At 56.9% G+C, this 66,948-nt stretch overlaps 4 protein-coding genes across 10 annotated transcripts in view; 1 reads left to right on the top strand and 3 right to left on the bottom strand.

Moving 5' to 3' along the window:
• HDGF (heparin binding growth factor) overlaps positions 1 to 3,697 on the bottom strand; it is a 9,308-nt gene extending 5,611 nt beyond the window's left edge. The window contains exon 1 of one of the 4 annotated variants that reach the window (XM_025858909.2): positions 3,353 to 3,697. In XM_025858909.2, coding sequence (XP_025714694.1) covers positions 3,353 to 3,439 — 87 coding nt within the window. In that variant the 5' untranslated portion in view covers positions 3,440 to 3,697. The other 3 variants (XM_025858911.2, XM_073888578.1, XM_025858910.2) reach the window with 3 other exon arrangements.
• Positions 3,698 to 17,179: 13,482 nt separating this feature from the next.
• PRCC (proline rich mitotic checkpoint control factor) lies at positions 17,180 to 39,592 on the top strand. 2 transcript variants are annotated; one of them, XM_025858790.2, is made up of 7 exons: positions 17,180 to 18,053; positions 26,970 to 27,017; positions 29,607 to 30,173; positions 32,586 to 32,648; positions 34,393 to 34,536; positions 36,616 to 36,681; positions 39,149 to 39,592. In XM_025858790.2, exons 1-7 carry the CDS (start codon positions 17,586 to 17,588, stop codon positions 39,233 to 39,235), a joined length of 1,443 nt encoding a protein of 480 aa, XP_025714575.1. In that variant the 5' UTR covers positions 17,180 to 17,585; the 3' UTR covers positions 39,236 to 39,592. The 2 variants fall into 2 exon arrangements, with proteins under 2 accessions (XP_025714575.1, XP_025714574.1); XM_025858789.2 differs by having other exon boundaries at positions 17,183 to 18,053; positions 32,553 to 32,648.
• Positions 39,593 to 43,958: 4,366 nt separating this feature from the next.
• SH2D2A (SH2 domain containing 2A) lies at positions 43,959 to 50,307 on the bottom strand. 3 transcript variants are annotated; one of them, XM_073888580.1, is made up of 10 exons: positions 50,171 to 50,307; positions 49,422 to 49,636; positions 48,536 to 48,720; positions 47,871 to 47,960; positions 47,562 to 47,730; positions 47,044 to 47,187; positions 46,579 to 46,869; positions 45,213 to 45,296; positions 44,884 to 45,055; positions 43,959 to 44,419 (listed from the first exon to the last, which is right to left on the bottom strand). In XM_073888580.1, the coding sequence occupies exons 1-9, from the start codon at positions 50,202 to 50,204 to the stop codon at positions 44,888 to 44,890; spliced, it is 1,380 nt and encodes a 459-aa protein (XP_073744681.1). In that variant the 5' UTR covers positions 50,205 to 50,307; the 3' UTR covers positions 43,959 to 44,419; positions 44,884 to 44,887. The 3 variants fall into 3 exon arrangements, with proteins under 3 accessions (XP_073744681.1, XP_073744680.1, XP_073744682.1); XM_073888579.1 differs by having other exon boundaries at positions 43,959 to 45,055; XM_073888581.1 differs by lacking the exon at positions 45,213 to 45,296 and having other exon boundaries at positions 43,959 to 45,055.
• Positions 50,308 to 60,310: 10,003 nt separating this feature from the next.
• The window catches only part of INSRR (insulin receptor related receptor), a 15,442-nt gene continuing 8,804 nt past the window's right edge, over positions 60,311 to 66,948 (bottom strand). Inside the window, exons 8-22 of the mRNA XM_025858841.2 lie at positions 66,496 to 66,734; positions 65,930 to 66,097; positions 65,641 to 65,836; positions 65,391 to 65,432; positions 65,100 to 65,320; positions 64,727 to 64,863; positions 64,480 to 64,642; positions 64,185 to 64,290; positions 63,512 to 63,564; positions 63,100 to 63,329; positions 62,505 to 62,615; positions 62,213 to 62,372; positions 61,795 to 61,924; positions 61,542 to 61,676; positions 60,311 to 61,258 (exon numbers count right to left, since the gene is read on the bottom strand). Of these exons, the coding sequence (XP_025714626.1) occupies positions 61,018 to 61,258; positions 61,542 to 61,676; positions 61,795 to 61,924; positions 62,213 to 62,372; positions 62,505 to 62,615; positions 63,100 to 63,329; positions 63,512 to 63,564; positions 64,185 to 64,290; positions 64,480 to 64,642; positions 64,727 to 64,863; positions 65,100 to 65,320; positions 65,391 to 65,432; positions 65,641 to 65,836; positions 65,930 to 66,097; positions 66,496 to 66,734 (2,332 nt within the window). The 3' untranslated portion in view covers positions 60,311 to 61,017. The remainder of the gene's footprint in view (positions 61,259 to 61,541; positions 61,677 to 61,794; positions 61,925 to 62,212; positions 62,373 to 62,504; positions 62,616 to 63,099; positions 63,330 to 63,511; positions 63,565 to 64,184; positions 64,291 to 64,479; positions 64,643 to 64,726; positions 64,864 to 65,099; positions 65,321 to 65,390; positions 65,433 to 65,640; positions 65,837 to 65,929; positions 66,098 to 66,495; positions 66,735 to 66,948) is intronic.

The raw sequence follows: 66,948 nt of genomic DNA, 5'->3' as shown, positions 1-66,948 counted from the left end.
GGGAATTAAAAATAGAAAGACACGCCAGATATACCCGCCCTGCTGACTTCTCGCCAAATAAAGGGTGGGTCTGGAGGAGAGAGGGGAGCCAGGGGCCCGGGCAGATGGGCATCTACCCCAAAAGGGTCACCCGCCCCCTGCCTCCCCTTGACTGGAGGTACCTGGGGGGAGGTGCCAGGAGAGGGGTGCTCCTTTCACTTAATGCAAGTCCCAGGCCCTCACCTCAAAAGGGGAAAAAGCCCTTCCTTCAAGCTACAAAGGAAACGTCCTTTCTGCGTTTTGAAGCAAAGGGCGGTTCTTCCTCCACATAGACGACGTGAGGTCTCAGGGGAGGCCTGTACCCCCAATACAGACACATGTCTCCCAGGCGGTGCCTTTATATCCAGGCTGTGACTCAGAACAAGTGAGTCAAAGCTAAGTGGGTCAGGGTGGGGCGAGAGGAGGGCTAGGGACCCCACCGCACACGGCCCCCAACCACTGGCCAACAGGGGAGGGGGCTCTGCCAATTCTCAGCCACTCCACAAAGCCAGAAGGTCAGTTCTCCCAGGCCGGGGCCCCTCCACTCCCGCCCGGCCCTCTGCATTTGCCTGGCTCCGTCACGCAGAGCCAAGCACGTGAATCGCCCTCCTCCCTGAGCCCAGGGCCACCCCAAGGTCTGACGACGGAACTGAAGCTCCCAGGTGGGGAACGCGGGAGAGGACCGAACACCGACTGAACACCAGCCTCAGACCAAAGCCGAGCCCAGGGCCACTGGCCCACATGAAGGAAGGCAGCAGGGAAGGCTAAACCCACTTGGAGTGCCAGCCAGGGTTCTGACCACCACACCCAGGGCCAGGCCCGACCTGACCCAGGAACCGGAAAATCTGGGGCAGGAGACAGTTGTGGCCGGGAAAGTGTGGCAAACCCAAGACGCAGAAAAGAGAAGGTGGTGCCTGGCCGTGGGGGAGGGGGGGAAGGGGGAGGAAAGCTGGGTGAGGCCCTCCGGCTGCTCAGGTTTTCTGGGATTGTGAAACAGGAAGCAGAGAGACGAGGAAGGAACCTGGGAGGGAAAAATCCCTGAGTCTTGGAGGTTAATTGTTAAGTGCTTGGAGATCCCCCAAGAAGTCCAGCAAGAGAAAGAGGGAAAGGAGAAGATTTAAGATGGAGTCACCCTACACTCCAGGCAGGTCTTGCCGACCACGTGGCCCCTCTGGCTGGGCCTCTCCAGGCACTGAGCTGTTCCAGCCTCACCCACAGTCAGCCATCCTCCCCAGAAGCAGGGGCCTTCACCGCGGCTCAGGATTCTACTAGATTAAGTGGGGCCATCCATGAGAACCCCCAAGCCTCCTCCCTCTCAGGAGGGGCCAGGCCCCTTCAGACTCTGCCACTCTAGGGGCTAAGGCAGCATCCCAACATTCACCATGGGACGCTGGGATCTGTCTGTTCTTTTGGCATGCAAGGGGGACCCATCTGGGAGCTAAGAGCCTTGGGTGTACCATGCCCCAGATGTCACAAAAGCCGGAGGACAGGCAAAGGGTGGTGCCTCCTTGCGATCCAATCTGACCTCCCCTCCCCAAGCCTAACTTTTATCTCAAAGGTCCAGGCCTCAAAAGGAAGACACTGCAAAGACACTGCCTCCCTGTCCCCACCTTCTGTGCTGGAGGTCCAGGGTGAAGACAAGACAGGAAGGGATTCCCCAGTCTCAGGTGCTGCCTCACCCTGAAGCTCTACCTCACCGGGGCCAGGGGCCAGCGTGGGCCCATCTGTGTCCCCCTCCCTCTTCCCTCTTCCCTGATCCGGAAAGGCTTCCCTGCAACCCACATTCCAGCTGCCATTCCCTGGGGCCTGGGCCAGCCTCCGGACTTTGTCCCACCCCCAGCAGGTAGGAGCAGTAGAGACCTGGGGTTCAGTTCTTGCCCTGCCCAACAGGGCCTTGTCGTCCGGGCCAAAGAAGCCAGATGGATCAAAGGTGCAGGGTAAAGTACACGAGTGTTCACACACCACATACACCATGCACACACCAGGCTGGGTGGCTGCTTCCTCACACTGCTTCCAACCGCCCCCCACACACACCGGGCCCAGGCTCTTAGGAGGCCCTAGAAGCTGGGAGAGCCCCACTTCTCCCTGTACTGCATTCCCACTCAGAGGCTGGACATCTAGAACTTTCAGGGAACAAGGAGCTCAAAGGATATGGGATTAAGCACACTCCTCAGGAGAGGGTACAGAGTGAGGAACGGCCTAAGTGGACCCTGGGGCAACTTCGCAGGCCCAGAGCAGGGTCTGTGGCAGATAAAGACACAGACTCACGTGGAGAGCAACCTAAGCAACCTAAAGGCAATTCTGCACTTGGTCCCCTCGCCTGGAAAACCCCCTCCACCCTCTACTCTCTGCCCTATTTGGTTCTCCTGAGTCCTACCTCTAGGGGACAGAGTCAGACCCGCACCCAATTCCAAAGGCCTCTCCAGACCAACTTTGAAGTAAGTTGCCAGAGGTACTGCCCTGCCCCCCCCCCCGCGTGACACCCCCGACCTCTTCCAGCAACCTCCCTCCGCCCTCCCTCCTTACTCGAGCCGACCTAGTCCTTAGGGGAAACATGATGAACACACCAGGTTGGGCTTTTGGGCCCCACCCTCCCACCTGGCCAGGTGCTGGGGGGGGGGGCAGGCCCTCATATTGGCGGGCTAACTCAACCACATGGCAGACTGGGCCGTTGTGGCGGGAGGATCCTATCTGGGGGGGAGCAGCTGGGGCTCCCCCCACCTTCAGGATGAGGCAGCCTGGACGGCACTTCCCGGCCTCCCGGGGCCCTGCCACCCTCAGCCCCCCTTCTGAATTACCAGCATATAGAGGAATATATTTGTGGGGCTGCGAAGGGTTCTGGCGGATAATTTCCGAGCAGGTAGATCCCCGTCTTACGCCGCCCCCAAACATTCATTCCTCGACCCTCCCAACTTCAGACCTCTCACCGCCGCCCCAAACCAAAGTTTTCCAGATGCGAACTCCGCCTCCACATATCCCTCACCGGGCTGGGACCCTCCTGCTACCTTCCGGTCCGAGAAGGGTCTGACCCGGGGCACCGATTAGAGACGACACCGGGGGTCTCTAAGGGGGTCCCCGGGCGCCCGGGAGGGGTTCCCGACGGCCCCAGCCCAGGCCGCGCGCCCCACGCCGCCGCGCTCGGGGGGCCCCCGCGCTGACGCCGCGCTCCCCCGCCCCCACCATTATGTAACCGGCGGGGGGGGGCGCGGAGGCGCTCGCAGCGAGTCGGGGACTCGGCCGCCCCCCGCCCGCGCCCCTCCGCGCGGGGCGCCCGCGTCCTCTCGGGTGTTACGCAACCCAGCCCGGGGCCGGGGCGGCGGGCCGCGCTGCTCACCCGGGCCGGCCAGTGCGGGTAGCCCTTCATCTTGGCGAACACCAGGTCCCCGCACTTGTACTCCTTCTGCCGGTTGGAGCGCGACATGGCGGGGCTCCGGGCGCCCCGGGCTCCGCGCCGCGCCGGCGAGCGTGAGCCCAAGTTTGCGCGCGCGGCGGTGGCGGCGCCGCTGCGCTCCGGCCCTCGCGCGGCCCCCGCCTCGATGGCGGCCCCCGGCCCCAGCTCCGGCGCGGCCACGGCTGTGCGCCCGCGCCGCTCGGACGGGGCGGGCGCGGATGCAGCGGCGCGGTGCTGCGCGCTCGTGCGGTTGTTTGTGTTTGAAATTCAATTGCTCCCTCCTCGGCGCGAGGCCTCTTCCTCCTCCCCCGCCGGCCCCCTCCCCCTCCTCCCCCGCTCCCCCGCTCCCCTCCCCCTCCCGCGCCGGTTCGATGCGCGCGGCGCTCGACGCCCCGGGCCTGCCGCGGCCCGACGCCCAACCCGGGGCCGCCCGGCGGCGCGCGGCCGCACAGGCGTGAGGAGCCGAGCGCCGAGCTCGCCGAACGGGCTTTGTGTGCGGCTGTCGGGGGGCGCCCGCCCGCACGCCCGCCGGGAGGAGCTTGCGCCCGGCTGGACGGAGCGGCCTGGCGCCCCTCCCCTGGTCCGGGGGGCGCTCGCACGCGGTGTCCGACGCAGCCGCGGGTACCCGTGTGGGCGCGGGCTCTCCCTGCCCTCCGTCCCCTCTGTGTCCCCCAGTGCTTGCGGGTCACCGACGTGCAGACACCCGGGGGTCTGAGCGGCCTCGGCGGAGGGGAGAAGCCCGAGTTTGGGAGCCAGGAGGTGTCCGAGGGGTTGGGGCACAAGGCGGTCACGTTGTGGGCGCTGCTCCCTGGCAAAAGCGATCTGGGTTCCGCCACTCGCTAAGTCCGCAAAGATGAGCCCTTTGGGGAAGACACCGCACAATGCCAATAAATCCCAAACCGTCAATAAAGCAAATCGTGAAGACTGGGGAGCCGGGCACTACCCCGGGGGCGGGGGGGTACTGGGGCAGAATCTGGGAAGGCTTCACAAAGGTGGTGACTTGAAGCTGGGCGTTAAAGAGTGAATGATTTTGCGGGATTCCAGATTGAGCCAAGTTTCTAGGTTGACAAGTCAGGTGGAGCCCAAACTTGAACTCAGGTCTCTTCCCATTAAGCCAAACAACTACTGTGATTACTTTTTTGATTTGCTGTCACTGTTGATCTTGGATTTGATGAAATCCAGACACCTATGATCTCTTGGAAATAAGATATTTAGATCTCTTACGGCACTTCCAGATCCTTAAAATTTTGCAACTGGATATTCTGGATTTGAATAGGTAAAATACGCATGCATGCTTTTCTTCCCACGAGTTTCCTGATCCACTTCAAAGCATATGCAAAGCCTCCCTGCACGGAAGCGCAGGATGTAGCCAAAAGGCCCAGGTCCACATGCTGCTCCTGAGAACAGGGACCCTTGAACTTCCCTGAGTCAGTTTCCTCAGGGGTAAGAGGGGGTACTATTCCTGCCCTGCCGACATCCATGGGAGGCATGGGGTGGCCGTTCCCTACAGTCTTTCGTATTGGCTGGCTGTCCTTATACGTTATGTCCTTATGGCAAAGCGTTTCACAGGTTTTGCCTTTATAACAGTGTGACCTCTCAGCGTAATTCCCCCTTGTGATAGGAGTCCCTCTGGCCCTGTCCACAAGCGCTGCTGGCACAAAGGGACACCCCTGTTGCAATAAAAGAGCCAGGCATGGCCTCAGCCACAGACTTGTCGATTTGTTTCAATAGCAAATCCAAACTTGTTGCAACAGAGCAGCTAGATTCCAGTTGGTGTTTACTCTGCAAGGCATTCCAGTTTGAAATGTTGTCAGTGTGATAGTCCAGATTCTGTGCTTTTCTTTGTTGTTGTTGTTAGCAGACAATCTTGTCACAAATTCTTAAACCTGTTTCAGTGAATCCTGTGCCCCAATAGGTTTCCTTTAAGTGTCCAGGCCAGTGTTATAAATATGCACCATTTCAGCGCAACAAACATGTTCTAAGCTGTTTTCCAATTTAGTGCACCCCAGTTCAGTTAAAACCGAGAGGCCTGTTTCTCCACTCTGTTGCATCGCAAAAGCCTGTTCGGAGGTGGCAGCAAGTCCTCAGAATCCTTCCACAAATCTCTTGGGCCCATCATTCACTCCATCATGCAGATGCTGGTTGCAATAAAACTAGCAGGATTCCCTTTGTTGCAAATAATTTCCCGGACCTTGGTTGCAATTTAATATCCAAGTTCTCCTTACAATAACATCCTCAACCACCTCACAGCTGGCCCTAACAACCCGGCCAAGCACAGAGGGTCAGTTACATGGGTGGCCAGGCATAAGCCTGCCTCCCCTGGGAGTCAGGTCTAACTTAGTGCTCTGCAGATTTGAATGTGCAAACAAACGAAATCATCTGGGAATCCTCTTAAAAAGCAGATTCTAATTCAGTAGGTTTGGAGTGGCTGCATTTCTAACAAGCCCCAAGGTGCTGCTTCTACTTTGGACCACCATTTGAGTGGTGGGATCGAAAATGCACAAGTCACAGGCCCCCAGATTCCAAGCCCAGCTTGGAACCAATTCACAGATGTCTCCATGAAATCATTCCGTTGATGCTGGTGTTTGGTTCAACTTCTGTGTGGGAGGGAGGTCAGGACAGAAGTCAGGGGACTTGGGGCCCCACAACAGAGAAGACTCTGGGTGCAGACCTGGCTCTAGGGTTGTGAAGCCTGTCTCCAGAGGAGCAAGGTCAGGGGGGTGGTGGGGTCCTTATTGTCCCTATGGGGAAGGAGGCATTAACACCGCAGCAGGAGGGCTGGTGCTCAGGCTGCTAGGGGAAGGGGCAGTGTGGTCTGGTGGAAACCACCTGGGTTTGCATGTCAAGGAACTGGTTTGAATCTCGCTTTTGGCAAACAACTTAGAATTTCTTTCTTTTTTTTTAAAAAAGACTTTATTTATTTATTTGAGAGAGAGAGAGAATGGGAGAGAAAGCACATGAGATGGGGGGAGGGTCAGAGGGAGAAGCAGACTCCCTGCCAAGCAGGGAGCCCGATGCGGGACTCGATCCAGGGACTCCAGGATCATGACCTGAGCCGAAGGCAGTCGCTTAACCAACTGAGCCACCCAGGTGCCCACAACTTAGAATTTCTAAACAAAATTCTCTTCTACTGTAAAACTGTGATACAGATACTACCTTGTGGGGTGTTGTGAAGGGAAGAGGGGCCCGGCCCTGTGAAAACTTCAGATGCTCAGTAGGTTCAAAAGAAAGTTGAACTTTCTTTTTCAGTTGCCTTCCTTGGACTCCCAAATCAGGGGTTCAGCTCCTGTGCTTGACCCTGCGTGAAGCCTCCTCTCCCCCAGTTACTCTCTGGAAAACGGAGGTAGGGAGGATGGGTAGTTCAGACCAGTGGTTTGCAAAACAGCCTCTGCATTGCCCCCTCCCAGGGGTGTCACCCAATGTAAAAGAGGGGATGCGCATTTATGCATTTTACCAGGCATCCAAGTGGCTCAGTGGCCCCATCCAAGCCCCTCAACCACTGCCACCCTAGCGGAGCTACCTAACCCCCCAGTCTCATGTCTGTAAAGAGGGGCTTATGAAGAGAGAGGAATGAATAAATGTATCTAGGGGCGCCTGGGTGGCTCAGTTGGCTGGGCATTTGCCTTTGGTTCAGGTTGTGATCCCGGGGTCATGGGATAGAGTCCCGTGTCGGGCTCCCCGCTCAGCGGGAGTCTGCTTCTCCCTCTCCGTCTGCCCCTGCCCTGCTCTCTTGCTCTCTCTCTCTTGCTCTCTCTCAAATAAATAAATATATCTTTAAATAAATAAATAAATAAATGTATCTAAAGTGTTTTGAGGGACGCCTGGGTGGCTCAGTCGGTTAAGTGTCTGCCTTCGGCTCAGGTCATGATCCCAGGGTCCTGGGATCGAGCCCTGCATCGGGCTCCCTGCTCCATGGGAAGCCTGCTTCTCCCTCTCCCACTCCCCCTGCTGTGTTCCCCCTCTCACTGTGTCTGTCACATAAATAAAGTCTTTAAAAAAATAAAGTGTTTTGAGCAGAGCCCGGAACATAGTGCCCCCTCAATTTGCCATCACTGTATTTATTGTTCTACTAGACTTTGAGTAACGTGTACTTTGAGAACATGGGTTCCTCTGTGTCTAGCTGCTCTGGCAGCAGCCTGTGCCCTGCTGCAGTGGGGGGCCTGGGGGGAAGCGGCTGGCTCGCTTTGGGTTTGAGTCCCAGCCCCGCCGCTGACCCGCTGTGACCTGCCACAAGTTAGCAACCTTCTGTGGGGAGGGGTTGCCCGACAACCCTTTCATGTATGTGCTCCGTGTGAACGCTTGAAACACTGGGGGCTTGGTACGTCTTTAGCTGCTCTACGTTAGCTGTTAACTGCTGCTTAATATTAGCTGTTTTTCTTTTTTTAAAAGATTTTATTTATTTATTTGAGAGAGAGAGAGAGAGAGAGAGAGAGCACGAGAGGGAAGAAAGTCAGAGGGAGAAGCAGACTCCCCACCGAGCAGGGAGCCCGATGCGGGACTCAATCCCAGGACCCTGGGATCATGACCTGAGCCGAAGGCAGTCGCTTAACCAACTGAGCCACCCAGGCACCCTAGCTGGTTTTCTTGAAAATGCATATGTGTGATAACTCTTCCGTATGTATAATAGCCTTCATAATAAAGAAATATGTTTTTAAAGATTTTATTTATTTATTTAACAGAGAGATAGAGCCAGAGAGCACAAGCAGGGGCAGTGGCAGGCAGAGGGAGAGGGAGAAGCAGGGAGCAGGGTCTCGATCCCAGGGCCCTGGGATCATGACCTGAGCCGAAGGCAGCCGCCTCACCGACTGAGCCACTCAGGAGCCCCCAAAAGAAATATTTTTTAAAAAGAGGGCTCTGTTTTACAAAAAGTGACAATCATTGGATTCATATTCTAAGATTATATTGTCCAATATATGTGACTATTGAAACTTAAGTTGATTAATATTAAGCACAATTAAATATTCAGTTCCTCAGGCATTGAAGCCACACTCAAGTGCTCAGTAGCCTCACATGGCTGGTGACCAGTGTAATCAGCCGGGGCAAACACAGAACATTTCTGTTATCACAGAAGGTTTCTTGGGCAGCACGGCTCCAAGGCAATGACTTTCCACTTGAGCTCTACATTAGAGTCAGTTGAAGAATTAAAAAGATACTAATGTGGGGGCGCCTGGCTGGCTCAGTCGGTAGAGCATGTGACTCTGGATTCGTAGGGTCGGGAGTTCAAGCCCCATGTTGGGTCTATAGTGCTTACTTTAAAAAACAAAAAAACTAATGAACGGGCCCGAGTGCCCAGAATTTATATTTAATTCATTGACAGTGGGAGCCATTAAAGGGTTTGGGCAGGAGAGAAATGTGAACAGAGGTGAACTTCAGGACGCTTCGCTGGGCAGCAGCATGGAAGTGGGGGGGGTCTGGGATCTCCAGGTCAGGGGAGAGGGCACAGCCTGGCCCCTGCTGCGGGTGCGTCCCGGTGGGGGTGCCGCAGAGGCCCTGGGGCTCTTCTGTCCACTCTCCCCAAGCATGGCGGTGACCATAGCTCCGTAGCTCTCGGGGGAGAGACCTTGTACCTTCCAGAGCCGGAAGGGGCAGGGTACCTCAAGATCCCCGGGAGGCCCACATCGCCATTTTATTTTATTTTTTTAAAGATTTACTTATTTATTTGAGAGAGAGAGAATGAGAGAGAGCGCACAAGGTGGGGGGAGGGTGAGAGGGAGAAGCGGACTCCATGCAGGGAGCCCGACGTGGGACTTGATCCTGAGACTCCAGGATCATGACCTGAGCGGAAGGCAGTCACTCAACCAACTGAGCCACTCAGGCGCCCCCCACATCGCCATTTTAAAAACTCCATTCAGGGGCGCCTGGGTGGCTCAGATGGTTAAGCTTCTGCCTTCGGCTCAGGTCATGATCCCAGGGTCCTGGGATCGAGTCCCGCACCGGGCTCCCTGCTAGGCGAGGAGCTTGCTTCTCCCTCTGCCTCTGCCTCTCTCTCTCTCTCTCTCTGACTCTCATGAATAAATAAATACAACATTAAAAAAAAATAAAAACTCTGTTTAATTTTCCCGGTAAGTAATTAGTAAATGCATATGATACAAGATTTAGGAGATAAAGAAGGTGATTTTCAGAAAAACGGTCTCCTCGGCACCTGTCTCTCCTAGCCGCCCCGATGTTCTTCTTAGAGACAAAAAATATGACCAATCTTGTACATATTCTTCTGGTGGTATTCCCTCTATATCACTTTCAAGCAAACGCAGAGCTGTTGGCTGCACACAAATCACAGCATCCTGTATGCTGTTCTGCACTTCCTTTTCGGGCCCCCCTGGGCGTCACCCCGGAGCTCTGCTGCGCCCACTGTAACGCTGCTCACTGGCCCCCCTGCTTCTGGGCCACAGGTCCTTAGCCAGCCCCTGCCCACGGGCCTGTGGGTGTGCTCACTCTTGTTAACACCCGCTGTAGTGAACATGCGTGTACACGCTGCATCTCATTCTGCGGGAAGGGCCTCTCCCCATTTTTGACTGTGCAGAATGTAAGAGGTACAAGGCTGTTCACAGCCACGGCCTTTGCCGGAGCTTGCTGACCAGCAGTGCGGGCAGTAAGCTGGCTGTTCACAGATGGGGGTGTCCAGGGTCAGATGCGAAGCCCACCGTTCTGTTCAGCCACAAACTCCAGGTCTGTCTGCTTGCCCCTGAGTCCCTGGGGCTTAAAGGAAGGAGGTCTGGGCCCAGGGTCAGGGCGGCGGAATTGTCAGGGCTCTAATCACGTTTGGCCGCACTCCGCAGCCTTCTCTCACCGACACCTGGGACAGAAGCCTGGGGAGGCGAGGAGTGGGGAGGAGTCAGGGTCCTTTCCTGGCCTCATCAGATTGAATCCTACTGGGCTTGCTCCCTGCTCCTCCCACTCGGGAGAGACAGCATCCTTCCAGGTGGGGCAACAGGATTGGCCCTACAGGAGGAGGCTGATGGTGGCTTCTGTGGGGACAGATGGCAATGGGGTGCTGCAAAGCCATTTCTGCCACCACATAGCCTATGGCTTGGGGCTTCATTCATTCACCTAGTCATTCATTCCTTCACCCGCACACATTTCCTCAGGCATTGTTAGGTGCTGTGCCTGGCCCCCCTCAAGTTTGCTGGGGGTGGGGAAGGGGTAGGTCTGGAGTTGAATAAGACAGGTGGCTGGCCATGAATAGTCTGGGCTCCAGCCTTGGGTCACCTGACGTACCCTGTTCCTGCCCTGACTTCATGTTCTGGTTTGGAAGCTTCTAGTTTTCTCTCTCCAAATTCACCTTCCCTCCTTTATTTTTTGGCATTTATTTTTTCAAAGTATTCGCGCAAACCAGCCTAATAATGTCAAGACTATCTATACAAAGAACACTTACAAAATAGGAAAGGACAAACAACCCAATTGAAAAATGGGCAAATTACATGAACAAGAGTTTCACATAAGAAAAAAGATATACATATGGCCCATACACATGAGAAGATACTCAATCTCATTAGTAATCAGCAAAACTCAAATCAAGAGACCACGCGTGCTTGTCCAATAGGCAAAAATTAAGAAGCCCAATAGTAGCACCAGCTGTTGGGAGGTTGTGGTCACTTCTGTGCTGCTTTGGAAATCAGTTTGGCAGCAAGTTGTAAGGTCTGACTTCCGCATATTCTGTGACCCATTATTTCCACTCCCACGTGTGCACACGAGAGAGGCCATTGTGTGTGAGCGCACTCGGAGACGTGGAGAAAGAACATCACAGCCTCGTTCACAACAGCAGAGACCGAGGAGAAATTCAAATGCTCATCAGCAGGAGAATGGATAGATAAATTGTATATTCACACGAAGGAATTTCAAAACAGAAAAAAATAACAGACAACGTTCAATGTAGATATACCTAAGGAATACACTACTGAGTGAAAAAAAAGTCGTTACAGCTTGATACTCTTTTGATAAAAGTTAGAAACAGCCGAAAATGACCAGTATATTTTCAGGAGTACATGTAGATGTGAAAAAACTGTCTATACACAGAAAAATTTTCAGGACAGTGGATACTAGTGTTGGGGGCGGTGGGGAGTGTGACGGGGGCAGGGAGCCCAGGACAGAATGGGTCAGCAGGAATGGTTGGTGGGTGGGTACGCTGGTGTTGATTACACACGTACACATTTTTCTTTTTTTTTTTTTTAAAGATTTTATTTATTTAATTGACACAGAGAGAGACAGAGAGAGAGGGAACACAAGCAGGGGAAGTGGGAGAGGGAGAAGCAGGCTTCCCGCCGAGCAGGGAGCCCGATGCGGGGCTCGATCCCAGGACCCTGGGATCATGACCTGAGCCGAAGGCAGTTGCCTAACCAACTGAGCCACCCAGGCGCCCCACGTACACATTTTTCTATAGATAAATCAAAGAGGGTCCTGTGTGGACCAACAACGGAAGCAAATGAAGAACCAACCAGGGGTTATGGTCACTCCACGAATGCAGTGTTCAGAGAAACAGAGTTCTAGAAGTTTTCATCCAAAACGGTGGTGCTGGCCCCCACTTCTCTCTATTCCCTCTCCAGAGACAACAACATTCAACAGGCAAAGTATTCTAACTAATTTTTGGTGATTTAATTCCATATTTCTAAGCAACATGCTGTTATGCCTGCATCTTGATTTCTTCAGTTGTGGGCATTATCCATTGACAGAACCTTCTGGAATACATTTCGCTTTTTCCTCTGTCCATCTCAGCTGCAAGGATTTGTCCTGTCCCCCAAATTTCCATCATCCCAGGAGAGTCACATGATGATTTCTGTTGTATTCATATTCAGTGTTCACGTATTGCCTACGTCTGAGCCATGATTATTTTTTCTCTTATGTTTAACATTTTGTTTTCCCTAAGTTGTTAACTATTTTTGTTTTTGTTTGTTTGTTTGGTTGGTTGATTGGTTTTCTAGGTTCTCATTCATCAAGTCAGCCACAAATCCCTACTATTTCCATCTCTTCTCAAAATATTTGGACACCTCACATACACCATCAATTTCAACATCTTGCTGACATGGCTGCTAAAGCCTTCTGTCCTGAACCAGACCCTTGGCCTTGGCCGGCGGGGACGGGCAGCCCCCCTGCCGGTCTGGAATCTCCCTCTCCAACCCCCCGGGGGCCCTGCCCCCTCTGTGTTGCAGGGTGTGTATTCTAAATTCTAGGTGTTTCTCTTTCATGATTTAATATGTCCCTCCAACCCAGGTTTTTGATGGAACACATCCACTAGTAGCTTCCTGAGAAAAGGTGCTTATAACAGAAGTTTTTTGAGAACCCCCCATGTCTGAAAATGTCTTCATTCTCCCCACCCATTTGATTGATTGTCTGGGTGTCAAATTCCAGGCTGGAAGTGCTTTTCCTTCAGAGTCTTGAAGGCCTTGCTCCCCCATCATTAGCTTCCGGTGTGTCCCATTAGGAAGTTGGCAGGCATTCTTTCCTGACCCCTCTGTGTCTTATCTTCAGAAGCTCATACATAGGATCTTCTCTTTGTCTGCAGTGTTCTGAAATTTCGTGATAGTGGGGTCTGTTTTTATGCATTATGCTGAGTGTCCCGTAGGCCTTTCAGTCTGAAAACTCCTGTCCTTCAGGTCTGGGAAGTTTTCTGTAAACATTCCCTCAGGGGCTCTGGCTGGCCAATTGGTGGAGCATGTGACTCTTGATCTCAGGGTCTTGAGTTCAAGTCCCATGTTGGGCGTAGAGCTTACTTAAAAAGAAAATTCCTTTAATTATTTCCTCCCCTCTGTTTGTTTTATTTTTTGTTTTTTATTTTTTGGTTTTCCCTTCTGTTCTCTGTTTCTGGAACTCTTATTACTCAGATGTTGGACTTTCTGGGATGGTTCTCTGGTCTTCTTGTGTCATCCAACTCTCCTAGTGAGAACTTTATTTATGCTTTTATGTTTTTATACCTTAGGAGTTCTATTTTATTTTCTGCATATTACCTTTTTTAGCGGGGAGGGGCAGAGGGGGAGAGAGACTCTTAAGCAGACTCCACAGCCAGGGCAGAGCCCCATGCGGGGCTTGATCTCACCACCTTGAGATGACAACCTGAGCCAAAATCAAGAGTTGGATGCTTAACTGACTGAACAACCCAGGAACCCCAGCATATTACTTTTTATGGCATTCTTTTTTGTGTTCATGGGGAACATGTTTTGTTATCTGGGGAAATTATTATTATTATTTTCTAAAGATTTTATTTATTTATTTGACAGAGAGAGAGAGACAGCGAGAAAGGGAACATGAGCAAGGGGAGCAGGAGAGGGAGAAGCAGGCTTCCCGTTGAGCAGGGAGCCCGATGCGGGGCTTGATCCCAGGATCTTGGGATCATGACCTGAGCCGAAGGCAGACGCTTAAGGACTGAGCCACCCAGGCGCCCCTATCTGGGAAAATTATTGATAGGTTTTTAAAGTTTTCTTCTCCCTGAACTTTCTGTATTTCTGGTTGTTTGCTTTGTCTCTGTGCCTCCTGTTGGAGGCTTTCCTCAGCATATAATCCTCGGTGCTGCTCCTGTTTAATAACAGTGAGGTACTAAAAGGCCTTCTCCCTCTGGGCCTGTGCTTGCAGCTTAACTGAGAGCCTCAGAGTTGGGCTTGTGTGGTTGAAGAGTTGGAAGGGGGAGTCCTTGATATCACACTCCATGGGGTCTTTCCTCTCAGGCTGAACAGATTTCCCAGTATCTAGCCTGGAGGGCAAAGGCCCGGTGGCCACTCTTCTGGAAGAAATAGGGCTGGGGTCTTAGTATTCCATGTGCATATTGCTTTAATTCTTCTCTTTTCTATGCAGTGCCTCTACCCCTGTCCCTTGGTTTTCCCCACAGCAGAAAACCTCTGTTTCAGTCCCTCTTGAGGGAAAGGGGAAAAAAATAACTTTGATTTTTTTCAGGGGTTGGGGAGAGGCAGTCTCTCACCAGCATGAAGTGGGGGAGGGGATATAGGGATCTGTTTCTTTTTTCTAAGATTTTATTTTAAGGAAGTTTGACACCAGGCACAGGGCTTGAACTTACAACCCCAAGATCAAGAGTCCCATGCTCCATGGACTGAGCCAGCTGGGCGCCCCTGAATCTGTTTCTTTCTTTCTTTCTTTTTTTTTTTTTTGATTTTTAATTTTTAATTTTTAATTTTTTTTAAAGATTTTATTTATTTATTTATTTGAGACACAGAGATACAGAGAGAGAGAGAGAATACCAGGAGGCGGAGGGGCAGAGGGAGAGGGAGAAGCAAGCTCCCCGCTGAGCCAGGAGCCCAATGTAGGGCTCGATCCCAGGATCCTGGGATCATGACCTGAGCTGAAGGCAGACGCTCAACCATCTGGGCCACCCAGGCACCCCCCTGGATCTATTTCTTTTCTTTCTTTTTTTTTTTAATTAATTAATTTATTTATTTGACAGAGAGAGCAAAAGAGCACAAGCAGGGGGAGCAGCAGAGGGAGAGGGAGAAGCAGGCCCCCTTCTGAGCAGGTTGCCCTGGATCCGTTTCTTAAACAGTTTTTAACCAGTCTTCACTTTTCTTCTCTTCCCTCCTCCCTCATTTCCAGAGGTACTTGCTGGCACCACTCCTGAGCCTCCAGACGCTTCCACAGTAGATCGGGTTGATTCTCACCATTCCCCAAGGCTGGCGTGGCTCTCAGCTCCCCAGGGCGCACCCCATCAGCTACTGCCTTCCTCCTGCCCAGGTGCTGCCACAGTGGTCCGCCCCTCTCCCATCTTTGTGGGCTGAAATATTTTCAAAATGATCTTTAATGCCTTGTCCATAAACAAGGCTTTATTGACATTTTAGTGGGATTTCAGGGGGGAGCCAAATTATATGTTTGTTCAATTCACTATCTATTACCGGAAGACTTTATTATTGTAATTACTACTTTAGGATAGGTAATATATGTACAGGTTGTGCATTTCTGAAGGTATAAAAGAGGACACAGTGAGAAATAAATCCCCTTCCCATCCCTGCCGTGAGGTTTTATTATCAATTTCTTGCATGGAAAACAACTTTTCAGGGCAGATATATACCTAATGAGACAAATCATTAGTCTTTACAGTAAGAGGACCCAGCTTAGACAATATTTGGGGCTTCTCTTCTCTGCAGGGCAACAAGATGTGCTGACAAGCAACAATAGTCATTTTCCTCTGAAAGTTTCTCATTCTCTTAGGTTCGAAATCATTTCACTGTGCGTCTCACAGAAGTAAAACAGGACTCCTTAATTCTCTACCCATTTTTCAAAGAAGAAACTTGAGACTCAGAGAAGTGACTGTCCAAAGTCACCGGAATGCAGGCTCGGGAACCTAGACTCGAAAAGCAGGTGTTCAAAGTCAGCATTGTGCAAAGCCTGGCACCTGGGAGGTAGGCCTGGGAGGTCTAGCTTCTCACTGTGGTCCTCGGTGCACCTGCTTTGCCATCAAATGAGAAGTTTCGTAGAAATCCAGACTTCTGGGCTCCCCCCCACACCTACTGAATAGGAATCTCTCAGGCTGGGATTCAGAGATCAGCATTTTTAAGAAGCTTTGCCAGTGATCTCAGGCACATTAAAGTTTAAGAATTGGTACGCAGGAAAACTGCTCTGTGCATCCAGAGCAGGGGGTGAACAGACCTAAAGAGGCTTCATGGAGAAGGTGGCATATGAGTTTGTCTATGGAGGCAGAGTGAGGTTTTAGACAAATGGACCGGGTGGGAGGAGGGGGCCACGCAGACTTGTCTGATGGAAGATTCACTGTCTCTTGGCTGTTGCCATCATCATCATCATCGTCCCTCCTCGGCAGCCTTACCATCTTTCCCTTTGGCCTCCTCCCCAAACCTCAACAGTCTACAGGGGCTGAGCTCCGGAGAATCTTTTGCTCTCCGGGAGCTCGGAGGTGGCGCCCACGAGGTGGATTAGCATGAGAAGGACATGCACAGAGTTGACAATAGAGAACGCTCAGTCACAGGCAGACAGGAAGGGGCGAAGATGGATAAAGAAGAAAGGGAACAAAAGCACAGGTGGACCGGTACGCAATCGCGGGCACACGTCCACGAGCTGCAAAAGGATGGGCAGGAGGGTCACACGACCACAAACACCGGGCCACCAGGCTCAGAGAGAGAGAGACGGATGCAAAGCAAGTACGCAGACGGCTAGGTGGGAGGTGGGAGGCTCGGCGGACAGGGATGGGCTCAGGTGATGCCTCAGATCCCCGAAGGGCGCTGCGGGGAAGGGACTAAGCTCAAGGACCCGGCTCTGCCTTCCAGGCCCTGCCCATCTTCCTTCTCACTGTCTGCTGCAGAGGGGCCAGGCGCCAGGCTGGACGAGCCAGGTGTCCTCCTGATGTGCACCTTGGTCAGGGGCGCGGGAGGCCCCCCCCCCCCCCCCGGGGTCACATTCACTTCAGCTCGCAGACGTGTATTATTAGGTCTGAAGTCTCGCTTCTTTCTCACTCATCCCCCACTTTCGTACACGTTTCTCGGGGCCCGGCTCTTATTGGGGGGGTGTTTTATTCCAATTCCCGGTTTCAGGCGCCTCGGGAGCTGCCTCTGTTCATTCAGAGATCACTTTCCCTTTAAGCGATTTTCCCCATCAGCCACCTTCGCAGGCTCCCTCTCCTTCCCGACATCGCTTGCAGTTTCTAAGAGCACTACATCTCCCATCAACCTTAGCGCCCAAGCGGCTACTCTAGGGAACTTCAAGTACCGAAGTGCTCGCCTACCCGTCTCCGTGACTATTGCGGTGACCGATGGGGCTTGTAGTCCCCTCGGAATTGCCAGAAGCCCAGAGAAACTACTCATCCCAGGAGTCCTCGCGTCAGAGGTGGGTTTCCCTCCTGGCTCTCTGCGCGACACTTAATCCTCCCTTGGACTCTAACTCCCGCCGTGCCATGCGCTGAGCTCCCGGCGGCGGAGAATGGAGTTGTGGCCAGAGTGTCCTCTGGGAGTTGTAGTTTCCATATTGGTGAGGCGAGGAGGAGGCGGAGTGACTCGGCGGCCATTAGCTGTGTGTAGTTGCCCGGGACTGGGAGCTTAAGTGAAGAGGGAAGCCTTACTCGGTGGAAATCTACCGTGGCCATGGGCTCCTGTCGGGGCTAGCCCCAGAGTACGGAGAAGGCGGGCTTTTCGGTGCCCCGCCCCGCCCAGTGGCGGGGCCCACTAGGCCTCCGGGCATCCCCGGTCTCAAGTAGGCCTCGTCTGCCGGCAAGGGCGCCCCAAAGGCGGGAGGCGCCATGTCGCTGGTTGCTTACGCCAGCAGCGATGAGAGTGAGCCGGATGAGGCCGAGCCGGAGCCGGAGGAGGAGGAGGCGGCGGCCCCTACATCTGGGCCCACTTTAGGGGGCTTGTTCGCTTCTCTCCCCGCACCCAAGGGCCCGGCCTTGCTGCCTCCGCCCCCCCAGATGCTGGCCCCAGCCTTTCCCCCGCCGCTGTTGCTGCCCCCGCCCGCCGGGGACCCCCGGCTCCAGCCTCCGCCGCCCCTGCCCTTCGGCCTGGGAGGCTTCCCCCCACCTCCGGGCGTGAGCCCGGCTGAGGCGGCGGGAGTTGGGGAGGGGCTGGGGTTGGGGCTGCCCTCGCCCCGGGGCCCTGGCCTCGGCCTGCCCCCCTCCATGGGCGGTGCCGGGCCCCCCCTGGGCCTTCCGAAGCCAAAGAAGAGGACGGAGCCCGTGAAGATCGCGGCGCCGGAGCTGCATCAGGGGGATGTGAGTATCCGGGGAGCCCCGGACGGCCCCTCGGGGTCGGGCTTGGGCCGCGCTGTGCGCGGGACCTGGGAGGTTCCGGGACTGCCTCCCGTACCTACGGCCGGTGCTTGCGGACCGCGGGATGCCTGCTGCCGCGCGATCCGTGCAGCAAGTTGGTCAACTTTGGGATCTGTCCGTGCGCGTTTCTGGAAGCTGGACCCGCCTGCGGAAGGGCCACAGAGGGTCCCCTGGCGCTGACAGGCCCGGCCCGCCGCCCTGCATTCCCTTCCCCCTGTTGCATCTGCACCACGGGCCGCTTTTCACTTTTCTTATCCTGAGAACAGCATGGAATCTGGCGCCCGAAGAAGTGACAGGAAACAGGATTCCTGAGCCCCTGCTGGACATTTGGGGCTCACTCTTGAAGCCCTGGCATCCAACCTAAAACCATCAGGGTCTGAAGGAAAAGAACAGGCACCCCAGGTTCTGCGTTGGAGGGAAGAAACAGAGTGTGTGTTGAGTACAGAGCATTAGCCAGGCATCGGCCCTTCCCTTCCGTTATTGCGGAGCTCTGGGAGATAACATTCTAGTTTTTACAGAGGAGAAGGGGACGTCCACTGTGTGAGACCTTACCTGGAAAAGGACACAGTGGAGGTGAAGAGCTGGGTCGGTCATCTCCGGGCCCGTGCCTCGGTTTCCCCATTTAGGTATTGCCATGCCACGTGAGTTAGGATGCTTGGGTCCTATTTCTAGAAGAGGCAGCCAGTCTGTATGTTGGAGCAGAAAACAGAAGGCCTTTTCTGGGGTGAGCACTTTGGGAATAAAGGAGACATGAAGCCTGCGGGCAGGTGGTGTGTTAGGGTTATCCCACGTTCTTTCTCTTTTCTGAAAAGTTAATTGGTCGGGCCTTCGCTCCCCTTTGGTGACCCTCGGAGAGAAGCTTATTTTTGCTCTTGCTTTTCTGCAGGCTTCCACCCCTGGCTCGGGGCCGTGTCCGTGTTTGGTCTCGCTGGTCCCTCAGCTTCTTCCCCAGGCAGCCTGCCATTCCCTCCCTCACCTCCTTTGGAAGACAGGTGCTCGGTGAGGACGTGCCGGGCTGCCCACTTGCACTGCAGCCTCCTGTCCTCTGCCCCCTCCCCCCCGACCCCGCACTCGCCACCGGTAAACGTGCAGCGGGTTTTATTGCTTCTCTCCTTCCACTAGTGTGCAAGGCCTAGGAGGGCAGGGCTTGCTGCTTATTCTGTCCACTACTGTATCCCTCCAGGTTGAAACTGCTTGGCACCTGCTGAGCACTGCCTGAATATTTTTTAAGTGAACGAGCTCGGGTGAATGTGGACTGTTCATGAAAAGGAGGTTCCAGAATCTCCCTCACTGTTTTGTTCCAAACTTTCGTCCCCATTATTTCTCCCTTCTTTCTCACTTGAGTCTGCCATTTCTATGTCCAGGATCCAAAGCGGCCTTCTGTCACTTTGCTGAAACTTACTTGGGCCTTGATTTAATCTCCAGCAAAGAAAAGTCCCTGAATAAGACACAACAAAATAGATTCATTTCCTCAGCTTTCTCTCTTTTTTCTCCCCTTCACGTTTCTCTCCACCACGTTTGTGTTGGAGTAAGTGTGACGTCTGGGGGAGGTGGCGCTTCGGGTCCGGTGGCCCCCTGCACCCCGACAGTGGAGAAGCCTGTTTCCAGGTCTGTGAAGGCAGCCCTAGAAAACGTAGCTGGCGGGGGTCGTAGAACCCCCCGTTCAGGCTGGCTCAGGTGGCGGGTCTCGCTCAGGACTTCTCAGTCTGTCCCTGCTCTGTTACCGGAGCTCACGAAATACCTGAGGTGAACAGTGACGCGATCGTTAGAGAAACCCAGACCTGAGCCCTTAGCTTTTCCAGTTCCCTGTTTTCGTCCTGCCTGGGTTGGTGGTGGTCCTGCGGGAAGGTGCGGAAGGTGGCCTCGGAGAGTACAGGATGGCCGGGTGAGGGCAGCCGTTGTCCCCGCAGGTTCTGAGCGTTTCTGCTTCTGAGCCCTGTCCTGCATCTAGTACGCTCTGAGGACACATTGGAAGAAATGAATGAGGTTTCCTTAAGTGCCTTCCCTTCAGGGTTTGGTGTTGAAGTAGAAGTAACTAAACTCTAAACTCTTGTTCGTTCATTCATTTCTTCATTCAGTACGAAGCTGCTTGTCTGTGCCAGGAGCCGAGAGTGCAGGGGTGAACATGATCGGCTCTGCCTACAAGGACCTCACGGTCTACTGGAGGAGACTGACGAGGAGGTAGATTTTAGGTCAAGTCAGAAGAACTGCGTGAGAGCTGGTGCCGTGGAGGCACACCTGGCGGGTGCTAACCCAGTCTAGAAGTTGGGGAGGCTTCCAGAGGGAGGAGATGTCGGAACAGAGATGAGAAAAGTGAGTAGGAGGGAGCCAGAGAAAGGGGGGTGCTGTGCGGAGGAGCACGTCAGGTTGCGGGGCCGACCGTTGCAGGGGGCGCAGTGGTGAGAGAGTGACAGTGTCTCGGGGGCGCCCGACGTGAGTAAAGCACAGGAGCTGGAGCCCGGGGAAGGGGGTGCGTGGGCCTTGGGCGCCACAGAAAGGCCTTTGTACGTGACCCTGGGGTAGTGAAGTGTCCCTAAAGGCCAAGCAAGGTTTCTCTGGTCGCAGAGTGGCAAAGACCTGCGGGGAGCGAGACTGGCGGGTGCAGCGTGAGAGAGGGTGCCAGCCTGGGCGCAGGGGTGCAGGTCTGTTCGGGAGGCAGAAGTGGCCAGTCTAGGCCACTGATGGGATTCAAGGTCGACCCCTGTCTTTTAGCTCAAGCAGCTGGGAGGGTCGTGGTGCCATTTACTGAGGGAAAACAGGAAACAGCAGATTGGGGGTTAGGTGGATTTGATTGGTTGCAAATATCAGAAAGCACCTCAAGGTAGCTTGAATGATAGTGCGTCGTAAATATAACGAGGTGCCTTGCGAAGGGCCTGGAGTCAGGAATTGGAGGTCTGTCAGGGACCCACACAGCTCTTTGCAGGTGCGATCCGTCCTTCTTTGTCGGCAGAGCGGTTTCCTCTGCTCCTCAGCCTTCCCCACAGGGGAACGATGGCCACCCACACCCCCCACCTTCTTGTTTTGTAGGTCCGTTTAGCGAGCAGCCCAGATGGAACGACATTCTTAGCCCCAGTTCTGGGTTTCCACGAGGGAGCACGTAGTCGGTCTGCTCTGGGTCTGCTCCTCAGCCAGCCACACTCAGGGGGCAGGCAGTGTCCAGTTCTTTGTCCAGGTCAGCCTTCCAGCCTTCAGTGAGGGAGCAGGAGTGACCCGCAAAACGGGGGGTCGCCTCCCCCTTTCCCCTTCTTACCGCCTCGCTCCGACCCAGGCGACCTCCGGGCATTGGTTGATCGTTGGTCTCGTGGCCTGAGGGGATGCAGACTTCTAAGATCGGGGTGCAGAAAGTCAGTATTAGGAAAGTCAGCTTGCTGTAAGAGTTTTCGGTCTCAGAACGTGCATTTCAGAGCAAACACATTTCAGGGTTATCTGGATTAGTATTACCATACTTTCAGATCGTTTACCCAGATAATGGAAAATTGGCAGCTGTGAGATGGGAGGTTTCACTCGTTTTGGTCATTTCTGTTAAGCAAGCAAGCAAGCAAGCAAGCAAGCGTTGACTGCAGCAGACGGAGCATAGTCTCGGCCCTCGGTCGGGAGGGAAGGAGCGCAGACATTTGTGGGGCCCCTGCCGAGCGGCTGTGACTCTGCCAGCTCAGCATCGTCCCTGGTTTACAGATGAACTAGGAGTTGAGAGAACAGAGGTGATGGGTCTGAAATCCCGGTTTGGCAGTGGCAGGAGTCCTGTTTGACCGCAGGGCTGTTTTGTTCTGTCACAGAGCCTGTGGGAGGGGGAGCCCCGAGCTGCTGCAGGCACGGGGGAGGAGGCTCCGCTCGAACTGAAGGGCACGTGTCGGCACCAGATCCCGGAGACCAAAGAGGGAAACGAGTTGATGATGAATCTGACTAATTGGGATAATAGCAGCGAGGAGTGTAGTAGTGATTCGAGTTTGGAGCCCCGGGGGGGTCTGTGCCTGGGCCCTTACTTCCTCCCTGGCTCCTGGCCCTGGCAGCTAGTGATTGCTTTTTGGAGAGGGAGTCTGTCAGAACCAGAGCCTGGGAAGATAAGAGGGAGGCTGCCACGGGGAGGGAGGCTCCGATAGATTAGCAGATCCCACTGGGCCCGGCTTAATGGAAAATGTCTGTTTCCGTTCCTGCTCAGCAGTCTCCGGTGCGTGTGTCTTGTCACTCTTGGCAGCTGGAGCGGGGAGGACGGTGGTGGCCACTGAGGCCCAGGCTCTTGTGAGGCCAAGAAGAAATAGATTACTTTCTCCTTAAGGCACAACCAGTTCGTGCCTCTAAAGCCCCGGAGGGCCCGTTCTGACCGGGCCGTTCTGACCCTCTGGGGTCTCGGACACCACCCCTGTCTCCGGGTCTGACGGAGTTGACTCCGGAGCCTTCCTGGATATCCTCCTGTGCAAGACAGTTTGGCAGTTCCTCCAAAAGTTACTTAGAATTACTCTGTAATCCGGCAGTTTTCTTTTTTTTTTTTTTTAATTTTCTTTAAAAATTTTTTTTTAAGTAAGCTCTACACTCCACGTGGGGCTCGAACTCACAACCTTGAGATCCAGAGTCGTGTCCTCTACCGACTGAGCCGGGCGCCCCTCTCGTCCAGCAGTCTGAGTCCTAGGTGGAAAGAGCTGGGAGCTGGACTCAGACACACCCGCGCACGCGCGTCCCCAGCAGCCGTGGGTGGATGAGCAGCAGGTGGTGTGCGCGCGACGGCGGCCTGTTGTCCAGCCTGAGGACGGAAGGAAATGCTGTGGCCGCTGGACAGCCGGGGCGCTCCGTGAAGCCGGCCGGCTACAGACGGGCGCGTGCTGCATGGCCCCTGCTGTGTGTTGTGTGAGGCACCCGCGGTGCGCGTTCGCAGACCCGAGGGGAGAGGAGCGGTGCCCTGGAGGCTGGAGGGCAGGGAGTGGGCCATGGGTGGCTGTGGTTCAGGAGGTGTACAGACTTTCTTTTTGGGATGACAGAAAGTTCCAGAAATGGACGGTGGTGATGGTGGTACAGCAATGCCGCTGAGTTGCACCCTGAAAAATGGTTAAAATGGCACATTTTATGTTCTGTATGTTTTGCTGGGATAAAGGAGAAAACCCCAGTGTGCTTCTGTCCCTGTCCCCATCAAGGAAGTTCTTCTTGGATCTAAATTAAATGCTGTGTGCTGGGGCTGAGCCCGTCACCTCCAGCAGGATCTCCAGGGTTCCTCTGCAGGGCTCCGATGGGAGCCCCCGGCCTCGGGAGACTGGGGGGGCGATGGCGCATCTCTTAGCCTGTGCCCCCCCCCCCCGCGCTCACTGGCGCTGTGCTCACTGAAATGGGTTTTCTCTGTAGCTCCCCTGTTAGTGTTTAGTTCCCCCCTCCCACCCCCCGCCCGGCCATGAGGGCTTCGTGTGGCCTCTGAGCCTCCACAGTGAGCCCGGGAGCTCTGTGTGGCCGCCTGCTTCTAGGGCAAGGTTGGCGCGAGTTCGTGTGAGGGGCAGGGGTGGTTTTCCTCCCTCCGTGCCCCTGGACCCCCTGGACTTGCCCTATGGCCCCGATGCGGTTCCGAATGTCCCTGAGGCCTGTTTGTCAGCTTTCAGAGGCAGAGACTTCTCTCTGTCTCTCCCTCAGAGACGGATAGTCAGGACTTAATGGGGTTCAGGGCTCGGCGCACTCGGGAGGTTCTGACTTGGGTGCTGTGTTTTGGGGGGTCTGCCATAGCTCGTGCGCGTCACGAGATGGCTTTTAAGGCAGTTTGGTGGGTTAGGACCCAGTGTTCCGAGAGAGGGGGTGATCTTGAGGGCCCGTCGCAGCTTCCTGCATCCAGGAACAGCAAGCCGTTCCTAAAGTCTGTACAGGTGTGTAGTTTTGTGCTTTCAAACTGGAAACTTAGGCTGTCAGTACAATGGGAACAAGTGTGTGCCGTTTGAGAGAGAAAGGGCATTTCCTCGGTGCGCCCCTGGCCTCCAGCTCTGTTGGTCGCCAGACAGTCAGGCTCACGGTAGCCTCGTTCTGTTTGTCACAGGATCTGAAGAATAGGAACATGCTTGTACGGTTATATGGATGTCATCGTCTTAAACTTGGCTAAGATTTGTTTTCAGGTTGTTGCAGTTGAACCTGTTATGTAAGGTGTTAAAGTTAAGTTGTGCCCCTGGGCCTCGCAACCGCTCTGCGCCCTGCAATGAGGTGGTTCCGTGTGGTCTGCGGGAGGAGACGAGGCTCCACGGTCAGAAGGCAGGGGGTGGTCAGGGGTCTCCGAGGCACTGGGAGCTGGGGCTTCGGGCTGTTTCTTCGGTTGAATTTGACATCTTGCAGGCCAGAGAGAGTGACAATCCCTGAACTCTGCCTAGAAGTTTACTTATGTCCATCTTCGTGGCCAGGAGCTCGTGCAGTCTCGGTTGTGACGTGTGTGTTATTTCCAACGGCTTGGGGGTGGCAGATAAGTAGCGAAGCCGAGACTCAAACTTGTGTTTCTCATTTTGTGTCTGTGCTCTCGTCCGCATCGTGCGGAGTCTCGCGGGGCGTGCTCGCTGTGGCTCTGGGGCCTGGGCCGGCACGGACAGCCGGGCGTGCTGTCCCTGCAGAGAGGTGGGGGCAGAGTGGGTGCAGGGCCTGGTTCTGCTGTGTTCTGGCTGCTGTTTCACCTCAGCAAGCCTCACCTCCCTTACCCGCAAAATTGAGGCGGTAACGTCTGTCGGGAAGTGTTGCCGGGAGGACTAAGTGAAGCATCGTGAGTTGCCTGCCACCTAGACGACTGTCCTTCCCTTTACAGCCTCTTCCCTTATCCCCCACATTTAAGTACAAGGACAGACTCCCCTTACGGGTTTTGTCATACGTATGCATTTGGCAGCAGTAAGTAATGGAAATCGTTGCACGCACAGACTCCTGTGAGGCAATCTTGAACTATATGGTGGAAAAGGCAAGGATAGGAAATGAGAATAATGTCATATTCAGGGCCGTCTAGGTAGCTCAGTTGGTTGAGCGTCCAACTCTTGGTTTCAGCTCAGGGTCGTAAGATCAAGCCCCGCGTCGGGCTTCAAGCTGAGCATGTAGTCAGCTTGAGGTTCTCTCTCGCCCTCTGCTCCCCCCATCTTGTGTGTGCTCTCTCTCAATTAAATTAATACAATTTTTTTTTAATTAAAAAAAAAAAGATGTCACATTCACAAAGAAAGCACAAGTGGATCAGGGTTAGCATGATGCCACCCAAACAAGTGAGTTATGCAGGGACATGGTGAAAGAGAGCACGGTGAGAGTCACCAGGAAGATTGTCGGGACTTTGGCGTCAGGAGTCCAGAGCACAGATGCAGGAGAGTAGCCGGCGGCTGAGATGCAGGCACAGGGACGGGGTGCTAAGGTGAGGCCCCCACATGAGAGAAAGAAATGTAGGACCAGCAGATCTTTGAGGGGATGTTTGAACCACACTTGATGTCCTTATGTTTGTTTATTTATTTATTGAGACAGAGAGAGATCGAGGGAGAGAGGGGCAGAGGGAGAGGGAGAACCTCAAGCAGGCTCCATGCTCAGTGCAGAGCCCGACGGTGGGGGGAGGGGGGACTCGATCTCTTGACCCCGAGATCACTACCTGAGCTGAAACCAAGAGTCGGAAGCTTTAACCAGTTGCACCACCCAGATGCCCCTTGATGTCCTTATGTTTTACTGCCTTCGTCGCAGTTACTGGGGTGCTTGTCTTTCTTCTTACTGGACCGAAAGTTTCTGGAGGGCAGGGACTTCTTCCATGTCACAGCACACACACACACAAAATCTCTGAAGCACACGGGGTGAATGGTCTGGAGGCACTCCCTGCCCTGGGCCCTACCTGGTGCCTGTGGGCAGAGTGGATCCACATCGTCTTGCCTGGGAAGTTCTGTCTACATACGGGGCACAGTGTGTTGCATAGAGTAGGTTCTCAGTTACTGTGAGGTCCTCGTAGCCGATGAGCCCAAGAAGGGACTTGGGGGATAGGAGGGTCAGCTGAGAAAGGCAGGCAGAGGGTTTGAGTTCTTGTGGAATCTTGGAGATGAACGGGTCTTAGAGGCCCATTATGTGCATATGCCCAAACCAAGACCCCGAGAATAAACGGAAGGCTTTCAGGGTTCTTGGCTTGGGGATTAACTTTTTAAAATAGAGTGGTAAGGCTTGCTGTTCATATGCCTTGCACCTTTCTGAGAGGATGCTCAGGAGCTGGTGCTGAGCGGCACGTTCAGGTTGTTTTCAGTGTGAGAGCTTGTATTAGGAACGGTCCCAGTGAGTCAGAGGGGTGACACAAGTGGCCTCCTGTCTTGTCCCAGGCGCTCCCCACTGGCTCGCCTTCTTCCTGGACACGAACAACTCTGTCTGGCAGACAGACAGTAGATCATACTTGGAGGAAGAATGGATTTCTCCAATGGCTTTGACCTTTAATGCCGCACAGAAGAGTAGTTAACACACCACTTACTCCCGCCGGACTCCCCAGGCCGTGTGGTTATGTAGTCTGGATGAGTGGTTTCAGAAGTGAGGCTGAGGCGGGGGGCGATTGTGGGCCAAATCCCATTCATCTTCTCGTGGACAGATTTATAAGGAGAAGAACAGGCATAGCCTTTTCTTTGCACCAAGTCTAAATGGGAGGAAAGAGTTTTACTTTGACGGAATAGAAATTGATGCAAGAAAGCCATGCAACAGGTGTGGGGCAGGAGAATGAGTGGCCTGGGGAGGTGGGCACTTCCCCCTTCCTCTGACATCGCGGGCCGGAGGGGAGCTCTGCCCTCGGGCACTCGGTGGGGCAGGGGCAGGGGCAAGGTGCTGGCGCCCTGGGTGGCCCTCCTCCCATGCCCCTCATCTGACCTGGTGCTTCCTCTGCCGCCCTCATGCAGGAAGGCCTTATTCCGTTTCTTTTTCTCTTAGTCAGATTCCGAGGAAGATGAGCCTTCCAAGAAGAAAACTGTCCTTCAGGTAAGCTTCGTGACGTGGCAGAAGCCACCTCTTCTCTTTCCCTGCAGCTTCCTGAAAGCGGGAGTTACGACGCCCAGCAGTTTCCACAGCGCGCTTAGAGCAGATGCAAGTACTGGAGGATCGACTGTTTCCGGGTGGTTTTGTGTTTCTGGGTGACACCAGCCCTTGCGCTCCCTGCCCTACCCTCACTGCTCCTGGGGCAGGCGGGCGCGGGCTGGGGGATGTGGAAACCACCGGAGGAGTTACATTTCTGCTCCAGGGATTATGTAGGAAGGTAGAGTAGAGGGAACGGATCAGTCAAAACCATGTGAGGGAACATCTGTATTTTAAAATGTTTGGGAAGAAAGATGATGTGGGATTAAGAGCATCTTCTTCCTGTCTCATTTTTAACCTGGAAAATAAACACTTAAATAGCATTTACTGTGTACCAGGCACTGTTTTGAGCGCTTTACCAGCATTAACTTGGTTTAATCCTCCAAGTGGTGCTGAAGGCCTGGTGTCTTCATCACGCTCACATCCTGCCTGAGGAACCGGGAGCTGAAGGCGCTTGCCCCAGGTCACGTGGCGAGTGGGGCAGGGCTGGGGGTCCGACTTGCTTTCTGACTGTGGAGTCCAGGCCCGGCCCTGCTGCGCTTGGCTCCTGTTCCAGAATTGTGACCAGAAGTCCTCAACCAGACAGCGCTGGGTGATTCCCCCTTGTCCCAGTGCCTCGATTCCGGCCCCTGGGAGTTTCTTCCCATTCTGCTCCGTACTCGGGGACTTATATGCTCTCTGATCTCATGGATCATATGTCTCAGGAGAAGCAAAAGCAAAGTGGTCCTGGCTCTCTCAGATTGTTCTCTCGTGACTCAGGTATATGATGCCGAAGCTGCCCCCTTCCCTGAGTCTGCTGAGGTGTCACTTCCACTGCTGGGAGGCCTGACGACCCAGTCATGTGGGAGTGAGAACCGGCACTGGGAGAGCGACCTTGTGGCCCTGTTTGTTGGGGGGTGATGGGGGAGGAGCCACCTCACACACTGGCAGCTTGAGGCCGCTGGAGGCCAGCTCTCCATTACCAGAATGGCTTCCTGGAGGAGGTGGATGGCAGCCCTAGTCATGGGAGGGCACTGGCTCAGAAGGCCTCAGGAGGCAAGAGCAGCCTTCCAAGCTGGCAGGAGGGGGTGGGTGGATAGAGAGCTCAGCTGGGGGCAGAGTGGCCACTGCAGGAGGCTGTGGCTGTGAGCCCAGATATCACCTGAGAAGTCGGACGCCTCAGGGTAGCCTGAGCAGGTGCTCCACATGGCACCTTGGCCCGGTCCCTACACGCTTGAGTCTCTGCAGTCTGCCAGGACACACAGCAGGGAGAGGGGCCCACTCGCCATATGAACACTCCTGCCTGCCTGACTCACGGGCCCTACTTCGCTGGCTCCGGGCATTGCTTGGCCAAGGGGCTGAAGTATACTAGTCCTCCAGGACAGGGGCATAGTGACCTTATTCCATTCTCCTTTTTCTTTCTTTCTTTCTTTCTTTTTTAAGATTTTATTTATCTGAGAGAGCGAGAGAGCATGAGCAGGGGAAAGGGGCAGAAGGAGAGGGAGAAACAGACTCCCTGCTGAGCCGGGAGCCCGATGTAGGACTCGATTCCAGGACCCTGGGATCATGACCTGAGCTGAACTGACAGAGCCACCCAGGCGCCCCTCCATTCTCCTTTTTCAAACAGACGTCTCCCTCAGCCCTACAGTTAGGCCAAGCTGGCCCTGTAGCATACAGAACGCAGAATGGGAGAGATTTTTGTGTGTAGTAGGAACTCTGAGTGGGCTGAGCTAGTTAGCTTACAAATTGAGAAGTTAAATGCTTGACTGGGGCATAAGCTGAATATACCACATCTGTAGGGCTTTCCTTGGGCAGGAGAGAGGACTTTGGGCAACAGAAATGGATGTCTTTTGGACAGAGCCTTGTTTTTGACTTTGAGTAGCAATTCAAAGGAAGCAGAGGATTCCTATGTTAAGAGGAACCTACAAGACATGGAGAGAGGTAGAGCGGTCAGCTAGGGAGAGCCCTGGGCTGTTTGGGAAGAAAGATGATGTGGGATTAAGAGCATTATATCTGAGACGCTGAACTCTAGGAAGCAAATGGAGGGTTGCTGGAAGGGTGGGGTAACTGGGGGGTGGGCAGTAAGGAGGGCACTCGAAGTAATGAGCACTGGGTGTTGTGTGCAACTGATGAATCACTAAATTCTACCTCCCAAACTAATAACACCGTATATGTTAATTAACTTGAATTTAAATAAAAATTAAAAAAGGATCATATTTGCCCCCAACACAGAATCGGGCGGGGCTCTGTGACAGAGGGCGGGGGAGCTGGCTCGGTATGGAGCCAAGGAGGCCAGGGATGGCATCTTACCTTGGGAGAAGCAGCCAGCGGAAGGGCCTGGGGTGGGAGGGGTCCAGCCCGGGTGGACGAGTCACGTGGGCAGAGGTAGGAAGCGAGGGCTGGTAAGGCTGGCGGCGGAGCGCCTGTCCGTAAGCCTCGTTCTCGACGACGTGATACAGGTCACAGGGTCTCACTTGTGCCATTTCTTCCCTCCTTCCCCAAACCTGCGCTCACCAGGGGTCCGGCGAGGGGACGGGTCTGTCTGCTCTGCTTCCCCAACCTAAAAACCTGACGGTGAAAGAGACTAACCGGTTGCTCCTTCCGCACGCCTTCTCCCGGAGACCCTCGGATGGCTCCTCTGGCACCAAGCCCTCCAGACAGGCCTCTAAGCCCAAGCCCTCTCCCCCGGCCTCCGTTGTGGGCACCACGACCACCACCCCGTCACCCTCTGCCATCAAGGCTGCCGCCAAGAGCGCTGCCCTGCAGGTGACGAAGCAGATCACGCAAGAGGAGGACGACAGTGATGAGGAAGTGGCCCCCGAGAACTTTTTCTCCCTCCCTGACAAGGCTGAGCCGTCTGGAGTCGAGCCATACCCTTACCCCGTCCCCACTGTCCCTGAAGAGCTGCCTCCAGGCACGGAACCAGAGCCGGCCTTCCAGGACGATGCAGCCAATGCCCCCCTTGAATTCAAGATGGCAGCGGGCTCCAGTGGGGCTCCTTGGATGCCTAAGCCTGGGGACGACTACAGCTACAATCAGTTTTCCACATATGGCGATGCCAATGCCGCTGGTGCTTATTATCAGGTGGGTAGGAGGCGTGGGGGCAGGCCAGGGCATGGTGGGGTGTGGCGGCCTGGGAGAGCTGTGGGCCGGTGGTACAGCCTCTGTGGCATCACTTCGGCTGAATTCATGTCTTCTGGTGTCTTGATTTTCCTGTACATATTGGGCCTCAAAACATGCTACCTTTGTTCTGAACCATGTGGGTCTAAAATTGCCTGAGTCTTGAGGTCTGATATAACTGATAGCTTTATTCTGAAAACCAACCCTCGTCGTAGGAGCTGGTGAGGGGGGAGGAAGAAGGCAGAAGAGAGGGGGCCTCTAGTCTGGGAGATCCAAGGTGGCCTCATGGGGATGAGGGAGCTGGAGGTGGGGTGCACCGAGAGCAGGACAGGAGAGGAAGGGCCGAGGGCCAGGGGCATCTGGAGAGTTGACACAACAGGGAAGAGGGAGAAGGGAGAAGGCGGGAGACTGAGCCCTGGGAGGTTGGAAGGGTGGAGGCGCCTGCCCTGGGGAGCCAGGGGGCCATAATTTGTGTTGTGAGAGCGGGGTCCAAGGGTAGTTTGGGCTTTGAATCGCATGCTGTGTGAGTCCGAGCAGCTTCCTCAGCTGTGCAAGGGGCGTAATAGTGGTGGCCTCCTGGTGTCGCTAGGCCATCGCATCAACTTAGCGTGCTGCCGGGGACAGCAAATGCCCAGTAAATGGTTGCAATGACTTTTTATCCAAGCGCCATTTGGAGGAGCTACTTAGCTTTGCTGTGGGTGGCGTGAGAGTGAGAGTATAGCATGCCAGGTTGTAAGTGGGTTTAGGAGATTTTCCTGGCAGCCAGAGTGTCCTGGGCGGAGAGGGCTCCAGGGGCTCGGGGACTCTTGGCAGGGCTGCTGGTTGAGCAGGGGCAGCTGGTGGCAGTTTTCCTTGCAAGACTTAAGTCCCCTTGGACCACTGCGATTCTCTGAACTGCCAGCATTAATTTTCAGCCTGGGCATAGGTAAGGACCCATAGTGGGTGGGCTTTGGGGGAACCCTGTTCTTTTTTTTTTTTTTTTTTTTTTTTTTTAAGATTTTATTCCTCTGACAGCACAAGCAGGCAGAGCTGCAGGCAGAGGGAGAGGGAGAAGCAGCTCCCCACTGAGCAGGGAGCCCGAGGCGGGGCTCGATCCCAGGACCCTGGGATCATGACCTGAGCTGAAGGCAGACGCCCAACCGACTGAGCCAGCCAGGCACCCCAACAATTTCTAAATATTTATATTTCCTAAATATTTGCTGTTGAGCCTCAGTGTATCCTGTAGGCCGATCGGGGACCAATATATCTCCCTTCAACGTTGTTAGAAGGAAGGAGGAGGAAGATAAGAGTGTTTTGACCTCTTTAGCCAAAAACAAAACAAAACAAAACATTTAAATAACAGGCGTTCTGTATCCATTTATAGACTCCACTGAGGCAGTCTGTGCACGTGAAAGCATGTTACATACCCTCGGGGACCCTGCAGTTGCATGTAGCTTACTGTGAATACTTTCATAGAAAATCGTGCTCCAGTCACTCTGGATTTTCATGTATTTTATTTGGTTGGTGTTAAACTTTATTTTCCATTTAGCTCACCAAAAAGTGAATGTACTTAGAGGGACATTTTCTGGAGCTTGGGTCAAAAGTGGAAGAATTGGGAGGAAACCCGTTTCTCAGCCTGAGGGCCGCCTCTCCCCCTGGCCTCCTGGGGTCCCTCTTCCTCTGGGACCCACAGTGCTTGTGACAGCTCACCTCTCGGGCCGGTCCTCAGATTCCTGAGCTAAGTGTGTGGTAACACACACCTGGCTTGTTCCCTTCTAGCCAGTGATTTTATCTCCTGTTCTTAGGCAAGTAGAGTTGACACCACACAACGTGAGGTTAGTTTTAGGTGTATGGTTCTGTGCGAGATCAGCACCCTCCCGCCTGTTGCAGGCAGTGTCCTTGTGTCCAGAGGCCCCAAAGAAGACGAGGAGCAGGAATGGTGTGCCCTCACACCTCTCCCCTGCTCACAGGGAGCTTGCCCCGGCCTCTGGAGGAGCACGGGCCTGGAGGGGCGGCCTGCGGGGGGCAGGGGGCGGGGCGGAGGGGAGCAAGGGGAGGCCGAGGCTCTGTAGCTCCAAGGGTTGGGAATCACCTCGGGAAGCGGCTGAGGAAGCAGGGAGTGAATTGAAGCAAGAGAGAACGTCTTACTTCTTGGCCCCCTTCCCTAAAATACGTCCTCCAGTGCGGGTGGTGCGGATGAGAAAAGCTGCAGACTGTTCTTGGTCCGGGATGGGTGCTCGGGACGCGCCGCGTCCGCGGCTTTGGCTGGCGGGCCCGAGGAGTGCGGGGCGCCCTCTCCCTGCGCGGCGCGGGGCCGCTGGCCGCCGCCCTCAGGTGCCGTGTTTCCTCCCGTCTTGGCTGCAGGACTATTACAGTGGTGGCTACTATCCTGCACAGGACCCGGCCCTGGGCGCCCCCCAGGAAATCGCCCCGGACGCCTCCTTCATCGATGACGAAGCAGTAAGTTAAAGCGCGGGTGACCGTCTCTGACCGCGGACGCCAGGTTTCGAGCCTGAAACGAGAGAAAACAGTTTTTTAACTGTATTCAGTGAGGATTCGCTGCGGCAGCACATACCCGAGAAACTCCAGCGCGGAGTGGCTTCGATCAGAGAAGCGAGTTTTCTTCCTCCTGAAAGAAGGCGGCAGGCAGGCAGCAGGCCCGCGGGCGGTCCCCTCCGGACCAGTTCGCTGCCCCTGCGTGTGGCCGCTGGGGTGGCCGGTGCGGAAACGCCGAGGAGGGGCGCCTTCCCTCTCCGCTTGGGGGACCTCCCCGGAGTCGCCACGCGCGCTCCCGCTTCTGTCCCACTGCCTAGAGCCGGCTCCCGCGGCCGCGCGCGGGCGGGGGGCGGGGAGCCGGACTGGGGCGCCCATTCGCGGGGAGCCGTCTGGGGCGGGAAGAGCGGCCACCGCGGGTCCGCCCGGTGTTCCACACCCCTGGGTCCCCTGCTGCTGAGCTCCCTAGGCCCCGCACAAGGAGAGGTGACGCCCGACGTCCTGGGCCGTCAGGCCGTGTCGGCGGTGGAAGGTGGTGCTCTCTCCGCAGCGAGGTCGTGGCCCGTTAGGAGGGGTTGGAGGAATCCGGGTGCTACCTCTTTACACGCAGGTTCTTGTGAAAAATAACTGTCTGCTCACCTCCTCACTGAGGGGTGTCCGTCCCTCTGCATTTTTGCTCCTATGGTTAATGTCGCGTCCATCCACTCCCCTGTGGATGTATCCTTGGCCAGTTCCATAGGTAGGCCCTTTTTGTCCTCCGCCTAGGAGGCCGCAGAGAGCTCATCCTGTGCCGAAAGTTCGTTTTTTGTGGGTGGAGTGCCCCTCAGAGCCTCGCTAATAATGCTCACACCAGGACCTGGGTTCCACTCAAGTCTCTGAGTGTTTTGTTTTGTTTTTCCCTAAATGTTTTTATTTATTAGAGAGAGAGAACGAGCAGTGGGAAGGGGCAGAGGGAGAGGGAGAAGCAGACTCCCCACTGAGCAGGGAGCCCTACCTGGGGCTGGAATCCCAGGACCCTGAGATCGCCACCTGAGCTGAAATCAAGACTTGGGCACTTAACCAGCGGAGCCACCCAGGCGCCCCTGAGTGCTTTTCATTAGAGTCCCCACCCACACTACCCTCCAGGCACATCTTTGGGTGACTTTGATGTGATCTGCAGTTTTGGTGAGGAGGGAGACAGAGTAGCAGTTCTCTTAGAAAATTTGCCAGGCCTTTCTTGTGAGGCTCCTCTCCCCAGCTCCCTCTCTGGGTCCACTCTGGTGTGGGGTCTGCTGATTTTGCGATAACCAAACCCATGAGAAGGAGCAGACGTGTGAAAACCAAGTTTTAGAGGAGAAATCCTAGATTTTTTTTTCAGCCTGAATTCTTAATTTGAAAATTGTATACCGTTCTTTTGGGTAGATAACAGTGTATGTATAATTTGAGTACAAATTCCTAGCAGTGATCCCCTGCACTCACTCGTGTTTGGGAGTGCTGCCTTGGCCTCCCTTTCCCTGAGGGCAGGAGAACTTCTGAGAAGCAGCCTTTCATATGGCATCAGGGGAGCTTGGTAGTGGTGGGGTGAAAGGGGGTATTACATGGGGGGTCGGGGGATTGGGAGCGCAGTGGGGGTGGGGAGTCACAAAACTGTTCCATACATTCCGGATCGCTAGTGACATCCCCTGATCTCCCACCCAGAGCCCCTACTCCTGCTTTCTTTTCCCTTTTCCAGTTTAAGCGGCTGCAGGGCAAGAGGAACCGAGGGAGAGAGGAGGTCAACTTTGTGGAGATCAAAGGTGATGACCAGCTCAGTGGGGCCCAGCAGTGGATGACCAAGTCATTGACAGAAGAGAAAACCATGAAGTCATTCAGCAAAGTAAGTGGGAAGGTCTGTTGTGTGGCCCCAAAGCAAAATCTAGGCCTACCCCTGTCCTGACTCCACACCCGATTGTTACTGCCCCAGCCAGCACCTTTCACACGTGTGTGCTGCCCATGCTATGGGGTCTGCACCACGCCTCACGGAGGCAGCCTCTGCCTTCAGAACTTTGCAGCACTTTGCTTCCCATCTGGATGGTGGAGTCTGGTTGCTGAGATTGAGCAGTTGGAGCAGTTTCCCATCCTGCACCTGGGAAGAGCTTTGATATATGGTGGCTGCTCCCCTCGCTGGACGGAGCCCGCAGCTGCTCTGCCCTCTGTCTATGGTCAGATCCCTCCTCCGTCCGTTCGAGCTGGGGCCTGGCTCAGCACATCTGTGAGGTGTGGGCATAACAGCAGAGTCCTGGGGGCTTAGCTTCTGTGTGCACAACTCCTCCTCTCTGCTTTCTTTCTGTTGTTTATTGTAGTCAGCTGTGGGCTTTTCAGATGCTTTATTCCCCACGCTTCCCACACCGAGCTCTGCCTTCCCGTGTTCATTTTCTTCAGTGTGATGAACCCCTCTCTACCTAGTAGCTGAGTACAGCAAGTGTGGACATTTGTGAGCCTGCCACAGGGGGTAATGCGGGGAAGCCCTGGATTTGAGCCCAGCACCAGCAAGGCCAGGGTTGGGCATCTTACTCCCTTTTCCTCCCCCCCGACTCTCTCTGCTTTGCTCTGTGGCCACAGATGGCCATCTGAGCCCCAGCCGTTTGTTTTCACCGAATGCTGGCGGTCATACAGGACAGAGCAAAGGATTGTGGTTAGATCAGCATAGATCCATCACTGTTTCCTGGAAAAACCACTTAGGAGAGCATGCTCTCCCGACTATGGGTCGAGAAGCATCATCGCATAGTAACGGCACTCCCCGCGGGCCGGGGGTGGTTGGTGTTTGCTGTCTTGGACGGTCACGTTAAGTGATGTCGCACAGCAGCAAGGAGTTGGAGTTCACTGTTTTCCTGGGTCCGGGTTCTCTTTGCACCATCTCATTGTATTAAAGCTAGATTATTTATTTATTTATTTTTAAATATGTTATTAATTTATTTCACAGAGAGAGATAGCAAGAGCAGGAACACAAGCAGGGGGAGTGGGAGAGGGAGAAGCAGGCTTCCCGCGGAGCAGGGAGCCCAATGCGGGGCTCGATCCCAGGACCCCGGGATCATGACCTGAGCCGAAGGCAGACGCTTAACGACTGAGCCACCCAGGCGCCCCTAAAGCTAGATTTTTTTAAAAAGAAGAAACAGATACGGGTCCTGTCCTTGAGGCGTTTACAGCGGAGCTGGGAGAGAGACATCAGGACTCTCGAGTGTTGAGGAGGGATGACAGGCATGCTGAGGACACTCCAGAGAGGAGTGCTGGGAGCTGGGTGGGGCTGATTAGGAAGGAAGCTTCTGGTCTGAGACAGCTCTGGCGTAGGGCAGGAAGACCACAGGACCAATATCGACTTTGGCAGTAAAGCATTTGCATCAGAGCTCGGTGAGGGCTTCAGTGCAGTTACGGGCCGAGGCTGAAAGATTGGAAACAGGGGGGATGACGGTGGAAATTTGAATTGGAGGGTCGCTGTACGCACCAACGGGAAAAGGGGACAGAGATGAGGGCAGGGCTGTGAGAGGGTCTGGAGGGACGGAGGTCGCCTGTCTCCTGGAACGGACATGGTTTTAGACCCCTGCAGGCACTATAACCGGCATCAAGTGTCCACTGTGGGCGGAGCCCTGTGCTTGTTGCTGGGGGTGGGGTGGGGTGGTGGGGTTACCAAAGAAATGAGAGACACAGTCCTGACCTCAAAGTATTTCCAGTCCAGTGGGGGTATTAGCAGCCTATTTCAGGCAGGTTTTCTGAGCCTGGGTTTTTTGCATAATGGCTTTAATAAAAGTCACTGTTTTGTAAGTATTTAGACCTAAAAACAGGTCCAAGCTGACTTTTCTCCCCCAGGATTTGGGCTGTGTGGTTGGTTTCTCAGTCCCGAGCCTTGCACCGTTTGGGCACTTGAGATACTTCTACTTTTCTTCCTGTGGCTTAATGATTGCGTTTTCTTCCCTGGCAGAAGAAAGGTGAGCAGCCAACAGGCCAGCAGCGGCGGAAGCACCAGATCACGTACCTGATCCATCAGGTGAGAGGGCTGGGGGCCTGGGCCCGAGGCCCGCAGGGCCCTGTAACCCTGGGAGAGTGCTGGCCAGGCCTCGCCCAGGCAGGAGTGTCTCCCGCCGCCTCGGCCACGGCGGATTCTCCACTTGGCCACTAGGGGGAGATGTGTCCTTCAGGATCACCCACGGCGCTCCTGCCTCATTTCCCCCAAGACTCAAGTGCAAGTAATTTAGACATTGAAACGTAAACGCAGAGAGCAGTGGTTTCTCATATGGTTCTTTTAAAGAGCTAGTTTATCAAAACTAAGTAAACAGCAAGCTTATCTAGGGATTTAAGAAACTATTTTAAAGAAAAGGATTGGTTCACCTGCTTTTTTTTTTTTTAAAGATTTTATTTATTCGAGAGAGAGAGAATGAGAAATAGCACGAGAGGGAAGAGGGTCAGAGGGAGAGGCAGACTCCCTGCTGAGCAGGGAGCCCGACATGGGACTCGATCCCGGGACTCCAGGATCGTGACCTGAGCCGAAGGCAGTCGCTTAACCAACTGAGCCACCCAGGCGCCCTGGTTCACCTGCTTTTATTCAAAATAATCCACCTGATAAGGAAGTTGGTATTGTTTTTTTTTTTAATTTTATTGATTTATTTGAGAGAGAGAGAACGCGAGTGAGCACACCAGCGAGGGGAGAAGCGGAGGGGGAGGGACAGAGAGAGAGAGAATCCCAAGCTGACTCCATGCTCAGAGTGGAGCCTAATACGGGGCTTGATCCCATGATCCTGAGATCATGATCTGAGCTGAAATCAAGAGTGGGACACTTAACCGACGAGCCACCCAGGCGCCGCGGGAGGTTGGCTTTGTATTCTCCACTTCTGTGGCAGGAAATATCAACATGATAATTAAAAATCGCACATAATCCAAAAATGTCTTTTGGAATTAGAATGTTACTTATCTGATAGGACCCAGCAACTTTGAAATACTCATTTAATCATGAAACACATGTTTGTGAGACCTGCTGGTACTGCACACTGTCCTGGCCCTTTCCCTGGGGGCGCACTTGCTGCTCGTGGATTTCAGTGGGAAATCTGCTTTCATTGTTCCCTTCATGGTTTCATCTTCTTTTTCAGGGACCCCCTTGTGTCCTACCCTGTTTTGTTTTTTGTAGGGAAAGGATTTGAGGGTAGGAACATTTTTCAAACCCAAACTCTTTTTTTTTTTTTAAGATTTTATTTATTTATTTGACAGAGAGAGACACAGCGAGAGAGGGAACACAAGCAGGGGAAGAGGGAGAGGGAGAAGCAGGCTTCCCGCTGAGCGGGGAGCCCGATGCGGGGCTCGATCCCAGGACCCCGGGATCGTGACCTGAGCCGAAGGCAGACGCTTGACGACTGAGCCACCCAGGCGCCCCTCAAACCCGAACTCTTAATCCCTGCCCCTCATCCAGGGGAGATGAGCAGGCATCCATTAACTCTTGTGGGTTGGGGTCAACGAGCCCTTCTTTAGGGTGGTGCTCGTTCACTCTCAGGTGCCGCATTGAGGTCAGCAGAGGAAAGTCTCAGTTCTGGTACCTTCCAGTCTGTTTGCCACAGCTTCTGTTTGCGCTGGAGAGAGGTGTGAATTTCTCGGGTACCACATCCACCGTATTCAGCACAACAGCAGAACTGCCTCCCCCGATGTAGCTCTTGCGGGGGTGGGGTCCTGTGTGGCCCTGTCCACGTCTTGAGGCCGTCCTCCCCAGTCCTCCCCCATCATCCACAGCCCTCCCCTGTCCTCTCCTCTGTGTCTTCTCCCATTGGCTGGTCAGGCATCCAAGGCATCTGATTTGTCTTCCTTTCAGATGCATACTCTAGCTCTCCTTTGCCCATCTTCCACTTGAGTGATTCAGTTTTAATTCCAGCAGGTGAGGGACCAGGATTCTTTTTTTTTAATTACTTTATTTTTAAATATTTCTTATTAAAGATTTTATTTATTTATTTATTTGAGAGAGAGCGGACAAGCAGGGGGGAGAGGTAGAGGGAGAAGTAGATTCCCCGCTGAGCAGGGAGCCCGATGCAGGACTCGATCCCAGGACCCCGGGATCATGACCTGAGCTGAAGGCAGATGCTTCACCGACTGAGCCACCCAGGCACACCCCTATTTTATTTTTAAGTAATCTCTATACTCCACGTGGGGTTTGAACTCGTGACCCTGAGATCAAGAGTGGCTTCAACTGAGCTGGCCAGGCGCCCCAGGACCAGGATTCTTGAGTTTTTATTCTTCTTCAACCCTGTTAGCCCCAGAGAGATGCTGTCAGCTTCCCCGAAGAGATGTTTCTTCTCTGCTTTCCCAGGGTCTTCCCTAGACTAATTAAGTAAGAGAAAATGAAGTCTTTCAGGGGATTTGCTATTTCACCATAACTGTTCCGGGGAGAAAGATGTTAGATTGGGAAGCTTGCAGAGGTGAGCGAGAGGCCCGTCAGCACCCCAGTCGGCTCACCTCACCCGTGTCCCTCGCCACAGGCTAAGGAGCGGGAGCTGGAGCTGAAGAACACCTGGTCGGAGAACAAACTCAGCCGCCGGCAGACCCAAGCCAAGTATGGATTCTAGGGCTTTGGACCTGACCGTTCCTGGGGCTCCTGCTGCCCGGCGCCTGGTCTCACCTCGGGGACCCCGCTGCTCCAAGCTCAAGGTCTCTGTCTCTGAGGACCCGGCCCTCGCCTCTGCGAGAATGAACACATTTGATAGATTTTTCTTAACAGAAGTTAGAAAATTCAGCTCCTCTGTCTCGGAGCTAGCAAAGACTCAAGTGATGCTTCAGATGGGGCTCTGAGTTCCTGGACGGGAAGGGGGCTCCCTGGTGGGTGTGATGAAGTGGGAAGCCCCTCCCTCCACTTTTTTTTTTTTTTAAACCAGGGATGTCTGTTGAAATAAAACATTCAGTCTGACAGACGTTGCTTGCCCTAACCCCTTTCCTACTTTTTAGTGTGGTCTCGTTTTTCCATTCTGGATCTTTCTCACTTGTTCTCCCTTTCCTGCATCTGACGTTACCCTTGTGTAGAGCACCCCCTGAACCGTCATGAGCTGCCTCAGCGATGGCTTTGCCTTTTCCTCTGGGCCGACCTTCTAAGCTGGGTCCACGGCCATTGAAGATCCTAGGAATTATGTGTGCAGCTTTGCATAGGGCAGAGGCCTGTGGTCCCAAATCTGGAAAGTATTGCTGGTCCCAGGTATCTTTGAAGACGAGAGGAAGTCGAGGTTCTTTCTGTGACACCAGAGAGTCGTTAGCAAATTCAGTCCAGCAGGAGAAGTGGCGAGCGTCTGTCCCTGAAGAGGATGTGCGTACACACTGATTGCCATTGGCCTTGACTGGTTTGGAAGCTTTGTGGTGGGCTGGGGGGCTAGACAGATATCCTTGGAGACTTCTGCACCCTGAGCTTTATGCTAGAGAGGGAGGGGGGTGGCAGGGTCACGGGCCTCAGTTCACGCTTCTGCACTGGGATGCCCACCAGCAGCATCGGGTTCCCGGAGGGGTGGGAAATCCACACCCTGGTACCAGAACCGTGCGGGTCCTCGTGCACACCGCCATGAAGCGTGTTGCCGAGGGCACTGGGGCTCCAGTAGGGCTGTGCTGCAGCGGCTTCCTGCTCCTGCGACCGGGGTTTTGTTAGAGTCCTGCGGAGAAACGTCTGGTGCTCGGCCCAGGGGAGCTGCCCCGGGGGAGCTGACTGGACGCAGCAGCTCACCTCCAGCTGCTGCAGGCTTCTCAACAGGAAAGCGCTGGGAGGAAGGACTGACAGCCCTGGTGACGGACGGAAGGTTCCGGCCACGGGGGCAGTTGGAAGTGTGTGGTGTGGGGACCTGGGGATGAGAGGGAGGCAGCAGGAGGGAGGGTCTCACCGTGCCCCCCAGTCGTATGTGCTGGGTAAGTTGAGGAGTCTGTTTCTCATTAAGTACAGGGGAGGCTTTCGTCACTTACAGGAAAACCACCCACTTATCTGAAATCTGACCTACTTCGGGTTGGAGCCAGACAGGGCTCCTGCATCCCACAGGGACACTGGGGCTGTAGTGGTCCACATCCGTGCATCCAGCCAGTCTTCGGGAAGGAGCAGCAACCCACCGCCACTTCCACGGTCCTCAGAGGCACTGGGGCCGGCGGCCGAGGTCACCCTCCTGGGGTGTCATAGGTGGTGAGGTAGGCTCCACAGGGCCCAAAGTCTGAGATCCCGAGGATCTTTGCTGCACCCAAGACGCTGCAGATGCAGCCCTGCCCTCCTGGCTTGCCACGCCCCTGGGACTTGAGTCCTACGTCCTCACTCGAGGGGCTTGCAGCATGATGGAGTTGGAGGGGCTCTGGGCACGGAGGGTCCCAGCATCTTCTGGAAGTGGATGGACTTGGGCCAGTTGTCTGTAAGCCTCTGGCCTCCCACTTCTGTGCTCTGCAATAGCTTACACCACTTTTTTTAAAGCCACTTCTTAGTCCTACCAAAGGTAACATTTTATTTGGTGGATGTAGTTTCCTGGGCGCCAAGAGAAATGCAGATTAGAAATGGACAGTCCTCATTTGGGAAGGCTTCCTGGAAATAGTAGCCTCAAGTTCCGATAAATAAACAGCAAAGGGAAGACAGAGCAGGACGGTGGGAAGAACGAGGAACAGGAATGATACTTGGCTAAAGCTGCTATGGCAGCACCGGCCGAGGGGCCGAGGGAGGAAGGGCAGAGGCTTCGGTCAGAATGGATCCAGGCCTCCCCGGGGGGCCCCGGGAGGGGCTGGCCTGTGCCCAAGGGTGCCGGAGTGCACGGTGCAGCCTGCTCCTAGCCTTGCTGGCCTCCTCTTCCTCTGCCCAGCTTTGTTTCAGATGGGGACAGATGTCCTACAACAGAGGTAGTTGAGGGCGGGGCCTCAGCGGCTCTGGGGCCCCAGTCCAACCGCTGTGCGCGGTGCTCCAGGACAGAAGGGGTCACCCCCTGCCCCGGAGCCAGACTTCCAGGGCGCCTCCCTGAGCGTGTACTGGGTGAGCTGAGGGAGCACACAGGATGAAGGGGGCGGCTCAGGGGAAAAGTGCAGAGAGCCGACAGGTCGGCCGTGGTGGTGGAGGGAAGAGCTGTGCCCCCCGCAAGCCTTCTGTAGGTCCAGACTGGGCCGAGGAACTGTCCTCTCTCCGCTCTGAGTGCGCTGAGCCCCAGAAAGCCCTGTGTGGAGGGCAGGGGGAGGGCTGGAGGGACCGTGGCAGAAGGAGCCAGCTGGGAAAGGCCCTTCCCCTGTGGCACCGCGGTCCCTGGCTGGGGAAGAGCTGCCTGCCGCACAGACTGCCCCAGTCCTTCTCCTGTAGGAGTTCCTCAGCTTCTCCATCCTGGCCGGGCCACAGCGCCCAGTCGCAGCACCCCGGCTCCGCACCCCCCGCAGCGCCCCCCGCAGCGCCCAGCGCAGCACCTCGGCTCAGCGGACCCCCGCAGCACCCCACCATAGCACCTCGGCTCAGCGGCCCCCCTCAGCTCCCCCCTGCACCATGCCGGCTCACCCCCCCCCCGCACCCCCCCCCCCGCACCCCCCCCCCCCGGCCCCCCCCCCCGCAGCACCCCCCACAGCGCCCCGCTGCAGCTCGGGAATGGAGCGGGTGGGATGATGCAGGGGTGCCAGTGGGTGAGGTGACCAGGGGAGACTTACTCCACCCGGGTCTTGGGTCCCGGGCCTACAGCTGGAGGCCCTGCGAGTACGGGGAGGGGGGTGGGGTGGGGGGTGGGGGGGGTCTTATCCTTTGGCCTGGGAGGGGCCCCTGGTACCCGGGGAGCACGGGATTGGGCTGACTGGATGTGGGCCTGACTCCCTCCAGCTCCCTGTCACCCCCCCTCTGCAGACCTCAGTTTCCTATTTGGTGGAACCCAAAAGAAAAGCAGCCGCAAAGGGCCCACCGTGCCCTGGAGCCCCAGCAGTCCTGCTTCCCCGAGCCTCTCACTGACCGTGCAGCCGCCCCGGGTGCAAGCAAGGAGGTGCTCCGTGGGGGCCAGTGGCGCAGGGGAAGGGCACATGCCACTAGCCAGCACCACGCCACAACAGCACCCAGGCTTCTCGCTGGTGCCACTGCCCGATTCTCCCAGCACCCCTCGGGCAAGCCAACCCCCAGCCGGGTGGCGCTGCCAAGGCAGGGAGAACTTTGCTGCTCCCCTCTTTGCTCCTTCAGAAACACCAACGGGGGTCACTAGGCATTTCTGCCCCCTCCCTGCACCGGCCCGTTGTATGCCCAGGTATAAGGAAATTCCGTTTTCAGACCCTAACTTCCAGCTCTGACAGTAAGCCTCTTGTTCTGCCCCCTCCGCTCCCGCAGGAGCGCCCCCCCAAGCCTGCTCTGAGACAGCCTTCTGCTCCCCTGCCCTCCCCTCCCGTCCGACTCGCTCCCCGTCTCTCCTCTTGCTCAGGAGACCTGCAGACAGAAGGGAGTGGAACCCCGACTGTTGACTCAGCAGCCGAAGCTCTCCTTCAGCCGATGAACACGGGCTGGGCAGGCGGGGGGAGGCACTAATCCTGGGGGCTGGTGCCGCTGCCAGGCTGGGGGTGGCGTGGCCGCCGCCCGCAACACCTCGGTCCGGGGAGCGCCGCTTGAGGAGAGGGTCTGCGGGATTTCTGGGCCTCAGCAGGTTCTCGGCCCCCTTGGGGGGGGGGGGGGCCCGACCGGACTGTCTTGACTAGGCTCTCGTGGGACAGAGAGTATAAGGACTGGCTGCGCCGACGGGAGCACAGGAGCACCCAGAGCCTCGAGCCGCTCCTCAGGGGCACACCGCGGCCCGGCCTCAGAGAGCCAGTCTGAGAGAAAAACAAGCCCCAAGGCAGGTTCCTCCAGGGGGTCGAAGCCCAGAGCTTTGCGCAGGGCGGGTGGCAGCTCCTGAAGTGGGTCTGGGTAGAGAGGGGAAGAAGCCTCACAAGAGGGGCAGGGGAGGAATGGGGTCCTGACTGGGGCAAGGCCAAAGGCCAAGAGGCTGGGAAGACAGGCTCTCAGCCACTGCGGGAGGCCGCCCAGTCCTGCACTGGTAGCGGAGTTGGGGAGGGGGTGCAGGGCCTGCCCCTCAACCACTCTCCTCCCTGCCCCTCTTTCTTTCCTGGTGTCCCCCAGGTGATGCAGCCACCCCACTGCCCCTGGCCACCTGCCCAGCCCAGCCAAGAGAGACTTCGCGGTTTCTTGCCTTGCAGCCCCCCAGCCCCCAGATTCGTGACCCTTGCCCCGGTATCTCGGAACCCCCAGACCCGCTCCCTTCACTGCAGTGGCATTTCAACCCCTTGCCTTCCACGGTAGGGGAAAGAGAGAACGTGTGTGAGACAGACAGGAGGAGGCTGGAGTACTTGGATCCCTGTGGGGAGAGGTGGTTGGCGATGATTTATTAGCCAGACAAGAATCAACAAACAAGTTCTAACATCTGTTCTCACCAAACCCTTCCTCAGACAACAGCAGCACTGGACCAAGGCCCAGACCCAAAGGCTCAGAGGGCCAAGGAAATCAGACTCTGAGAGGAGAAGCCAGGGCGGTGGGAGGCGGCAGCGCCAGCCTAGCACACTTCCTCAGAGGCCCTTGGATCACCGAGCCGCCGGACCCTCAGGGACAGAACCAGTGCGTGTGCCCCTAAAAGGGAGCTGAGTCCACCTTTGCTCCTCAAACTCCAGGCTTCTTTCGGGGGCGGGGGGCAGACCTGTCCAGGAAACAGGGCTAAGCTGGGATCTGGAGGAGGGAAACGGCACCCAGGCCTCCGTGCTGTGGAACTCTGGAAAGTAGCCAGATTGCCTGAGGAAATCTCTGACGTGTCCTGTGCAGAGGAGGATGCGGGGTAAGAGAGCACCACACCGGAACGATGAAGCCTGGGTTCTAGTCCTTGGCTTTGGCTGAGTCACTACCCCTCTCTGGCTTTGTCTCCTTATCTGCACCGCCAGGGACTTGGCCTGGATCAGTAAGGGCAAAGGAGACACTGCTCCTTTTGCCTCCCTGCCCACAGCAGACATCACTAATCAATCACGGTGCTCTTTTCTGCTGAGTGTGGAGATGACCGAGCGTCCTTCCCAGGGCAGTGCTCCAGGCAGCCACGACCAATGGATGGCAGTTGGCATGCAAGATGACACCTTTGCACTATCTTCGCAACAGGTGATGGCCGAGGTCCTTGCTAGCTCTGATCGCCTACGGCTTGTTCCACACACATTTCCTGAGAAGGGCATCTGGTGTGCAAAAGTCTGCAGACCCGGTATCCTGGGCTGTCCTCCCCCAGTTCAGACTCACCCGGCTACTGAGGAGGCCCCAGGGGAAGCCACGCTTGTCCTCTGTCCTCTGTCCTCTGTCTAGAAAGCTTGTGGGGGAGGGTGTGCCCCCAGCTGGGCAGGGGCTGGTGGGGCATGGGAGGGCCTTGTCCAGGCACAGAGTTCTCAGAGTGCGGTTGCCGGCCACCTGGAATCTGCAGAGAGAAGGATGATCCGAGGTCACATCCTCTACCCTCTGCCTCTCAGGCCTACCTGCAGCCTCAAGGGCTGTCCTCTGGTCTTAACGGATGTTGGCCTGCACAGAGGAGGTCTAAACCGCTCTCATTCATTCAGCAACCATTTTCTGAGCACCTGCTCTGTGCCAGGCATTGTGCTGGGTGCTCTGGAGACAGATGAATACGTCCCAGCCCCTGCTCTCAGGCAGCTTGCACTCTGCTGGGGAAGAGGGGAGACAGGTGTCCCAGGTGATCAGTGATGCAGCAGGTGTGTATAAAGCACAGTGGATGGCCTCTGTGGTCGTGTTGGGAAGCGTGCAGGGAGAAGGGCAAGCTGGTCTTGAAGGATGACTAGAAGGTCACCGGGCAGTGGGAGGGTGTGCTCAGAGAGACGTGAACAGCTCTGGGAGGATGGAGCAGCTGAGGAGGTGGTCCTCTGCCTCCACCACTATAGACAGCCGCGTGGGCCAGGTAGCTGTTTTAGAAAGACCATTCTAGCCTCCTTGGGGCAGAGTGAATCAGAAGTGGAAAGACTGGTGGTTAGACCAGTTAAGAAACTCTTGGAAAATCCCGATGAGGGATGATGAGGCTGAAACCAGGGAAAGGGACCCAGCAGGAATCGGGGCCTATGAGGAGTCGGGGTGGGGCGGGGATGTCGAGGGAGCCCTGGGGCTTCTGGCTTGGATAGTCAGGTGGCTGGAGAGACATCAGTCTGGTTGGGAGATAGAGGAGGGGCAGTCTGGGGAGAAGGGTGAGAGCGGGTTGCTGTGTGGAGGTCAGGAGGCCATGGGGTGCTGGGGCTGAGCGGGAGCCTGGAGGGCAGTGGGCATGGACAGGGGTGGGCTGCTGGCTCATCTCTAGCACCGCAGCAGGGGGTGGGGGGTGGGGGTACAGGCTCAGGGGGGGAGGCAGGCCTGGGGGATGGGGGGGAGGGGGGGGGGGGGGGGGGGGGAGTAGGGGGGGGGAGTGTTGGAGGAGCAGGTGTGCAGGTGCCCCCTCCCCTGAGCTCATCTGAGATGACACGAGGGACTTCAAGGGCTCTTCTTCCTCAGGATGGCGGGCCTGTGAAGGCGGAGCGGAGGGAGCCAGAGCAGGAGAAGCCCAAGTTCCAACCAGGAAGACAGGATGATGGTTGGAGCCAAGATGGTGGCACAGGACAGGGTACAGGTGGCCGGACTGGGTGAGAGGGACACGGACAAAAATGCAGGCTCCCCGGGGGGAGGGGGGGCGAGACCGAGGCCTGGGCCACCATTTCCTCTGAGAAGTGGAGGGGGTTGACCAAGGGGAGGCCGGTCCCGTGACTGCAGGGAGAGGACAGGAAGCCACTTCTGGGCCCGGGAAAGGGCCACCGGCGGACGGAGCCTCCGTCTTTCCCATGCGGCCTCAGACCTCTGACCCTCACCCTGACGCCCGGCATCCACTCTGAACACCTTCGCTGCGCTCCCCAATCTGTCTTTCAGGACCTCCTCCCAGCGGCCCGCCTCCTCCCTGCGCCCCTTTACCTGGCCTCCCGCGACGGGCCTGGACCTGCACTTGCGCAGGGCCAGGTGCCCGAGGCCGCAGGGCTGGCCCCCAGCGCCCGGCGGCACCTCCACCTCGGCGTAGACGTTGCTGGGGGCTTCCCCGGGGCTGCCCCGCCCCATGGCATAGAAGGCGATGGGTTCGTCAGGCTCCTGGTAGATGGGGTTGGAGGGCTTGGGGGGCGGGGGCGGGCGCGGCCTCGGGGCCGGGCTCGTATAGACTTCGGGGGGCAGCTGAGGCTTGACGGCCACGGGAGGCTTGGGCCTGGGCGGCTGGGGAGACGGGGTGAGAAGGCCAGGCCGGGGGAGGAGGGGGCGTCAGAGCGACCCAGGCCGGGCGGAGGCTGCAGGCCCCGGGGCCCCTCCCCTCCCGCAGGCCCCGCCCCAGCGCTGGACCCTCCCTTTGCCGCACCCCCTTCCCCTCCCTCAGCCCCTGCAGCCCAATACCTCCTTCTGTTCCCCGGGCCCCTCCTTCGGCGTGGGGGTCACGTTCTGCAACTTCTTGACGATGGGGCTATACTGAGGGTGTGGGTCCTTGTTTCCAGAGTCTGATATTTCAGTGCTCAGGGAAAGTCCTGCAGGCTCAGGCGTCTGCTGGGCAAGAACGAGGCCTCAGGGATTTGGTGCAGTGGGATGGTGGGTGGGGGTGGCCAGGGGATCCAGGAGGACAAAGCAAGCTGGTGCTGGTGGAGGATGTGTGGGGGAGGGGCACAGAAATGTGGACTGGGGGGTTCCCTGGGTGAGGAACAGGGGATGGAGATGGTAAGGGGACCAACGGGGGTGGTGGGGGGTGGGGGGGGGAAGTAGCTCTGGTCACAGGCTGTGTCTAGCATTGACCTTAATTCCACCCGGAACACAGGCCAGGCCAGTCTCCATTTGTGCCTGTGGTTGTAAAAATGCAACAAGGCTTGACGGGAAGGCGGCTCCTGCGGCCGGGGTCCCAGCGTACCGGGGTCCGGGCGTACCTGGCGGACGAGGGGCTCGGTGAGCGTCTCCCCGTAGGGGCTGAGCGGGCACGCAGTGTAGTGTCGCAGTAGGTCCTGCAGCCGCGCGTGGGCGCTGTGCTCGCCCAGCACCACGTGGCGCCCGTCCCGGAGCTGGGCCAGCAGGAAGTGGCGGCAGCGAGTCCGGCTCCTGGAGGGCGCCCGTCGGATCAGAGCCGCACGCCGTGCCAGGCCCTCCCTCCCAGCCGGCCCCTGTCCCTCCCGCGTCAGGAGCACCCAGCCTACCCCGCCGCTAGGCGGAAGCTCCGCCTCCGGGCTCCCGCCCCTCACCTGTAGGTTAGCACGAAGGTCACAGCGCTCTCGCTGAACCGCACCAAGTAGCATCCCTCAGGCTTGGGCTCCAGCAGCCTCTCGGCCTCCCTGTGGGCGATGGAGAAGACTCTTCCAGCCTCGGGCCTGTCCCCGGCTCTCCGGCGGACCCCAGCCCCCAGCCCAGCGGGTTCAGGTGTCAGAGGAGGGTGGGGATGGCAGAGAGGATGTGTGGGTCGGCTGTCCCGCGCAGGGACTGGAGAGCACAGGGGCCAGGGGTCCCACCCCGGAGAGCTCCCAGCCCTGCATCCTCCTGCGGCCTCATCCTGGAGGGCAGCCTGGTGGGGGTGCCCTGGGGTGGTAATTGACTACAGGCTGGAGAAGAGGAAAGCAAAGCCACCGAGAAATGTGGCGGGAGGGACGGCCTAGCAGGGAGACAAGGAAGGCTGGTAGACCGGAGAAACCATGAGGACTAGAGGCCAAGACACAGGAATGGAAGCAGAGGCCCCAGAGCGAGCGGGCTGTAGCCTCTGCCGTGACCTCCCCCAGGACAGATGCCTCAGAGATTGGCCTGGGAGCCTCCAGGACTCAGGGCTGGACTTGCAGCCTCCACGCACTGCTGCTGGGCCCGGGACCCAGGACTTGCCCAGCTCCTCTCTGGGCCCCTTTCTGCCGCTGTGACTCACCTCCGGCTGATGAAGCCATGGAACCAGGCAGGGGCTGCCCCGTGCTGCAGGAGCCAGTGGGCCTGGGTCTTCTGGAACCAAGCCCGGGTCTCGGCCTGCAGGGACTGGCCTCCTTCCTCAAGCCCCTCCTGGGCCTTCCCAGCATCCTCTGGGCTGGAGGCAGCCCCTGGGGGTTGGGGAGATGCCTGGAACAGGGGAAGAGTTCAAGGAGGAGGAAAGAACCATGATTCATGGGCTTCCTCCTGATGCCATCCCGCCACCGCCTCCTCAGCCTCACCCCTGCTCCCCATCCCAGTTGCCCATTTTAGGCCATAACTGCCCAGAAAGTGCCTCTCAGGGTCCAGCTTAAATCCCCTTCTTCAGCTCCACCTGCTTTGGTTTCCAGGGGATTTCTGTCCACTTCGCTCTGGGCCTTTTAACCCAGGAGCAGTGAGCTCTTAACCTGAGCTTCAATGAGTGTGAGGCCTTCCAGAAAGACAGGAAATCATTCCCTGGCCTGCAGGACGAGGGACATGATGCTGCCTGTCACCCCAGAGGACAGAACGAGGGAGGACTCAGCCTCCCGTAGGAGGGGCTGGGCTGGATCCTAGGGAGGACTTCCTAATGGACCGCTGGGTGAGAGGGACTGAGGCCTGGATGCACTGGGCAGGTGGAGGCCACGGACGGAGATGCAGATGCCTGCTTCTGGGACTCGGTACCCTGTGCCCTGGTCACCCGCGGACTCAGCCCCAGCGTCCCAGGACAGTGAGGGGACACTATAGTGAAGGAAGGAGATACTCCCCATCTCCTTTCCCTCTCTCCGTCCATGCCCTAGCCCTGCTGGCAGCCCCAGATGATTCCTGCTTCCCCCCCCCCCCTTGGCCTTGGTCCATCTGCAAGTCCTCACCGCTGGGGGGATGGGAGCTGAGGAGGACGATGTGCCAGCCGAGTTCCCACCTGCCGCAGCACGGACAGCTTCGACCCTGGGGCTGGGCTGGGCCTCCTCAGCCTTCAGGGCCTGGAGTCTGGGCCCCTGAAGCAGGCCCACATCCTGGTAGGTCCTGCAGGGCAGTTCCACGGGCTGGAAGGTGCTGAAGGTAGGCGCAGGGGCTCGGCCGCTTCCTGTTAGCACAAAGAGGACAGCTGGGGTTTCTCGGGGAGGGACTGTCCCTCCTCCAGGCTCCCAGGGGCCCCGCATGCCTCTGACCAGACACCTGGAGGACAGGGACAGTCACAAGAGGAGAAATGCAGGTGGGACCCCAGGGTGTCTCTCACAGGGGAGGAGCAAAGAGCCGAGGAGGCCCTGGGTGGCCAGGGAGGCAGGGTGTGGGGGAGCAGAGAGTCCCACAGTGAGGGGTGCAGGGGGTGGGGGGTGGCGAGACGTCTCTTTATGGCCAAGATCCTCCGCCTCCCGGGCCTCATTCTCCTGCTCCCTCCCCTCCAAGAAGCACTCCGCAGAGCCAGCCGCCTATGTCCCGCCTATGTCCCCGGGGCTGAGTGGACCGGCGCCCCGGAGAAGAAGGAGCTGTGGGCACCCCGCCAGTCAGCCATGCCAGCCCTGGTTCGGGGTGGGGCCCTTCACCCTTGAAGTGGGACAGCAGGGGTAATGGGGGTCTGCATGTCCCTCCACCCACAGTCTCCAACCTCACTACTTACCTTGGGGGCATATCTGGGCCAGGGGGAGCTCCATGGGCCGGCCTGAGAACAGAGCCCCGGAGCAGGGTGTGTGTAAAGGTGTGTGTACGTGCTCTGAAAAGATGTGCACACTCAGCAACTCATCTCTCTCCCCCCGGGCCCCGAGGGCAGGAAATGTCGCCTTCCCCGCAGCCCTAGCCCTGGCAGAGGACCCACGTCATGGAAAGCCGTAAGACACTTGTCCCTCCCCCGGAAGCCAGGCAGCTGAAGGTGATGGTGGTGTGGTGGCGGGTATTTGTGTCATTCTGTGTCTGGGTTTTGGGAAGTCCTGACTGCCCTCTGACCTCGATCCCTCCACTCCCTCACTCCAGACCGGGACTCCCTCTTCTCTCTCTGCCTCCCTCCCTGTCTCTCCCTCAGCTTCGGTTCAGAGCGGTAGCAATGGGGATGTCAAACTCAAAAGGATAAGCCCTAGTATGGTGCCTGGGCTTCAGGCTCCTGGGAGATTCCTACGCAGGATTATGCTCTTAGGACACATGAGGAGTGAAGGGGGCAGAGCTGCAACAGGAAGGATGTGGGGCAGACCTCTGGAAGGACTTTCTGAGGTCATACAAATCTGTGAGATAAGGGGGTGGGACTTCAAGGGGGACTGGCTTCACCTTCCAGCAGATAACGAAGCTGGGTTAGGGCAAAACCCAGCAATCCTGGGGGAGGGAGGGACCATCCTGGGGGAAGCGGGTGGTGATCAGAAGCAACGTTATTAGCAGTTATTGGAACATAGACGCTGACTTCTTAAAGTCACAGTGTGCTGACACCTCCTGCCACACCAGAGACCAATCCCATTGCTCTCATTCGGTGCTCGCCAATAAAGGACAAGGAACATTACCCCCATTTCCCAGAAGGGTACACTGAAGCTCAGAGAAGTTAAGTGCTGTGGCCAGGTGTTTCAGTGTCTCAGAAGTTGGGATTAGAAACTAGATCTTCCTTTAGTAATTTCACCGTGATTTAAGCCAACAATCCAGAACTAAGTGCCAGGCACTGTTCCTGGTGCCAAGAACCCAGAGAGGAAAAGGATCTTGCCTCAAGGTGCCAGGCGTGGGGAGCCGGGCCTGCCAACAGATCCTCCTTGTGAGGACACAGTGGTGCGGCCGACGCTGCGGGAGCCGGGCTGGCCTGGCGTGCACGTGTGCATGGGGCGTTGGGATGTCAGCGGAGACTGAGTGGAGTCGTGGAGGGCGAGCAGGGTGGAAGGAGGCGGGCAAAGGCGTTTCTAGAAGAGGCACCAGCGTGGCAAATGTGTGTAAGAAGGAACGGGCGTGGCGTGTGGGCAGCTGTAGAGGAATGCGGGGCTGGGGCCGGCTGGCTTAGGGGCTGCAGTAGTGGTCCCCGCAGCTCGGTTATCTGCTGCCCTGGGCCTAGGAAGGAGTCTGGACACCCCCTGGCTTGCAGCCCGAAGAGCCACCTGCCCACCAGCCCCGGGCAGGGGAGCGCTTTCCCCACCGTCACCACCCACATGCCAGGACCTTACCTCCCCACAGCTCCCTCTTCCGGCAACACTGTCGCCTTAACCTGGTGCCAGCCCCCAGGGGCTGGCGACAAGACTGAGAGGTGCCCTCGACATCCTCCCCAAACGCCTCGCTGTACCGTGACGACCCGTTGGATGCCGGGCCTCTGCTCTGTGCTGCGTGGCTGGTTCTGCTCAGCACAGCTGGGTTCTGGAAACCCTGCCCGTCACTTTGATGCGCTTTGTGATGATTGCAACAGAAGCAGTTTTCACCTTTCAAATGGAATCACTCCCACGCTCTTTGTCTGGAGGCCTGGGCCCGGCCCACAGCCCTGGCAGCTGGAGGGATCTCTTGTGTGGGCCTCGACCTCTGTCGGATGGAGGTTGCTGGGAGAACCTTAGTCTCTCTGAGGCTGTGACTGTCCCCTCTACCCTCGTGCTGGGCTTCAGCCTGGGCAATCGCTCCATCCCTCTAAGCTTCAGGTGCCCCATCTGGAAAATGGGGCAAGAACACCTCTCTGGAGGGGTGGCTGTGGATTCCAGCACTAGGTGGGTGCCGAGCCAGCAGAGGGTCTGTCTGACGCAGAGGAGGGCTCAGGTGCGGGTCCCTTCTTTGCTGCCGGCTCCCGGCTCTGTGAGGGGCACCGTTAACCACTGTTTCCTCGCGGCTGGGGCGAGGTCCACACTGCAGGTCTCCCCTCTGGCTGGGCTTGTGGAGGTCGGGGTCTGGGGGCCTCTCAGCCCTGCACACTGCTGGGCAGGGATCAGGTGCGTGCTAGATGGTTTGTGTGCCCCCCGCCCCCCCACCCCAGGACGCTTTCCCTGAGGCCCCACATGTATTACCCTGAGCTGCCATAATGAAATACCATAGACCGGCGGTGCGGGGGCATCAACAACAGAAATTTGTTTTCTCACTGTTCTGGAGTCTGGAATTCCAAGGTCAGGGTGCCAGCAGGGTTGGTTTCTGGTGAGAACTCTCATCTTGGTTTGCAGATGGCTGCCTTCTTACCGTGTCATCGCATGGCCCTTCGTCTGCGCTCGTGCAGGGCGGGCTGGGGGCTAGCCCAGGTGTCCCTTCCTCTTCTTACAAGGACTCCTGTCCTAGCCAATCAGGACCCCACCCTTATGACCCCATTTAACCTTAATTACCTTTTTTTTTTTTTTTTTTAAGATTTTATTTGTCAGAGTTGAGAGAGAGAGCACAAGCAGGGGGACCGGCAGACGGAGAAGCAGGCTTCCCACAGAGCAAGGGCCTCGATTCAAGACTCGGTCCCAGGACCCTGGGATCATGACCTGATAGAAGGCAGATGCTCAACCGACTGAGCCACCCAAGCGTCCCACCTTAATTACTTCTTTAAAGGCCCTATCTCTCCATACAGTAACAGTGGGGGTTAGGGCTTTAATGAATGAATTTTGAGGGGACATGGTACAGTCCACACACCAAATTTCAAAGCCCGTCCTCTCCCCTCAAGGAGCTTGTGTCCTAAGGTAGGCAGGACCACGGAAGAGACTTGGCAATTCAAAGCAGTCATGCCCAGAGCCATGTGCATCCTCCAGGACCTCCGGGGAGAGAGCTGTCTTCTGACGGGGGTGACAGGGGGTGGAGGCTAAGCAGAGTGCAGTTTTAGGGGGCATCCAGGTTGGGCCGTGATGAGAAATCATGGGTGAATGTCCATACTACCCAAAGCAATCTATAGATTCAATGTAGTCCCTATCAAAATTCCAATGACACTTTTCACAGAAATAGAACAGACAATTCTAAAATGTGTATGTAATCCGGGTGCCTGGGTGGCTCAGATGGTTAAGCGTCTGCCTTCGGCTCAGGTCATGGTCCCAGGGTCCTGGGATCGAGTCCCACATCGGGCTCCCTGCTCCTTGGGAGCCTGCTTCTCCCTCTGCTTCTCTCTCTCTCTCTCTCTCTCTCCTCCTCTGTCTCTCATGAATAAATAAATAAAATCTTTAAAAAAAATAAAATGTGTATGTAATCCCAAAGATTCAGAATAGCCAACACGATCTTGAGAAAGAACAAAGCTGCAGGCATCAGGCTTCCTGATTTCCAAACTATATCACAAAACTATAGGAATCAAAGCAGAACGGCACTGGTATGAACCAGACACACAGATCAATGGGACAAAAGAGAGAGCCCGGAAATAACCCAGGCACTATGGTCAATCAATTTATGACCAAGGAGCCAAGAATACACATGGAGAAAGGGTGGTCTCATCAATAGACGATGTTGGAAAAACTGGACAGCCACATACAAAAGAATGAGACCGGACCCCGATCTCATACCACAAACAAAAATTAACCCAGGACGGATTAAAGAGGGACGCCTGGGTGGCTCAGTTGGTTAAGTGTCTGACTTTGGCTCAGGTCATGATCTTGGGGTCCTGGGATGGAGCCCCGTGTCAGGCTCCCTGCTCAGCGAGGAGTCTGCTTCTCCCTCTCCCTCTGCAGCTCCCCCTGCTTGTGCTCTCTCTCTCTCTCAAATAAATAAATAAAATCTTTTAAAAAAATGGACTAAAGACCTGAGATTAAAAGCATAGGACATCAGTCTTGGTGATGACTTTATGGGTTTCACACCCAAAACGGAGGCAACAACAGCGAAAGCGAACAAGCAGGACCCCATCACACCAACAAGCTTCTGTAGAGCAGGAAACCACCAACAAAATGAAAAGGTAACCTACTGAATGGGAGAAAATATTTGCAAATCGTATCTCCGGTAAGGGATTAAGATCCCAAATATATAAAGAACTCATAAAACTCCATAGCAAAAAGCCAAACAGTGTGATTCGAAAATGGGCAGAGGATCTGGATGGACATTTTCCCAAAGAAGACAAACAGTTGGCCAGCAGGCACCTGGAAGGGGCTCTGCCTCACTAAGCATCAGGGAAATGCAAATCAAAACCGCTGGTCGCGCATGCAAGGAGGAGGAGGCTGGCTCTGCGGATGTCCAGCGTCAGGCCTCCTGCTCCGCAGTGGACTTGGGCAGTGGACTTCCCACTTGACAGATGAGTTCACCCGAGGCTTGAAGTAAGCTATCAGTGACTTGCTGGAGCAGACTTAGTACGTTTAGTTAACATTCAGTTTGGGTCTGGCTCCAGAGGCCGTGTTCCCTCTCTGCCTCTCTGCCCTTAGCTGCTTTGTCCTGAAATCATCCAGCGGCTGATTGAAAATCTATTGAAAACCTGTTCCGCGCTGGAGCGCCTGAGAGTTTTAAGGGCTACAGATATAAGCAAGACCCGAGGGTGGGGGAGATACACAGGTAAAACAACCCAGGTAATTCGGAATGATAGGAATTAACTAGAAGCTGGGGTGGGTGGGGAGTGGGCCACTCTGCCTGGAGCCAGGTTGCACGAGGCCAGGAAGGCCTTCAGAGAGGAGGTGGTTGCTGAGAGAGCGGGGCTTAGGGGGGAACAGGTGATCCTCCGGATAAAGGAGCAGGGATGGGTGGAAGAGGGTGGAGGAGCGAAGTAGGTGAGGATGCAGGGGCTCAGAGCCGCCGCGTCCTCTGGGCACGCATGAGCAGGGAGGGCAGGGAGCCTGGGAGACAAAGCCGAGGGCTGCCTGCTGAGGCGCTTTGTCTTTGGCTCCCGGGCACTGGGGAGCCGTGGGGGGCTTCCAGCCGGGAAGTGGTGAGTGGGACTAGGTCCTTGCTCGCCCCGTGGCAGATGTCCTGGGGCGCTTGCTTGGCACCTTGAGCTCCGCAAGGACAGGCCGTGGCTTTTGCCCGTCGCTGGGACTGCTTCACCCAGGACAGGCCCGACTCTCCATGGGTGTGAATTCAGCATGTCACTGTGTGCTCAAAGGTGGTTTGGGGCCCGACCACCTTCCTGCCCGTAAGGGCTTCCTCGCCACCCTCCCCGGGGTCCCCAGCACCGTGCGGGGCACCCGGTCAGTCGGCAGCGGGTCGTCGCGGGGAAACGCCAGGATGGCTCGGACTTTGAATCCCAGCTCCGCCATTTATTCGTTGTAGGACTTCGGGCCAATTATTTCACTTCCCTGGGCCTCAGTGTCCTGATCTGCCAAATGTCAGCCCTAGTAGGACGTGAGACACATTGTTCCCTGTGTGAGAGCAGAGGCCGCAGACGGACGTGCAGCAGGTGCTCGGTGCATTTTGGGAACGATAATTACAGTGGACGATAACCCCCACGGGTGCTGGTCACTCACCTCTGGTCTCCCAGCCCCCACCCTGCCTTGTTTACACCGTGCACGGCAGGCAGTCGGGGCTTCGGGGCTTCGGGGCTTCGGGGCTTAGACTGCAAACCGCATTTCACAGACTCCTGAGCTAGCTGGTCTGTGTTAGTTTCTGCCCATAGGGAGGTCTGCTGCGGGGGTGGGGGTGGGGGTGGGTGGGGGAAGGGCTTCTTCCTGTTTGCTTCCTTTTCATGTTGCTCCAGCTCCAGCTGGGCAGCACTGACTCCTCCCCACCTGAGTTTCTAGACACTGACAAGACCCACCTCGCTGGTTCTCACAACCTAGAGGTGGGAGCTTCTTCCTGCTGTATCAGGGTTACTCAATGTGTTCCCTTTTGCCTTCCGGCCTCTCATACCAGTGAGGTCAACCCCTTAACTTCAGCGCTGCTTGTGGAAATACACAGCATGGTTTCTGTTCTCCTGCGGCCACTCCTGACACCAGCCGCGGTTGGGTGTCAGCAGGTGCCAAGACCAGAAAGGGCATGAGGAAGAACCTCAGCCCACAGGTGGGGGCAGGGGATGGGTCACACGCGGAGGCAAGTCTCAGGGGGTCCCAGGAGACGGGTGGCACGTGGCAGGAAGGGAAGAGTCTAGACCGATCGAAAGGTGGATTTTGTACTGGGCTCGGAGGGTCAGGGTGCTGGATAGGTGGGTTGCAGCGAGAAGTGGAAGGCTTCCACTAGGGAAGATGCAATGTAGATAAAGATAGAGACCATAGGGCGGAGAGGAGAGTTGTTCTCAGCCCCTGGCAAGATGGGGCTGGAGGAGGCGGGACCTCTAGGACCTGGCTGTGTGATGTCGGGCAGGTCATTTGGCCTCTCAGATCATTGATGCTATCAATGCCATCATCTGAATGCTTCCATCTCTGAAGCAGGTTTTTTAAAACACACAAGTTCTCTCTCTCTTTTGGAAATAGAAAGTTCTTTGCCAGCATGAGGACTTATTGGTATTTGATGCTATTCTGAGTAAGTGGTGAAGGATTTCAATACCCCCCGCCGCGGGTATTTCCAGGCTGGGAAAGAGAGGAGGGTGGGAGCCCAGTGGGGAAGAAGGTGCGGACGGCCCCAAGGGGTGTGGTGGCCCACACTCAGCCTGGGAGGAGAGGTTGGGCAGGGTGTGGGAAGCCACGGGAGGGGAAGGTACGGTGGGGTCTGCCTGATGAAGGAGTATGGGAAACGAGGTGGAGGGTGATCCAATCGGGTTGGGGGGGAAGGTGCCCTCAGTTTTCGTGGTCCCAAAGACACTGCGAGTGGAGGGCCGTTGGCCCAGAGTTGGCCAGCATCTCCGAGAAGTGTCTGCTTTTCTCCATCTGCCGCCCATTTTATATCTTTCCAGGTAGAAGACACCATGGGGTTACAAAAGCATGCTATCAATCACAAATTCATGAAAACTGACCTAGGCCCCGCCCAGACCATGGAGGAAACAATGTTAGTGGAGACCATGTATGGGTCAGACGTTGTGACGCCCAAGCAAATAGAGAGAGGGTGAACTGGGGCCTGCAGGTCTGACCTCACCCATCCTGAGCCTCCGACCTCAGCCCCCAGGGCCTGGAGGCTGCTCTTAAAAGGAAACTGCTTGATACAGATCAGGAGAAAGAAGATGTGCCCTCCACAACCCCATCTCCCAGCTGTACATGCACACTTCCAGAGATTTTTCTGAGTTTGTACGTGGAAATGCAAGACATGGCATCTGTATAGTTTGTCGCCTGGGCTTTTCACTCTGCAGCTCATCGTGACCACCCTTCGGTGGCCTTCAATGTGCTTCTGCAGCAACTTTCAAGCGGTACCGCAATGGGACAGTGAGGGTCATTGGCTTAGGGCTGTCCCGCTCACGGAGTGCTTAGCGTTCATGATTTGATTTCAGCCCTTGACCTTCCTTCACTGGGGGCTCTCCCTTAGGTAAGGCTGCTTCTAAGAGGGGCCACCGTGCCTCCTGTGCGCCCCCCAGTCTCTCACAGCCCCACCTTCTTTCGTCCTGCGTCAGGGCCATGCTGGCTGCACCCCTCCCCTCCAGCTCCCCGTCATGTCTGACCAAGATGCACGACCTTTTGTGCCCGCTCTCTCCTTCCTCAGCCTCCCAGAGAGGAAGAGGCCCTGTCTCACTTTCCTGAGGGTCCTTCTTCGTAGTCTCAGGACTTCTTCCCTAGTCTTCTGTGCGCCCTCCATCCGCCGCCTCTCCCTGCACCTTTGCCCACCTCCCCCTCCCACAGTTCTGCCCAAGGAGCCGCCTGACACCACCCGGGAGGGGGGGGACCCGAGAGGCCCTCTGCCACTTCATCTCTGGAAGTGACCAAGCAGAAAGTGTCCCTGTGGTTGCTCACAAGTGGAAAGGGAAGGAAAGAGGCCAGGGGGGAGCCTCTAAGCTGCTACCGCGCTCAGGGACAGGTTCTGGGCTCCTGTCCCCTCACCGCCTCCCAGCACCCATCCTTTCCCGTCCTGACCTCTGAGGCGGCCTTGGCGGTTCAGAGCTGCAGCTGCTGGGGGTGTTGGTGGGGGGAGAGGCAGGAAAGAATATCTTGTGCCCACGAATGAGCCTCCCCTTTCTCCTAGGATTTCAGTCACCGTCTTTGTGCTGGGAGAGCCTCCCTTCTGCTCCTCCCCAGCACTTGCTTCTTCCCAGGGCCCCCATCCCTTCTCTCCCGTGCTGTGGTGGGAACGATGCAGGTGGGGAGAGTGGCTCCTGGCCTGCTCAGTCCAAGAAGCCAGACTGCTCAGATGTCCTGCTTTCTCAGGAACCGAATCAGGGAACATCCAATATCCAATACTGGGAGTCAAGATTACTACAATATCTACTGTCAGCCACAATTCTGGGCCAGGGGCCAGTCTCCTGATTTTGGAGAAGGGCAAATACCCCTGAGTTAGGGTGGGGTGCTCCCCTCGCTCCTCACCACACCCACTCTGAAACCGCCCCCCCCCCGGTCCCACGGCCACAGCAGGGACGTTGGAACTCTTTGCTGTGCAGCCCCTTTGAGATCCCTACTTCTGTCAGGCATCAGGGGTAACTGAAGACTTGTTCTCAAGCTCCTGGCCATGCTCCCAGGGGCTCATCAAGAGCCTCCCTCTGACCGTGCTCCCAAGGACTCATCAAGAGCCTCCCTCTGACTGTGCTCGCATGGGCTCATCAAGAGCCTCCCTCTGACCGTGCTCCCACGGGCTCGCCAAGGGCCACCACCCGCTCATCTTTGGAGTAAAGCACAGCGTTCTTCTGAAGCCCTCCCTTCTTCAACTTTCAATCCCTTCCTTCAGCCGGTCCACATCCCGACGACCACACCTGTAAGGCGGGCAGCGCTGTGCAGGTTAGGGGTATGGGTGGCAGGGAGAGGGCTTGACCCCACTGCTGCCGTCTGGGCCTGTGTGCTCTGTGTGAGGGTGCGGGCCTCCCCCTGGGGCTTCTGTGTGGAGCGTCCCTCCCTTCTAGGCTGCAGGAGGCCGTCAGAGATCAGCGCCCCAGGAGAGAGAACCTCACGCACTCCCGGCTCCCTAAGCTGTGGTTCCACTAGCAACCATTAGGGGTCACTGTTGCTTCAGCCACCAGGGACCGGCAGGGTCCCGGCAGGGGTCCAGCGGGACAGAGGGTCCTTGCCGCCCACCGTGACCCTGCCAGGGCAGGGTGCAGGAGTTTTGTAATCGTTATCGCAGAGACGGTCTCACAAGACTCTCCCCAGGCTCCGCGTGTGTGGCCGCGCGGAGCCGCGTGGGAGCCACGGCCCCACAGCTGGATGCAGGAGGGGCTGGTACAGAATGGGAGCGCGGCCAGCCCCTTCTGCCGCCATCCTCCTCACCAAGGTTTAAGTCCTTTATCTGCAGCTCTTCCCCTCAAATGCCCTGACGGTCTTGGCATAAGAGCCTGCAAATGGACTCCGCCGCGCTCCTGCAGCATGCCTCCGGGGCATCTCCGCTCTGGCTCATCCAAGGGAGCCAGACACGCAGACTCTGTTCTGATGCGCGTTCCTGCCGGGCTGGGGGGGGGGGGGGGGGGGGGGGGGCATCCAGCGCGGACTGGTAATCGGGGCCCCTCCCCCGCCCGTTCTGCCCACTGCGTCTGTCCTACGTGCCCGGAAAGGCGAGGGGCCACCCAGAGATGAGGGTGGGGACAGGCCCAGTGCAGAGCTTCCCTGCCGGGCTCAACCGCGGGTGGCCGCCTGCCTGAGCAGCAGGTAACAGCGGGGTTGTCCTGCTCCACCGCCTCGGCACCCTGGCGGTTCAGGCCCTGGCGGAGGTGCGGTCTGACGGCCCCGTACTTATCCTGTATCCCCAACTTAGGGTCACCGCATCAGGTCCCCAGGGAGGGGGGAGGAAGCCCAGCCTGTGTTAACACCGTATAGATGGAGAGATGATGGGCTGCCCGGGACCACGGCACAAACAGCCTTTATTGTATCTTTTCCAGCCCTCCCGGGAGAGGCAGGGGTGGGGGCAAGAGCCAGGGCAGGGAGGAAGCGAGGCTCTTACAGCCCTAATCATCGGAGGGTAGGCGGGAGGTGGAGGGGAGGGGCCTGGGAGAAGGGGTGAAGCTACACCAAGGGATCTGCCTGGGGAGGAGGAAGGAGGAGCACCAACCTTGGGGGTTCCCAGGTATGGCAAAGGAGGGGAAGGGGTGAGGCAGGTTGCGGGGCGGACTGGACCCGTGCTCACCCAGGTCTCTGGGTTCTCCGCACACCACCTGATGCATGGGGCAGAGGGGGTCGGTGAGACACCATGCTAAGGGCAGGGGTGTGGACACCCCATCCCCAGCATCCCAGACATGGACAGAAAGGCTTCCAGGCCTGATGCGGCGTGCTCTCCTGGCTTCGAGTGTGTTGACGGCCCCATGTGTCCACAGGAGACCCAGAGCTGAGGGTGGGGTTCTCCGGACCCCGCCTTCCGAGTGGGTGAGCCCCTCTTCCCAGTCTGAGTAGGGCCCCCACTCTGAGGGCCTGGACCTCTCGTCCACTCCTCCTGCTGTGACCTTGCTCACTTTCTCATGGAAAATGAAGACTACTGAGAAAATCTTCCTTACAAGGAGTCCGCTCTGACCCCCCAACCCCATCTTTCCTCTCCCGCTCCCTGGCCCAGCCTGGGCACCCCCTGGCCTTTCTGAGCACGGGATGGGGTGTGAATGTCTGCACACTTCGTGGCCGCAAAGGTCAGGACCCTTCCTCTCTGCCAGGCATCCAGGGAATAGGGTGCCCCTCAGTGCCCTGGACCCCCATTTTGAGGGCTGTAGTCTGAGGAAGCCCCTTCTGGGGTGGGTAGGGAGTTGGGTCTGGCATCAGGCAGCAGGGCCCCCTGGGCTCCCCGGCACTCTGGGCTATAGTAGAAGGAAAAGAGGCGGAAGGAGGGCCGCAGCTCCCCCCGAATGCTGTCCAGGATGCGGGTGAAGGTGGGCCGCAGACGTGGGTTCTGCTGCCAGCAGAGGCTCATCAGCTCCTGCCTGGTGGGGCGGGGGCAGCATGAGAGGGCAGCTGGTGCAAGGGGGATCGTGGGGGGCTACTCCTTCTGGTGGGGCGGGGGCAGCGTGAGAGGGCAGCTGGTGCAACGGGGATCGTGGGGGGCTATATCTGGGAGGGCCATGGGGGAGTCAGCAGGGTTGGAGTGGGTAAGGCTCAGAGCTGGGGACCAGTGGATATGAGAGCATCAGAGGAGGTGGGCCAGAATCGTGGGGGCAGGGCAAGCTAGACAGAGCAGGGGTGAGGAAAGGGCAGGGGGTGACTTACAACTGAAGGGGACAGCTCTCCAGCTCCTCCAGAACCCCACCATCCATGACAAACTTGAGCACCTGCTCATTGGATAAGCCCTGGTAGGGCTGTTCGGCCAAGGTCACGATCTCCCAGAGCACCACACCGAAGGACCTGGAGGATACGCAGAAGGGCCTGAGCCCAGCGCCTTGCACGCTGCTCAGCACACCCAGGCCTCACCCTAGACCCCACCTCCACATGCCCCGAGCCCTCTGCTCCAGCTAGGCCCCACCAGACATCCGAGTGCGTCGTGAAGATTCCATCTTTGAGGGACTCGGGGGCCATCCAGCGCACGGGCAGCAGCCCCTTCCCACCCTTGCGGTAATAGTCTGTCTCATACACGTCTCGAGTCATCCCGAAGTCTGGAAAGTGAGGGTGAACGGGTATGGGGGCAGCAGAACCACGCGCCAGCCCCCGCGCAGAGATACCTCTCCCGCTCCATAGCCTCCAAGAATTCTGGAACTTGAGGGCTCAAAGAACCTCAGAGATCATCCTGCCCCAACCCCTGTGGCCTTGGATGAGGAGCCTGAGACCCAGAGGGGGGCCGCTGTGGGGGACAGAGCTGTCGGCCGGGCCTCGGGCTCCTAGCCTAGCTTGGGGAGTCCCTCTACTCCTCAGGCTGCCCCACACCCGCCCAGCACTCTCTGTACCCCCGATCTTGACTGTGAAGTCCTGGGACACCATGCAGTTCCGGGCCGCCAGATCTCGATGCACAAACTTGTTGGCGGCAAGGTAGGCCATGCCATCTGCAATTTCACCAGCCATCTGGATCATATCTCCCAGTGCTGGCCGTGGGAGCCCCGGGTTGTTCTGGAGCCAAGAGAGGGGGCTGGTGAAGAAGGAACCTAGAGGTTGGACTCCTGCCCAAGGATCCCCCCACAACTGTGCCCAAGCCTTCTCTAACTCCCCAGCCCCTTGGCCCAGGGTCTTCCTGGTCTCCACCTCTGCCTCGGGCCGCAGAGATCGAAGATGGCTCTTGAGGTCCCCACGGTTCATTAACTCCATGATGACCAGAGTTGGCTGGCCCTGAGACACCACACCCAGGAGACGTACCTGGGATGGACAAAGAGCCTGGTTGCAGGTCCACCCAGGTCCCCTTGACCCACCTGGCCAAAATGTTGACCTGTTGTGACCACCACCTGACCCTGACACCAACCCTGACCCTGAACCCAACCATGACCATAACCCTAACTCTAATCTAACAATGACCCTGACCCTAACCCATGACCTTGATCATAACTATCATTCCAGTCTTCATGATTCACCCACTTCTGACCTTGATCCCAATCATGATCCTAACAATGATCCGGACACTCAGTACTGACCCTCATCCATGACTGCTCTCAGCCCTAACCATGGTTTTACCACGGCCTCACCATGAGCTGGTTTTGACTCTAACCCTAACCATGACTTTTACCTCAGTCCCAACCCTGACTTTGATGGTGCCCCGACCTTGTCCTTGACCCTATCCTTCTCACCATATGACTTTCACCGTAATTATGACTCTACCCTGGCAATGTCCCTGATCCTCCCTTACCACGTGGTGACACTTGAACGCCTTCATGACAGAAGCTTCCTTGAGGAACTCAATGCGTTCTCGTGGGCTGGCCAGCTCATTCACGGTCTTCAGGGCCACGGGTGTGGACTCCTCTCCAGCCTCCAGTCCCTGTGCCAGTCCCTCATATACCATCCCGAAGGAGCCCTGGCCCAGTTCCCGGATTATGGAGATCTGCTCCCGAGGCACCTCCCACTCGTCAGGGATGTACACTGAGAAGAGGTGGGGGTCACCAGGCAAGACCACTGCTCTCTGCCATGAACCCACCCGCTTCTCGCCTTTCAGAAGGGCTCGGGTTCCAAGGCTGCTTCTCCAGGAATGTCTCCTCGAGTGGGCCTCTCCTCCCCTCCCGTCTCCCTTTCCCACATACCTGTCCACCCACTCCCAGACCTACTATCAGAGGCGCTGAAGTACTCCGGATTCACGGAGGCGTACAGGGTGCTGTTTCTGCAATGGGAGGGGAGGGGGTCAGGCCATAAAGGTCCTCAGGAAGGAAGGAGCAATGTCAGAGGACAAGCAGGAGGGAAGTTACTGACCACACTCCCTCCCGTCCCTGATCAGGGTGTCCCTGGGGAGCCCTACACACTTTTCAAGCTGGTCTTGGTCCTGGTCCTGGGACCTGGGATCTGAGAGGCTGGGACGAGGGAGCACAGGAGCGGGGGGACTCCTGCCTCCTCAGGTAGTCCTTAGAAGTCAGCTAATCAAAGTCCTGCCCCCATTTCCCTCTCGTGTTCAGCCCCAGGGGCATCTGGCACCAACCATCCCAGGGCACATGGTGAGGTCTCTGTATCTTCCCCTGCTTTATTGGCTGAGAATGTGGTGACCAACAGTCCCAGTGCGCCCAGACTGGGGAGTCCCAGGAGGCAAGACTTTGGTAAGGTCGGGGAAAGTTGGTCCCTCAGACGGAAAGGTGTGTCTCCTCCATGCTGCCCTCGGGATGAGCTATTGCTTCTAAGCAACGTGGACCTGCTGTCTCACTGACCAGCCTCCGGGGGCACCGACCTTGGATGAGGGCTGGGAGGGGGGGCGAGAAGGGGGGTGGGAGCCGGTAGGACTAGCGTCGTCACCTCTTCCGGCCGTAGAAGAAAGCGAGGGCAGCAAGAATGAGGAGCAGCGTGAGCCCCACGGGGGTGACGGTGAGAAGGACGTGCAGCCCCCCGGAGTCTTCTTCCTCTGGTGGTCAGAGGGCAGCAGATGGTAGGGTCAAGATGGAGAAGTCAGAGGGTAGAGGACACCTCAGTTTCCACCATGGGAGGTGAGAACAGGCGGAGGGCTGGGGTGGAGTGGCCACCACAGGAGACGTGGCCGGGGACCCAGCTGGGGCTATGGGGAGTGCAGGTCCCGGACCGAGGCTGTGTCTACCTGGGCCGGGGACGTAGAAAGCGACGCTCTCTGTCCAGGAGCCGTTGCCCGCCAGCGAGGTTGCCCGAACTCTGGCAGAGTAGTTTCCAGGGGGCAGCAGGGCCAGCTGGACACCGCCAAACTTGGCATATCGTAGGCGAGACACACACAGCACTGTGGCCTCCTGAGGGCAAGACAGAACGGCTGGCTGGGAAGAAGATGGAGGCACTATTTGAGTTCAGGTCTGGGGGTCCCCCGGGGAACCTACCTCTCCCAAGCGGCGGTACTTGATTTCGTACTTGAGGATGAGTCCGTTAGGGTCTGGGGGCTCCAGCCAGCGCAGGAGGACACTGCCTTTGCTGGCTGCCTCCCAGGCCACCTTCCCTGGGATACCGTCGGCTTCTCCTATGGGAGACGGCATCAGACAGCCCAGCCGCAGCATTTCCTCTCAGCTTCACGTTCAAGCTCAAGGGGGCTAACCTCGGGGGGGGGGGGGGGGGCGGCAAGCTCGGGCTTATGGGGACTGGGAGGGGTTAGCAGAGCGAGGCCCTGGAGTTATGGGGACGGCGAACTCGAACTCCTTAGTTGGAGTACTGATTGGGTAGAGTCCTTGGGGTCGGGGGCTGGGGGGGGTCACCTACTGTGGGGCATGGTGCGCGAAAAGACGAAGGTGGCCGCACTGCAGCCTACGGTGTGCGCCGCGTGGTTGCAGGCATGGATGTCGATCCGGTATTCCGTGAAGTGGCGCAGGCCACTCAACACTGCGCGCTCCCGGGGCACTTTGTCCTCCTGGATCTCGAAATCCGAGCTGTTCCCCCCAAGCCGGAGGGCCCCGGCGGCCCGGCGGTGCCTCCCCGAGTCTCTGGGGAGTGCGCGAGTCAGAGCGGCGGCCGCGCCCCGGGACCCCCGCCCCTCCGTCCCGCCCGGCTCACCTTTGAGGGCTCTTATTGATGGACGTCACCTTCCAGGGGGATCTGGGGAGACCCGGGAGGGCCACGTCAGGCCCGGCCCTCCTCCCACCCCTCGCCCGGCCCGGCCCTCCTCCCACCCCTCGCCCGGCCCGGCCCTCCTCCCACCCCTCGCCCGGCCCGGCCCTCCTCCCACCCCTCGCCCGGCCCAGCGAGACCCGCCCCTCCCCGGCCCCGCCCACCAGGCCCGCCCCGCCCCCGGCTCGGGCCGCACTTGGGGATGGTGATGGCGTTGTGCAGAAAGTTTTCGAACTTCTTCTGGAACGAGGCCTCTTGCGCCTCCAGCGGTGGCAGGACCTGCCCGGGAGGGGGCTGCTGGCAAGGGCAGCAGCCGGGCTCCATCTCGGCTTCCAGTTCCCCGTCTTCGCGGTCGAAGCGGGGGTCGTTGTTGCTGGTGGGCAGCCGCAAGCCTGGCGCGGCGCGGGGGAAAAAAACGCAGTCAGACGGACAGCGCCCGGGCCCCGCCGCCCCGACCCGCCGGCCTGAGCCGCTGCCCTGCGCACCGCGATGGCAGTAGTCGTTGAGATAGAGGTCGCCGTCCTCGGCCAGACGCTGCCACAGCACCAGGTAGTAGGTGATGTTTCCGTTGCGCTGAGTCGGTGGCTTCCAGCGCACCAGCAGGTGGGACGAGGAATTGGACGTGGAAATGACGTCCTGGGGCACCGTGGGCGCTGGGGGCGCAAGTAAGGTACGACTGAGGGGCAGTGGGTCCCCCTTTCTAGTACTGTCTGGTAATGACCCCTCTCTGGGGTCCGAGCCCCTCGCATCCTCCCAAGGAACCCATGACTCTCAACCTCCCCTTCCCGGAACTCAGAATCCTGGCCTTCCCATGTCCCTCGAAGGCCCTTGAGTTGCCTCAAGTATTCCGCCTGCACCCTCCCACCCACAGCCTCCCTAGGGCCCTAGGCCAATGCCCTCTGTTCTTTCTAGGACTCAAACATCTGGCTTCTCAGTCTCTAGGGGCCTGGTGTTGAGCGACCCAGCTTCTCTATTTCTGATGCCTGGGTTCCCTCATTCCCATTAGGACTCAGACATCTAGCTCCCACCCCCTTCAAGGTCTTCAGCCTACCCGCAGGCAGGGTTCGGAGGTAGATGATGGGGCTCTGGGCTCCTTGGTGGGGGCTGTCCTCAGCAGTGGTCAGTGTGATGGCCCGCACAAACACTGCATACTGTGTCCAGGGCTTGAGGGGCGCCAGAGTCACCCCGGGGTCCTGGGTGCGGCTTAAGGGCAGCTCCACATCCAGCAGGTTCCAGCTCTGGGTCCCACAGGCATCCGGACCTATGTGCTCTGTGGCATTCTGGAATGGGCTGAACATCCCATCATCCCTAGAGCTGAGGGGCGGCTCAGCCCCACCCCGGTTTCTAGAACCACCCTAAGACTGTGATTGTCATTCTTCTTCCAGTATGCATGAAGAAAGACATCCTGCTCTTTGGGAGCACTCACTGGGTGGGTCTGCTCAGAGCTGGGATTGAGCCAGAACAGCCGCAGCCAGACTGCGAGGCCGTGATGCTAGGGGAGCTT

The sequence above is a fragment of the Callorhinus ursinus genome, unplaced genomic scaffold (genome assembly GCF_003265705.2).
Source record: "Callorhinus ursinus isolate GAN/ISIS: 27379988/994484 unplaced genomic scaffold, GSC_fseal_2.0 scaffold92, whole genome shotgun sequence".
NCBI lineage: Eukaryota > Metazoa > Chordata > Mammalia > Carnivora > Otariidae > Callorhinus > Callorhinus ursinus.
The sequence above is the reverse complement of the archived record's forward strand: the minus strand, read 5'-3'. Positions and strand labels throughout refer to the sequence as shown.

What these genes read in the sequence shown, in the direction of transcription:
- PRCC (XM_025858789.2), top strand. Translation starts at nt 17,586, where the DNA reads ATGTCGCTGGTTGCTTACGCCAGCAGCGATGAGAGTGAGCCGGATGAG. An exon ending in CCGCTGGTGCTTATTATCAG is followed by an intron (nt 30,174 to 32,552) that starts GTGGGTAGGAGG and finishes TCTTGGCTGCAG; the next exon opens with GACTATTACAGTGGTGGCTA. An exon ending in TCACGTACCTGATCCATCAG is followed by an intron (nt 36,682 to 39,148) that starts GTGAGAGGGCTG and finishes CCCTCGCCACAG; the next exon opens with GCTAAGGAGCGGGAGCTGGA.
- SH2D2A (XM_073888579.1), bottom strand. Translation starts at nt 50,204, where the DNA reads ATGGAGCTCCCCCTGGCCCAGATATGCCCCCAAG. An exon ending in CAGCTCCCATCCCCCCAGCG is followed by an intron (nt 48,721 to 49,421) that starts GTGAGGACTTGC and finishes CCCCTGTTCCAG; the next exon opens with GCATCTCCCCAACCCCCAGG. An exon ending in CATGGCTTCATCAGCCGGAG is followed by an intron (nt 47,961 to 48,535) that starts GTGAGTCACAGC and finishes CATCGCCCACAG; the next exon opens with GGAGGCCGAGAGGCTGCTGG.